Source organism: Triticum dicoccoides, chromosome 5A, assembly GCF_002162155.2.
Source record: "Triticum dicoccoides isolate Atlit2015 ecotype Zavitan chromosome 5A, WEW_v2.0, whole genome shotgun sequence".
Lineage (NCBI taxonomy): Eukaryota > Viridiplantae > Streptophyta > Magnoliopsida > Poales > Poaceae > Triticum > Triticum dicoccoides.
In genome coordinates, this window is record NC_041388.1 from 618,868,948 (window position 1) to 618,940,576 (window position 71,629).

Consider the following 71,629-nt stretch of genomic DNA (forward strand, 5'->3'; position numbering starts at 1 on the left):
TTCCAGGTCCTCCCAACAACTGATTGATCCTGTTGGCAAGCTGTTAAGCCAATGCCGAGCTGGTCCTTTAAGCTTGAGTGGGAGGTATTTGATGGCGTGGAAATCATCGCCGCGGGCCATGTGGATATGAAGGAGATAATCCTTGATCCATACCGCAGGATCTGTTGTGCCATCATATGATTCGATGTTTACGGGGTTGAAACCCTCAGGAATTTGATCATCCATCATTTCGCCTGTGAGGCATAGTGGGTGTGCGGTGCCTCTGTACTGGGCTATATCACGACGTAGCTCCAATGAGCTTTGTCTACTATGTTCGGCCCTGCCGAATTTGTGGCCGGTGTGACGGTTACCGTCTCGAGTCATGGGGCGCCCACGCGATCCATAGATCGATCTTGTTTGCCTTGCCTTGTCCTCCAACATATCTCGCAGATCCGGCGCATTTTCCCGTGCCTTGATACGGGGTGCGGCTTGAGTGGAGGGCCAAGAGGCCTCTCTGTCGCGGCCACGAGGTGGCGGATCGGCCGTATCGAGTGCAGGTGATGCAGGTTTAAGTGCTTCCTCCTCTAGTCGGGGTAGCAACCTGCACTTTGGGTAGCTCTTGGAGGGGCGTTCAAGTTTATGCTCTTCGGCCGCAAGGACTTCAGTCCATCTGTCGACTAGCAAGTCTTGATCAGCTCTAAGCTGTTGCTGTTTTTTCTTGAGGCTTCTTGCCGTGGCCATAAGCCTGCGTTGAAAACGCTCTTGCTCGACGGGATCCTCTGGCACGATAAATTCATCGTCGTCGAGGCTTGCCTCGTCTTCGGAGGGAGGCATATAATTATCATCCTCGACCTCTCTGTTTTCCGCTCTCTCATGAGGGCTGGTTTCTCCATCCTCCTGTGCTAAATCTTGCTGGAGGGGGTTTTCTTCGGCACTCTCCGGAGTATTATTGTCTCCCGTGCTGGAATCACCGTATTTGTTTTGGCGGGATTTTGATCGGCGCCGCTGACGCCGGCGCTTAGGCTGTTTCTTGGAGGGGTCATCCTCCGTTGTTCCATCGCCATCTCCTTCTTTTGGGGTGTCCACCATGTATATGTCATATGACGAGGTAGCTTTCCAGGGCCCGATAGGTGCTGGTTCTTCATCGTCTCCTGCATCGGCGTCCATACCGTCGATGTCTTCGGAGTCGAAGTTGAGCATGTCGGTTAAATCGTCGACAGTGGCTACAAAGTGGGTGGTGGGTGGGCTTTGAATTCCTTCATCGTCTGTATCCCAACCTTGCTGACCGTAGTCCGGCCAGGGCTCTCCTGATAAAGAGAGAGACTTTAGTGTCTTCAGAATATTGCCGAAAGGCGAGTGCTGAAAGATGTCCGCGGTAGTAAACTCCATGATCGGCGCCCAATCGGATTCGATCGGCAGGGGCGCGGAGGGTTCGGAGTCCGGAGAGGAGTCCGGCTCCTTGGAGTCACGAGTCTCGCAGAGTGCGGGGCTGGTGTTCGGCGCGATCGCCGTTGGGAGCGCAGCCCCCGAGGCGGTGTCCAACCACCCATCCTCGATCGGCGCAGTTGGCTCCGAATTAAGGGTCGAAGCCGATGCGGGTGCGGCCTCCAGGGCACTGTTCGGCAGCAGAGCTAGATCATGCTCGTCGTGACAGTGCGGCGCGCTCGGCAGTGGCTCGAATCCGTCGAAGATCAAGTCCCCGCGGATGTCAGCCGTGTAGTTTAAACTTCCAAATCTGACCTGACGGCCAGGGGCGTAGCTTTCGATTTGCTCTAGATGGCCAAGTGAATTGGCCCAGTGTGAAGCCGCCGAAGACGAAGATCTGTCTGGGGAGAAAGGTCTCACCCTGGACTGCATCGCTATTGATGATCGTAGGAGCCATCGAGCCTGACGGCGACGACACAGAGGAACTCTCAATGAAAGCACCAATGTCGGTGTCAAAACCGGCGGATCTCGGGTAGGGGGTCCCGAACTGTGCGTCTAGGCCGGATGGTAACAGGAGGCAAGGGACACGAAGTTTTACCCAGGTTCGGGCCCTCTCGATGGAGGTAAAACCCTACGTCCTGCTTGATTAATATTGATGATATGGGTAGTACAAGAGTAGATCTATCACGAGATCGGAGAGGCTAAACCCTCGAAGCTAGCCTATGGTATGATTGTTGTTGTTTATGTTGTCCTACGGACTAAAACCATCCGGTTAATATAGACACAGGAGAGGGTTAGGGTTACACAAAGTCGGTTATAATGGTAGGAGATTTGCATATCGTATGGCCAAGCTTGCCTCCACGCCAAGGAAAGTCCCTTCCGGACATGGAACGAAGTCTTCAATCTTGTATCTTCATAGTCCAGGAGTCCGCCTGAAGGTATAGTCCGGTTATCCGAACACCCCCTAATCCAGGACTCCCTCAGAGGGGATATCTCTTTGGAAGAAATTTCAACTTCTACATCCTAGGATGCATCCATGCATCATTCATTTAATCAAAGAAGGTTTAAGACAACGGTACCATTGCCAAGGCTTCTTATTTGATTTAAATGTTTTTATAAAACAAAATTAGAGGACTGTGCCATTTAGGAAATTTCCCTACAAAGCTTGTCTAGTCTATTGACTTGGAACCCATAGAAATTTATGCTTTCCGCAATGATCTAATGATGCATGCAATTTTGAAGAAAAATGAAATCACCGAGCCCAATCTTATATAAGTCTATTGTATCTATGAAATTAATGGTATAAACTTAGTCATCTCGTCTGATTTTTTATGTGTTATTACATATTATAAAAACCAACAACTACCAAGAGTGGACCTTTTGTTCTCGGGCTCCATGGAGTCCGAAATTTTCAAACATTTAAATTTTTACCTTTTTAGTTTTTTTAAAAAATACACAAGTACTTATATATGTATACTAGATGTGTGTACAATTTCATCGCGAAATACGTTTTGGTGTGGGCTGTACAAAAAGAACCATGTACTTTTATAGTGAACAATACATGTGCTAGAAATATGTGATTTAGTCATTTTTGTGTAGCTCACGTATAAATGTATTCCGCCATGAAACTTTGCAGAAAAGTAGTATAGATCCGTGTGTATGCTTGTATTCCTCCATGAAACATAAAATTTTGATTTTTGAACTTTTCAAATAAAGGGTTCCATGGAGCTCGAGCTCCATTAGGCATTTCCGACCGCTACCATCTTACCATACATTTATATGTTTCTAGTTTTCTATAAGCATTTTACACTGCCATGTTATACATTTTCTACATGCATGTTTTTCCCCACTCCCACGATCATAAACGTCCTACTTTAGAAAAATGAATACCATGCCACTTGGTAATGGACAGACGCCTATTTGTAATATAAAAATAGTTTGTCTAATTCACATCTACTCCCTTCCTTCCAGTTTATAAGGCTCAAATCTCAAATCTCATCAACCAAGGCATTTTGTGATTGGAGGAATGTATCTCGTACTTTACAAAACTATCCTAATTAAACTCATGCACTAATTTGGACTAATTACAGTGCATGCATGCTTGACCACTACTCCCTCCGTTTCTAAATATAAGTCTTTTTAGACATTTCAAATGCACTACAACATACGGATGTATGTAGACATATTTTAGAGTGTAGATTCACTCATTTTGCTTCGCATGTAGTCACTTGTTGGAATCTCTAGAAAGACTTATACTCCCTCCGTTTCAAAATAGATGACTCAACTTTATAGTAACTTTAATACAAAGTTGAGTCATCTATTTTAGAACGGAGGAAGTATTTGGGAATGGAGGGAGTAGATGAGTAGGAACATTACATGCATTAGTGTGTTTCTTTTTAATTCTTGCATGCAAATATTTAATGTGCATTGGAAATTAAAAATAAGATGGAGATGAGCCCTTTAAATTGGAAAAACAAAAAAGTTGAGATAGGCCTTATAAACCAAAAAGGAGAGAGTAGATGTTTTCTAAGGACGTATAAAAATTTGCACGGTATAGGTTCTCGCACAAGTTGGAAAACAAAATTGGAAGAAAGACAACCGAAGAAGCCGCAAAAGTCAGCCCATGAACCATGATTTGCATTGACCACGGCGGAACTGAAAAAAAAGCAGAAATCAACAGCAAAAACATGCAGGAAAGAGGGCACCAAATCAAACCAAACCGAACGAGCATTTTAAAAATCGCCCGACGCAGCATTGACCTCGATCGATGCCATAGCCCGGACGCATCCAATTAATACAGCTCTCCCGCACTACTCGTACCCGTACATGGTATTCGCTCCCCTAGTCGTCGTCTCCCCGTCCCGCTCCCCGCAACATGCAAAGCGTTGACGTCCCCCTCGCAGCAACCTCCGCCCGCTGGATCCGAGCTCCCTCCCTCCCTTCCTTCGACCCCAAACAAAAACCCCACCGGACGATCAGGAATCGCTCTCCCCTCTCCACCACCACCATTCCACCAACGACTCCTCACCTTCACCTCTCCTAGCTAGCTAGCTAGCCTCCGCTCGCTTCGGTCCAGCGGCGACGAGCGCGACGTCGGGATGAACGCCGGTGCCCCGCCGGCGCCCGGCCGGTTCACCCCGGGCGACGGCACCTCCGTGGGCATGTTCAGCTCCGACCGCATCGGCGGCTTCGGCTACGGCGTCGGCGTCTCCGTCGGCATTCTCCTCCTCATCACCACCATCACGCTCGCCTCCTACTTCTGCACCCGCGCGCCCCCGCCCGGCCCGGAGGCCGCCGCCGACGCCGAAGGGACGGCCCGGCGAAGGCGGCGTGCGCGGCGCCGCGAGGGCGGCGGCGACAACGATGGCGGCGGGGCAACCGGCGACGACGTCGACGTGGAGCTCGGCATCGACGAGGCCACGCTCAAGGGGTACCCGGAGGTGGTGTACGGCGAGGCGCGGAGGAGCAAGAACAGGAAGCTGGGCACCACCTGCACCTGCTGCTCCGTGTGCCTCGACAACTACGGCGACGGCGACGTGCTCCGCATGCTGCCGGACTGCGGCCACCTGTTCCACCGGGAGTGCGTCGACCCCTGGCTCCGGAAGCACCCGACCTGCCCCGTCTGCCGGACCTCGCCGCTGCCCAGCCCCTTGCCCACGCCCCTCGCGGAGGTCACGCCGCTGGCCATGACGAGGCTGTCCTCCTGACACCACACAGAGGTTCTTGCGTGGTTTTAATGTTCTTGCTCTTTTCTCGTTCCTTTTTCTCTTGTTTTAGAAAATTGGGATTGGTGAAAGAAAAGTTCAGGTTAGGAATCAATTAGAAGTTTCTTTTGTGATCTGGGGTGTAAATCCGGTTTCAGCTTAGTTTCACTTCTGATGGAAATGCAAGTCAGCCTAGCATTCTGTCCTGAATCCTGATACAAATGGTTGAGAGTTCCCCGATCAGAAGTTCAGAACATGTGCTCAAAGAGGGATTATTACTTGACATTAGCAAATTGGGTGTCAATGTCACAATGTAGAGTAGGTTGTCTTGAATATACTGAATCAAATGTTGGGTTTCAAGCTCGAAATGTAAATGCATTCTCTCATTGCCATACACTGATTCGCAAATGCAGCAGACCAGTTCAGAATCAGCGCTTTGGGCCGATTCGATATTCTTGGCTTCCAGTGTCAGTTAGAACATCGAACAGCGATAGTTCGGTATTCAATTTCAAACACCTCCAGCAAGTTGACCAATTTACAATTCCGGCAACCCCCCAAACTGAATCTTTAATATAATCTTGGTCTCTAAGCAAGGTGGAGTACATGCAGCCCCCTTCCCCCCAGGTTTGCAGGGTCAATCATGCGAAAACCCGTAGTTTTCATTGTGCTTTGGAGTAACACAGACACCCATGCGGCTTCATGTTCTACGAGACAAGATATAGAGCAAAATGACAGGCACCTTCGATTCCAGGGCACGCGACTTCTGCCTTGATCCGAACAAAACAATGACCGTCCATTTGAATTTTAACTTATTTTTGTGCACTGATCTGCTGAGAGTCTGGGAGCTCGTTGAATCGTAGGCACTGCATTGGGTTCAGTTTTTACCGGCTGCTGGAGAGAATCAGAGAAGAAAGTGTCGGTTGATTACATTTCAAACGTACTATGGATGAAACACGGCAGAAAATGGTATACAGTAGAGGAGGTACTCCTGTATCAGGATTCGGGCATCTGTGGTGTTATGGTCTGTGATGGTACAGCGTTGAAGAGCTGGATACGCCGCTTACGGTAGATGATTTTAATGGAGACGACTTTCTGCTCTGTGTACTGTTAAGTGGTATCGTAGGCTCGTGGTACTGTTACTGTTAGTGGTCCAGCAATCCAGACGTACAGCCAGTGATTTTTTTAACCAGCTGACGTCGTAGAAAAACGAAGGCGGTCGAAAAAGACCCAGAACGCCCACGTCTGTTTTTAACAAACAGACACCTTGTTCAAAGTTTACAAAGTTTGACTTTGAACAAAGCTAAAATGCGGATTAAATAAAAACAGAGGAAATACAATTTTGTCTCTGTTTATTGCAAATTTCAGTACTTCGTTCAGCCCGTGCCATTTTCTGTAAATTAGTCGCAAAAAAGACCCGTCGATATATCTTTATGAGCCTTTCAAAAAACGTGGAAATCAAATGCCACAGTTGTCTCACTTCGAACAAGGTGTCATTTTCCTTCCCTGCCTGCAACAAAGGATTTCAATTCCGGATGCAAAAAAAAAAATCTCATTGTGCACCGAGATTTCTGGTTACCACGTTAACCAGAAAATACCGAGCGGTTACCAGATGATTTTTTGAATGAAATTCAATGCAACAAAATTTAGTTTAAATTCATTCAAATTCATGAATTAGGTTTTTTTTTTGCTCAGCCAGGCAATTTCTTGTGAGGTATCGGGAATTCACAGTTACCGGGCGATAACCGAGTTTTCCGCCTGGTAACTAGATCTTTGCCTGCAACTTCATTTTTGCAATGTGATCTCCTCTAGTCTATTGGATAAAAACAATTTTTTGATCAACATTTTATCTAGAATCTAAGTACCATCAATATTCATTTATCTACTCCTATAAAAGAGTATGTTCGTGATCTTGCCAGTCATTTCTGACTGTCCAATCTACACCTAATATAAGGCATGCGAGACAAGATGCGGTATTTTGCAAAATGACCCCGTGAATCTGTGCCACATTTGCAGAAAACTCTAGTATCTCCAAACCAGGCACATTTGCAGAAAACCCCTATAATGACCCCGTGACTCTATGCCCTCCCCCACCTCATCCAAACAAATAGGAGGAATAAAATTTGGGCAAACCCTAACATAATTTTATTGATTTTCTTTCGAGATTATGAACATGTATTCGTCTCCTTAGATCTATTGCCTAGCACACATACTTTGCTAGTAAGCCATAAAATACCCAGAAAACCAGCAATAGAGTGAAAGACCATTCTAATGGAAAACAAGTGTCTTTTTACTAAAAGAAATAAATAGAGAATTGGTCCATGAACCTATTGTTTTAGGACGCCGATAAGTGCCACACGTGTGGGCGTTAGGAAGTCCGCCCACACATTTTGTGTGGTGTATAAGAGGAGCAGCCCACATACCTACGTGTGGGCAAAACAATTAGCGCCCACACGTCTCTTTCCCCCCCCCCTCCCGATCCCTCTCACACGCGTGCGTGTGGACGAAGTTGATAACGCCCACATGCCCATATGTTAGGCATTGTACCTCCTGGTCCCGCACGCCACGCGTGACGGTCACCGCGCGCCCGCAGTTGCCATGGTCCAGACCCTCGTCCATGTTCGTTTAATTGCAGTTGCCATGTCGCTGAACTATGGTTGCCATGTCGGACAACTGCAGTTGCCATGGTTGCTCAACTGCACTTGCCATGTATGGTCTGATCTAATGTAGTTGCCATGATTTCATAACTTTAGGAGTTGCCACATACTAACACTAGGCAGTTGAGAGAGTTGCCATGTGCTCACAAGCATGTTAGGGCAGTTGCCATGTAAAAATGAAGAGTTGTCATCTGCTTACGTGCACGTTAGGACAGTTGCCATGTACATGCACGTTAGGGCAGTTGCCATGTACCATGCAAAAACATATGGCAACTCGGTAAAAGAGAGTTGTCATCTGCTTACGTGCACACTAGGCAGTTGCCGTGTACCCTGCAAAACACATGGCAAATTCGGGTAAAAAAAGAGAGTTGCCACCTGTTTATAAAAACACACTAGGGGCAGTTGCCATGTGCAGTGCAAAAATACATGGCAACTAGCAGCTTGGGTGTGGGAGAGGAGAAGGGCGTGTGGGCAAGATGCCAAATGCCCACACACTAGCCCTTGTGTGTGCGTGCAAAGTGGCGTGTGGGCGAACTGCTGAACGCCCACACGCCAGTCCCTCCTGTGTGGTGAAACGGCCATGTGGGCGACCGGCTGAACGCCCATACACCAGGCCTGTCCTACGTGGCACTAGAAACATGTCAAGATTCGTGCGCTCACGAACGGATGCGGATCCACGCGTGTGGGCGTTAACATTTTCGTTGTTTTATTCAGCACCCCGTTAAGCCTTACGATGCGAAGGTGGTTATATTTAGCTTTTTTTTTGAGACAAAGGTGGTTATATTTAGCTATTTGGTGTTTTTCTTCTTAATACAAAAGAAGGGAGCAACTACGTAGAAGTCTGGTGGCCACAAATTTTGGTCAGCCGATTTGCAGCGCCTGCAGCCCCATAGGCCCACGCAGCGTGTGCAAGTTGAACAATGGGCTTCCAATTAGAATTCAGATAGGTAGGAATCACGGGATATACCAAGTGGTGTTAACAATAATCTCATATACATCATAGCTCCACGACTCAAGTTGAATCCGATCTAAAAAAGACACTCAAGTTGAATCCCAGATATTTTAAAAGTGACAATCTATTTTAAAAAGTATGATTTCGAAACTACCATAAGGATATGGATCTTCAAAGAGATGGTAAAAAAATTATTTTATTTTGACCTCATTGAATCGAACTTCTAAAACACAGATTTTTCTAGGGCAAAAATAGGAATGTCAAGCACGCAATGACAATGTCAAGGCCCAAATAGGCCTCCACATACACACACTGCTGCCAACATCTCTCTCCTTGGATTGACCGGCCCCACTTGCTCAGCGACACGACTCGCGTCCACCTGCCTGCCTGCCGGTCTAGTCGCCACACCGCAGAGCTTTGGTTCGCAGCGATGGCGACCGACCGCCGCCTCCGCGACCTGCTCCTCCTCGCCGCGGCGCTCCTGCTCTCCGCCTCCTGCGCCGCCGCCGCAGACTTCGAGTACTGCAGTGAGTGCTCCGAGCTCTCCTTTCGCGGCTAAGTCGTCCCCGTTTTGACTTTTGAGATTCCGCGGATTGTGTATGCGATGCGAGCTTCTGTTGGTGTTTGGTTCCGCAGAAAAGGGGCGCCACTATCCGGTGAAGGTGAGCGGCGTGGAGATCGTCCCCGACCCCGTCGTGCGCGGCGAGCCCGCCACCTTCAAGATCTCCGCCTCCACCGGTAAGATTTCGTCGAATAGCCTGAACTCCTTGCGATTTGGCTTGTGAATTGTGGCGCGGTGTGCTCATGACTGCTGTCGGCCAACTTGAATCAGCTTGTTAGTAGAGTACTCCTTGTTATGGCTTATTGTTGGTAGCAGCCTACTCCAGAGTTTAGATCGGTGTCTCCGTGTGTATGTGGTAGTCAGATCAAATCGATGCACTTTTGCTTGTTTTTTGATGTGTCAATTTTTTCGAGCAATCAAATTAGTGCCCTGCTGAAGGTTTGGCTGGCCCTATCCATGTACTGTTATATGTGAATTAGTCATGTCCGCGGTAACATTTCAAGTTTTCAACCGAATTGGAGTTTTGTGAAGGACCTAATGTGGTGTGTTAGGAACTGAGATTTGGGGAATATGTCTCTTTAGGTGTTTTTGTAAGACTTCTTTGGAGTTTGGACAAGGCAGCTGTTACTGTCTTTCTATATTTTGCACCTGCATGTTTGGATTGTGGAACGTCCAATATTTGTTGGCCGCAAATTGCAGTAATGCGTGCATGTTTATCGGCCTTACTTTCACGACTTCCCTGTGTTTGTCGATGCTTGTATTTGAGTTTGCCGAGGCTTCCTGAGTCTCTTAAAATTCATCTGACATGTCAACCGAAATGGTTTGTAGGAGTATGTCCCAGTTAGTTGTTCTGATAGCCAATAGGTGAAAGAAATGTGAGTTGTAACATGTGTTTCCTGCAAAACACTTTATATATTCCACTTCATAGTTAGTACCATGGTCGCTAGGGCTTTAATATTGAAATTTTTGTGATGTGGATCTGGCAGGGTTTCTGCTGAAATATAGATTCTTTTTGTCTGTTGGGCCTAGTCTATCGTGGATCTGCTACTAGTGTCTGCACACGCACACACACGCATGAACGGCATGCACCCATATTTCACAGTATTTTTCTGTAACTAGAATGTGTTTTTTTCTAGTTGCTTCCTTGCTCTGAATCTCCCTGATACATTTTTACTATTGTTTACACCTGGCAGATAAAACCATCACCAAAGGGAAGCTGGTGGTAGATGTGTGGTACTTCTTTTTCCACGTCGATTCAGAGACTCACGACTTGTGTGCTGGGACTCCCTGTCCCGCAACGGGCGAATTCGTACTAGCCAGCGAACAGACTTTGCCATCTTACACCCCACCAGTAAGCATACCCGCAGTGCACATTCAGTTTCGGTGCCGAACTTGTCTAGATATTTTCCCTTGTAGTGCTTGTGACAGACAAGGGGCTCAATAGGCCGCTGCAAGTAAGATCACATCTAGACATCCTGACGTTTTGTGTTGCTGTGATGTGCTTCAGGGTTCTTACAGTCTCCAGATGAAGCTGCTGGGAGACAAGAACGAGGAGCTGACCTGCATCTTGTTCGGGTTCAGCATCGGGTTCGTCGCACCTGTCGCCATTATGTGAACCAAATATGTGCCGCGACCCAAACACACCCTTGGTTGCAGTTGCAAAGAGCCACCATGGTCCACGGATGTATGTATGTACCTGCAGAACTCTCTAAAATCTGAATCACCCCGAGTGGGAGAGCATGTGTTGGACTGAGCCGTTTTATTCAGAGTTGCTGCCAGTGCGTGTTTTCTGAGTGTTGAATGTCGCTTGTGTGTGTGTTTTACATGTGTGGTTGGGCTCCGCGGTTGCTTTCGACGAACCATGGGCATTTTGGGTGATTGGTTGGGGCCGGTGCCGCATTCATCCTGTTGTGATGGCCCGACAAGGGCGTCCATCCGTGGAGGACCTGTCGTGGGTTGCTGCTAGCACGCTGTCCACCGAGGCAGAGAAGATAGCGTCGCACTGTGAAGCACCTAAATGCTTTGTCTATGTAGTACTCTGATGAAAGCGGCTCCTTTTTCTTCTGCTCCGATGATTTTGTTATCTCTGATGACTCAGCGCTTAGTTATAATACGCACAAATAGATGTTAAGCATGTGTCCCTACTGGAGCATCAACACTTGTATGCGACAAGAAAGGGTGCGGCGTTGGCTATGCAGTTGTCCTCCTATGGTAGCTAAATACCCGTGCGTCATAACGGAACAATAAATGAAATCTACGCGATATTCCACAACAGCAAAAGGGTAATACATACATAAATACAAATGAAAGAATCGCTATAGTTTGGAACCATGCGTGTTGAGAGCGTGACTCTCGTGTGACGTCAAATAAGTCGTGAGAAACACCGACATCTTCCACATGTTTCCTCCTCTGTCACGACAACCAAGCAAACACAAATCATTCAAACTTGTGGGAATCTTAAAGTTGATAAAACGACAACATCAATCAACTTCCACTGTAGCACAACATTGAGAATTGGGTGGCAGGGTGCCTTATTGCTAGAGGAGAGGGTTTCAATGGCTTTCTATGTTGTGACAGGTGTTGGTAGATTTTTCTTCTCTTGTGTTTCTTTCTGACAAAAAGAACACCGTAACACACCGCCAACAAATTCGCAGCGTGGGAGCAAACAAATGACTTCGGGGAAAATGGACCTTACGTGCTTGTGACACATGAAGGACATAATTTATGTTTTTATGTGATTTATGAATGAGACGTTAGTTTGCAAAAATACCAAATAATGAAGATATATGCATGATTCATGAAGGAGATGTATATTTATAAGGGCGTTATTTGCGCCGGTGCACCGGCCCAACAGTTGGCCGGTCAAACGCCAGCCGCCCGATGCAGCGAGCCAGGTCCATCTGATCTGGCACTTAACCCCGCCTCATTCTTCTTCCTCCGATCCGGTGATTCGTAGCCTCTCGCTAAACCATCTCCTCCTCTCGCGTTGGTCAACGCAAACAGAAATCCCCTCCTTCCTGTTTCCCGCGAGCATCTCTGCCCTCGCCCCCCACGCGCTTGCGCTCCGGCGAGGGGCGACAGCACCCCGTCCCCTTGCGCCGCTGCTCGTTGCAGCACCAGCGTCGTAGCCCCCATGCCACCCTTCTGCTGAAAGCTCGTCGTTGCCGCATGTCGTGTCCGTAGCTGACAAACCAGACCATTGCAGCTCTGATGCGGTCGGTTCCAGCGCCATACACCATGATTGGAGCACCACCGGCGTCGTCGCGGCCGTCAACTTGCACAGTCATGCCCAACACAGAAGTCCAAAAGCAACAAAATCCTCTATTTGTCGGTTGAAGAAAAAAATTACCTGGTTCCAACAAAATTGAACACCGGTTCTAGCAAAATAACAACTCATCAGCAAGAACTCCATTGACCGATTGTAGCAAAAAAAACCCGGTTCCAGCAAAAATGAACACCGGTTCCAGCAAATAACAACTCTTTCAGCAAGAACTCTCGGTGATTGATTGTAGCAAAACAGAGAGCCCGTCCCAGCACCCTGCCACCCCGTTTCCAGCAAAACAAGAGAGCTGGTTCTAGCAAAATTTCTTTTTGGTTGTAGCAAAAATCAAACGTTCGATCAGCAAAAAAAGCTTACGGTCTCTAGTTCCAGCATTTGTTAATGTGGAACCAGCAATTTTTTTGCCGGTTGTAGCAAAACAAAAACCCTGTTGTAGCAAAATTACCTATATCGTCGTTCAGTTCCAGCACTGGTCATGTGTGGATGCAGCTTTTTCGCCGGCTGGTTCCAGCAAAAATGATATATGGTTGCAGCACCGGAGCCCGTCGTCTTCGCCGCCGACAGCTGTTGGTTGCAGCAAGCATGGTCTCCGGTTCCAGCATCTCGGGACTCTGGTTCCAGCAAAACAAAAGCTCGGTTGCAACACCGAAGCCTCTCCTGTCTCCACCTTCGGCGACTGCTGGTTATAGCAACCATGGCTGCTCGTTCCAGCATCGCTGGACTCTGGTTCTAGCGGTGCCGGGCCCATGGGTGGCAAGCTCCTGGCAGGCAGCGCCGCAATCCCCCCTTTGTCTCCCCCAGAGCAGCGCCAGATCCTCCTGCGAAAAAAAGGCAGCGCCCATGGCCGGGGGCCTCCCTCCCTGCCTTGCCAGAGAAGGAAAAAGAATGGAACGGGGGGACGACGGTGCAACTGAAGTGTGCCTTGTGGTGGTTTCGCGACAGTGCGGGGAAGGGAGAGAAGAAACATGGCGCGAGAAGGACGCGGCTGAAGGTAGGAGATGGAGTGCACGGGAAGAGGTAAGGCAGGAAGGGGCGGTCCTCACGGCTCCACCGAAATACACATGTCTCGCGCGAGGGGCTGCTTGAGTGGGCGCACGACGCCAGCGTGGCGCGTGACCGGTCGGGCGTTCGGCCGGCGTTCAGCGTGGTGGTTAGTTCTCAGTCGACCGAGACTTAACCAAGTCTCAATCAAAGTGACATAATATATAAGAAGGAAAAAGAAAACGAAAAGGATATTTTTTGCACGGATCTTCATGCAAGATCAAACGAATATAGTATCGACTGAGACATAACCAAGTCTTAGTTGGCCGAGACTTAACAAAACTGATTTGTAATTCAGTAAGAGGATAATTGTGAGGAGAGAATATTTTCAAACGATGTACTCCCTCCGTTCCTCAATATAAGACCTTTTAGAGATTTCACTATGAACTACATACAAATGTATATAGACATACTTTAGAGTGTAAATTCGCTCATTTTGCTCCGTATGTAGTCTACTATTTAGAAACGGAGGGAGTATAGTGAAATCCTAAAAAAGTCTTATATTTAGAAACGGAGGGAGTATTGTGTAGTATAGAGAGCAGATGTTGGACGCACCAACGGCGATGATCACTCTCCTTTGCTTTGCTTTGGTCTGGTAGTAAAGATAAACACCTTTCTCATACGTTTGGACTGCACGCTTCGCAAGCAGCTTCCGGCGAGACCGCCCCACGTGCGCTCTGCCGCTCTCCGCTCGTCGCCGCGTCACCGATGACAAGGAGCAACCCCGCCGTTCCCGAGACAAGAGAATCTGCGCGTGCGTGCGTGTATCCCCAGCCAAAACCCGCCGATCCATCCATCCATCCATCCATCCATCCATCCCACGGTTCGAAATTTAAATCCACCCCCTCGCCCATCCGCGACGCCACGCCTGAGCGAGATTAACGGCTCCTAACGACCCGAGCCGAACGTTAAACGGGCCCGTAATCCACCCACGGAAAACACCACGCAACGCAATCCCGCACCCAGCCAGCCAAGCCCACGCCGCCCGCGCCCTAGCGCACGAAAAGGAAAGAAAAATACCCCGGAAAAAAACAGGAGGCTGCCTGCGAACTACGCGGGCCTCGCAGCGCAAGAGCCCTAGGCAGAAGCGCCCCCACTTTTCCCTTCCCCCCCACACGACGCCCGCCTCCTCCTCCTGCCTCCTCTCCCTCCCCCGCGCCCCGCCTCCGCGCCGCGCCGCACCGCCCATGGAGCAGGGCTCGTACTCCGGCGCCGGCGGGAAGATCCGGCGCCGCCCGCCCCCGCGCGCCTCCGCCGCCACCCCCTACGACCGCCCCCCCGCCGCCGCCGCCTCCCGCCGCCTCGCGGCCGCGGCCGCAGCCGCCTACCGCGGCGGCGACGGCGAGGGCGGCGGCTGGGTGTCCCGGCTCGTCGACCCGGCCTCGCGCCTCATCGCGGGCGGCGCCGCGCGGCTCTTCTCCTCGGTCTTCCGCAAGCGCTTCGCCGTCGCGCCCCCCGCGCCAGCCCCTGCCCCTGCCGCGGCCGCACAGCCCCCCGCCTCCCCGCCTCCCGGTGAGCCTACAGCTTCCTCTCCTTCCCGCTTTCCCCTCCCGAGATTCGTGTTTGCTCGCGCGCGCTCCTGAGATTGGTTGTGGCTGCGGGCTTGGGCTAGGGTTTCGGTCTGCTTCCCGGCATGCTAGGGTTTAGCTTAGATTGCTGACCGCCTGCTTCCAGTTTTCGGCGATTTTGACCCGACCAGTGCTATTGCTGGCACGAAGAGCCAATTTCACGAGGAAAAAGGGTGTTAACTGGAGCCCTCTAAAGTTTTTTACTTGCTTTTGCTTTATTATGTTTAAAGTTGTAGTTTGTATCGATATGGATGTGGCATGTGCATGGCTGTGCGTTCTGAAGAATAAGTGAATAACACATGGGCTTAGATCTGTGCTTGAAACTAGTTATACTGGACAACTTTTATTATCCTGTGCGTTACGTTGATGTTTGTAAGCTACACTTAAATTGTGCCAATTTTTGTATTGGAGGGGAGTGTGGTCTATTGGAACCATATGTTTGATTGGGTAGAAATTAGAATACAACACAGGAGATGTTCTTCATGTTTCAGTTCTTTTTGCTAGATAACTGAAGCTCTAGTTGTAATTGCATCATACTGTTGTCGAGCTTATATCATTGAGCTGCACTTACAAATCTGATACCTGTTTCATGTATGCAGGCCAAGATGCTGAACCTAATCAAGATTTGCCTGAGGCAACACATACGGTAAGTAGCAATCATGGTGCAACCTGTTTAAGCTCATCCCCTGTTGTTCTGACCAAGGGCTGTTTCAAATTTTTACGCAGGGTTTATCTCCAGTGGGTGGAATGGCGAAAGGGAAGGACCTCGCTGGTACATCCGGTGACAAATCATTGTCTGAAGTAGAGCATCTGTTAATGCGGAAAACGTTCACCAGGAAAGTATCTGCATATTTTGTGCTTCTTGAACTTCCAGTTTTCTACTCCCTCTGTAAACGCTCTTATATTGATTTACAGAGGGAGTACTATTTTTTTTTTCTCTCGGTAAGTATCAAAATATGTTAATTGTTAGCTGTCCATGGTGAATTCTGATCCCCTAGTATTAATGGATGATGTATGTCCTTTTGATGTCCAACTTGCTTCAGAACACAGTATATATTAATCCAAGTTATTTCTCATTTTTTTGTTTCGCGTTCCATTATTTTGGACTGAACATTGTCACTACCTGATATCCTCTGCAACATTATCTCTTTTCCCTCACTGCTTTTGTACCTGTTCTTGACGATTGGATTCTTCTGTTCAGGGTTGAGTTTGATCGTCTCACAGACTTGCTGCGTGCAAGAACTGTAGAGCCTGCTTTGTCTGCACAAGTAGACCACCATGAGGATAAGAATGAAACAAGAACCAGAATTGATGGAATAGGAGGCTCCACATCTCATGGGATGGCTATAGACCATTCTCCGCCCGCTGATGTAAGGAGTTACCTTGTTTGTGTAATTTCCTTTTAGTTGTTGGATAAATTTGTATTAAGGTGCTGGTAAGGACCATGTGAACATTTTTGACGAATTCCATGAAGTGTATGTTGTTAGTAGATACTGTATTTGTTTAGTATGCTGTCTCAGTGATTCCTGTGGTCAGGTTAGTGATGATGCTCACTTGACTTTGCTCGATCAAACTTGAATATGTTAAGTAAGATGGTAGCAAAATTATCACTGTGATCTAGCAACTTTCATTGAAGTAATACATCAATTTGACATATGATGTGGATTCAGTTGTTCAGATTGATCTAAGTTTCTGTGTCTGTTAGGACCTCTTTTGGTTCACCTGTACAATATTAGGTGCACAATTGTGCAGTTGAACAGTTCATGGATTTTACCTGCAATTCAAACAGGGTAGCATGGATTTTACCTTTTGGTTTCCTTGTTTTGCCCGTCTAATACAATACACCTGGCAACTAAGTTATTCAGTGTTTAAGTTAGGAAGAGGCAGGCAAATGTAGCTGTACTTCTATTAAGCTTGGTTAGGATTTCAGTTGCCTGTTTTAATTATAATTCATATTCAATTTGCAGGTTCCTATCCGGGATGTTAAGTCCCCTGCGGACCTTGCCAAACAATATATGAGCTCCCGTTATTCGAGAGAACTCCAACAGAGTAGTCTAAGGAGCCAAGTACTTTTTGGTAACAAAGCGGAATCAAGCACCACTGGTTATTATAGGACTTCTGGTGCACCACTTGTTCAGGAGCTGAATCAAGTTAGCAATGAAAACCCTGGACTTCCTGTGAATGGCTATATGGCTTCAGGATTACGTGGGCGGTCAGCAATATGTAAAATGTCCCGCTCTCCATTTTTTAAGGTAGCTTTATACTTCTATCTGCTGCACATCATTCTCTTTCCATCTCATAGTTCTACATTTATATTTTGCTCCACGTGGCATACTCTTGTCCTTGTATGGTGCTTGAATTTTCTCTCTTCAGTTGAGTGATTTTCAACTGCAAAACTGTATAGTTGTTTTTACTAAATATCTATTTATGCCTAGCAGGGCCCAAGCTCTTCCAATGATATGAATGTTTCACCATTTTCATTATCTCATGCACGAACCCCAAGTTTGGCTGCTGGCGGCAGGCAGGTAATTTGTGGAAGATTTCTGAATTTGAAATAAGTCACATACTGCACTGTATATTCTTGTTCATGTTATATATTCAGCTTGAAAAACATGCCGTTTGTTGAAAAGCAGTTGAAACATGGTGTGTATTTATGGTTGATACCCAATCGACCCTTTTAACATCTTTATATATATATGGACAAACTGTTGCATATCCCAACATTAATGAGGCAGAAAGTAACAGGTCATCCTGTTTGATTGACACTAGTGGCGTTGTGACAACGACCCATTTAGATTTTAGTCTCAATATAAATAATAAATTTAATATTAGTGAGGATTGAGGAACATTCTCCATCAGATTTTGCATTGTCTGGACTATATCTGCCAGAGCTTTTCTAAATCATCTGTCTTCCTAACAGGTGTTGAAACGAAGAGGCACAGAGTTTGACAATGAACTTGGATCTGTTGGCCCCATACGCAGGATTCGTCAGAAGTCGAATATGATGTCTCCTTTTAAAGATGCTCATGCTAGTCCTCGGGGAAATTTTCTTCCTACCCGTACAATTGGTTCAGATTTTGCTGAAGGCAGTTCACCCCATCAGGAACCTCCTAGTTCAAAAAGATTACTGCTTGAGTCCAGCCAATCCCTGCGGACTGTAGAAAGACAGAGAAATAGTGAAGGTGGCAAACCTTCTAATGATGATGTTCCTCCTGTTCCAACTCAACCAAACAAGATGGCTGAGAAGATATTTGAGCAGCTTAACATAATAGCTCCATCACCAAAAGGCAAACAGTCTGGGCAACAATCTGTTGCTGGGAAACCAAGGCAATCCATGTCCAATGGACCAAAGGGTGTAAGTGACCCCAGTAGTTCCCGACAATTTCAAGATTTGGATGGAGTTAATCTTCCCCATGATTCTGATCTGAATGGTTCTACATTGAATAAAGACAAGCTGATGAAAGATGGATCATCAAAAGTTCATTCCATTACGTTTCATCAGGATTTAGGCAACAGAGACATGAAGTCTGATCATGTTGCTATTCTTAATAAGCCTGCCATTTCGGGGAATTCAGTTTCTGCTACTACATCAAGGAAACCAGGTTTCAAAATGGCTGTTTTTGAGGTATGGTAGAAATATTAATGCAGTGTAAATTAGTCATATAAGCACTTATGATCTGAAAGTTATATTTACCATTTTTTTGTTTTGTACGTTTCAGGATTTAACTGAGTTTGACGATGATCTGGAAGCCCCTGTCCCATCAAAGAATTCAAAATTTGAGACAGATGTGAAGGCAACAGAGCAGAAGTTTGATTCAAAGATGAAGGAGCGGAAAGTTCAACATGTTAAATTTGAGCAGAAAGTTGAATCAACCTCATCGGAGCAGAATGTTATCAATTCTTCAGTTACTGAACAGCCTAGAACATCCACATCAAAAGATGTCTCTACACCCGGCTTGTTTTCATCCAGTGATACTGAAAAGAAGGGCACCCCCAATGTTTCCTCAAATAACAACACTGGTTTTACGTTTCAGCATGTATCTCCTGCAGACCGTGCTGAGGGTACTGTTTCAGCAGTTCCACTTGCTTCAAATAAAGACGATAAACAGACCAGTGCTTCACCTTTTATGTTTGGTTCCAAGCCATCCAGTACATCAGATTTGGAAACATCAACAGCTGCTGGTGTAAAAACCAAAGGAAGACTTGGGGAGAGGTGATTCTCTTGGAACTCTTTTTTCCTCATTTTTCCTTAAGCACCCATGTTTAATTATTTGGTTGCATACCCATCTTTTGAAAGATTTTGGTATTACCTGGAAGGGATATCATAAAGGTAGGCTAGAAAGAAATCTGTTAGGATAAGAGATGCATATTCATTATTCACTTGAGGAGCTTCTTTCATATCGTATTTTGTCGCAATAATATTAAGATAATTAATGGTAAGGGTCGAAGGGTGTGCACCAAGTTCAGACATGTTGTATACTTTTGGATTGTAGTGAAAGTGCTTGTGTTGTTCTATATCAGTCTTCAGCCTACCATGTGCGCAGACCAAGGATGCAGTAATTCTAAGAAGAACGAGACTACACACACCTAATGTCACAGTACTACCAATCAGCAATTTCCAAATCAGTTAAATAGGGGTAAAGCGCAAATATTGACTACAATATTGATTCCCTCAATGGGAAAATATTGTTTTTAAGTGTCGTCCATGTATACATCTCATGTATCAGTATCTCATCACTGCCCTACTCTCTGGGAACAGAGTTTTCCGAGGCCAATAACATATAGTGAGACGAGTGAGCATTGTAGTTACAACTGTGAAACATATAGCAAAGGGTATAGTTTGAAAGATAAGGGCATCTTAGTTATGTTCAATCACTATGGATTGAAAAATTGGAGGACAACCCATCAGAAATTCTTGTTTCTTTTGTTTATAACTCAAATTTTGTTTTGGATTTGTTAGGCATTTATTTTTCATAGGCAGTTGCATTCTACTATTTGGAGTATCTGCTAACGTATTCTGCTACTTGTGTGTTTCCAGTGCCACGAAGCCCGCATCATTGGACACACCTAATTTGGAGAAGGGCAATGGAAGGGAAGGAGCTGGAGATATCCATAAGTCATCTGACAAGGAGTTGCCTATGGCTGCACCAACATTGACTCCACCTCTCCATTTTGCTTCTGCTGCATCTACTTCACCGGGCCTGAGCAATGGCTTGTCGCACACATCACCACCGAAGTTGTCAAATACCACGCCCACTGATAAACCTGCTGTCAGCACCACTCCATTAACTACCATTGCCGGCTTCTCTGTATCCAGCAGCAGTCCACCTGTTTCATCTTCAGTTCCTGCATTTCCAACTATCAATTTTGGCTCCAGCAGTCCAACGGTAGCAACACCAAAACCAGAGACGACATCCACAGAGACAAAGCCAGCTAGCACTTCACTCTTTGGTACCGTGGGTACTACAACTGAATCCAAGTCTAAAGCCCCAGAATCAGCCAGCAATGCACCATCCAATCTGAATACCTCGTCCATTTTCTCATCAAATATCACAACCTTTTCGAGTTCTCCAGTCACATCCTCTTCTTTCTCGAGCACTGCAACATTTTCGTCTTCTCCTGTTGCATCCTTTAGTGTTGGAACTGCACCAGCTAATTCTACACCATCTACTACATCTGGTGTCCAGTCCGCTTCAACGGCAGCGTTTGCATTCTCGAGCTCAGGAAACAGCATATTTGGGTTCAGTTCTCCATCTCAATCTACTGGTCTGAGCACAACTGTTGGTGGCAGTACCTCTCAACCATCTCCTGCTAGCACGATCTTTGGTAGCAAGCCGCCACAGCCACAGGGCACAATGTCACAGCCGCCTCAGAGTTCAGCCACACAGTTTAGCTCTTCGTTCCCGATTGTGGCTAGTGGAGTGGCGGCAGCTTCGTCATCGGGACCTGGCACTGTCTCTTTTGGAGCGGGAGCTTCTCCCCCTGGGACCTTGTTGTTTGGAGCAGGGGCATCTTCATCTGGTCCTGGTACCGTGTCTTTTGGAGCGGGGGCTGCCTCATCAGGAGGTCCAGGGAGTGTTTCTATTGGAGGAGCTTCCTCATCTGGCACTGGTGTCTTCTCGTTTGGAGCAGGGGTTTCGTCATCTGGACCTGGGACTGTATCTTTTGGAGCGACGCCTTCCTCATCTGGATCTGGGACTATGACTTTTGGAGGGACACCTTCCTCATCTGGACCTGGAACTGTGTCTTTTGGCGTGACAACTTCCTCTACCGGGCCTGTGTTTGGTAATTCACCGTTTGGATCTGGAGCTGCCGCCTTCTCTGGATCTGGAAGTGGGTTTGCATTTTCATCACCTAGCTCTTCCACTGCCTCGTCCTTGGCAGCGGCTAGTACAAGTATGTTCAGCAGTAGCTCCACGGCTTCATCGTCCGCTGCTCTCAGCAACCCTTTTGGTTCAGCTTCGTCCTCTCCCAGCATGTTTACATTTGGACAATCAGCATCTTCAGGGGGTGCTTTTTCATTTGGAGCACAGTCAGCTCCAGCTTTCTCATCGCAAGCTCCTCCAGTTTATTCGTTTACCTCGGCGAGCGCAAGCATGAATTTGTCTACACCACAGCCTGCATTTGGGATGACAAATGCCAACACAGGCTTCGGAATGGGATCTCCTGGAAATGACCAGATGAGTATGGAAGACAGCATGGCTGATGACACCAACCAAGCAGCACCCCCGCAAGTGTCTGCACCAGTGTTTGGTTCTTCGCTATTTGGGCAGCCAGCTAGTTCACCCGCCGCTCCTATATTTGGGCAGCCAGCTAGTTCACCGGCCACTCCAGTATTTGGTGCTCCGGCTGCCCAGCCTGCCGGAGCTTTCCAGTTTGGCGGTCAACAAGGCTCAGTGCAGCAGAACCCGGCATTCCCAACTGGTGGTAGCTTAGAGTTTCAGGGCGGGAACTTCTCGTTGGGCAGCATGGGTGGCGACAAGTCCAACAGGCGGATCATCAAGGCCAAGAGGACACAGAAGAAAAGGTAGCCTCGCTGTTCAATTTTGCATTACATGGTGGCTATTTTCGATGGTGCAATGTCCGGGAAGGTCATGTGGATGGGAACTCCGGAGGCGATGATTTCGTATGGCCATACACATGTTCCAGCATCGAAGCTGTCCCACCGACAGGACATATATCTATCTGGAGGCTGTCATGCGAATATCAAGTCAAGGTCAGTGTAGAGTAGCCACTCAATTGTATTTTCTTGCTTGCTTGGTGGGTCAGTCGAAAGGGTGAAAGCCCTGGTGGGTTGGCACGTGTTGTAGTAGTATGCTTGTGCTCTTGGGGTGTAAAATGGAACAAACAAGAGTGTGTATCTGAAGGTGTAATTTTGTCTGAGTTTCTTATTTGCGTCGGGTCCGATATAGTTGTCTCGCAGAGAAAGTGTACTGACTGGTGTATTATTCCTTTTTTTGTTTCCACACCCAACTGGCTTAGAACTCTAGTTTAGAGTGTAATTTTGTCTCCTTTTCCCTGCCGTCTGGTCTGGTTCATTTCCTTTTTTTTTTCTTATTTGCGTCCGATATATTTGTCTGGTAGAGAGGAAATGCACTGGCGTTGTACTATTTATTATTCTTGTCTCAGCACCCAGCAGGCTTGTTTTGGAAGCACTAGAGCATGCGTGCTTCCTGGATGCTTCCCTTCATCTGTCAACGCGGCAATGTGCCGTGTTTGTTTACTGTGCCCGTCCGTCCTTATGAGCTGTTCCGTTTGATCGCCATTCTGTGTTATCCATCCCCACGGAGAAAGCGACCGGTTTTCTCCCATCTGCTTGACCCGTTCTCCGGGAAAAAGGCAGCAATCGGCATCCATACGTTGAATTATTACAGTCACGTAGCATGCCCGAGCCACGTCGGTCGCGATCCCCGTCAGAAACAGGGGATGTTACAGGGACGTTGCCTGGCCACCTGCCGGGAAAAGGAGGCCCAACGGCCAGTGGCTCTTCTTCTTCCCTCCCTGTGTGGTAGAGACGGCGACGCCCTTTTGGACTTTGTCGACAGCGCCAAGCGGCGAGCGCGGCACGACCTGGTCGCGGGCGAACGCGCTTTCTTTTCTTTCTCCGAGCTCGCGTTGCCGTTTAGGCACTCCGCCCGGGAAGAGCGAAAGGGCACGGCAGATATGAATATATATCTATGCGACCTTCTTCTCGCATCCCACTTCTCCCCCTCTCCCTTCCCCCGTGCTGTGCGGTGCCATGTCGAGGTCGCAGATAAGTAGGTGCAGCTCGCTAATCATTGCCTCTTCTTAACTAGCAGGCCCGCAACCACCTCCTGCCCTGCCCGTGGCTGGATTTCTTTGTTTTTTTTTTGTTCACACACACTTACCTCCCGTCACGTACTGCTGCTGCTAGCATTACTTTTTGTCCAGTCTTCTCCTTCGTCTTAGATATCACGGCTGGGTTCCTCTCCTCGCGGGGCCGGCCTCCCTCGTCTCCCTTGTCCCCTTCCTCTCTTCACAGCAGTATATCATCATCGCCGAGGGCCCGTCCGATCTCTTCGTCCACACTTTTTGTTTTGTTTGCTGATTGGCGTGCGTGCGGTTTCTTGGTCCTAGAACCAGTCCCTGACCATCTTTGCTTGCGCAATTTGGTTTCTTGCATAAGCATTCGCCTTTGACTGCTTCTTTCCAAGGCCCACCAACCACCTTCAATTCAATGTGCTCATTCAACAATTCTGCCTCTTCCTCTTGATGCATACGTAGCCCCCGTCCAAGAAGCGTCAGATCATGGCATTCCACGCTGCAGCTCCAGCTCCTGCCGGATGGAAAGCGTTGACTTTGTTGGTTCATCGGTTCTGCTAGCACTTTCCTTCAGTTCAGCCCATCTCTTCCCGGTTGGGAGGTAAAAATCCTTTCTTTTCCTTTCCTCGGTGGGTGGCCGACATCCCTCCGGGCCGCGATCTGATCGACCCCGGCGCGGCGCAGAGCACCACGAGTCTCCCGTCCCGTGCTTGCTGCTCCTTCCTTCCTTGGATCCCAGGACCAGGAGTAGGAGTGGTGGTGGGGTAGCTGCCGCAGCCTCTTGTCCTGTCCCCCCCGCCCGCCGGTCGATAAAGATTCGCCGATTCCGTCTTCGTCTTGGTCCGGCCGTTCCATCCAACCATCCATCGGCAGCGGCGACGATGGGCAACACCTGCGTCGGCCCCAGCATCGGCAAGAACGGCTTCTTCCACTCCGTCTCCACCGTGCTCTGGACCAGGCGCCCCGACGGCGAAGCCCTGCCCGCCGCCAACGCCAACGCCAATGGAGGCGTCGCGGACCGGGCCCCGCCGCCGGACGCGCCGCTGGCCGGCCACATCGTGAGCAAGGCGCCCGAGCCCGTCAAGATCGCCTCCGGCGCCGCCAACGCCAAGCCCGATGAGGCGGCGCAACCCAAGCCCAAGGCCAAGCCGCCGGTGCATCCCAAGCCCGCCCCCGCCAAGGAGCAGGAGTCCAAGGCGTCCACGGACTCGTCCAGCAGCTCCGGCTCCGGCTCCGGCGGCGAGGCCAAGCCGCCGCACCACCGGCCCAAGGTACCCCCGGTCAAGCGCGTGTCCAGCGCCGGCCTGCTCGTCGGCTCCGTGCTCAAGCGCAAGACGGAGAGCGTCAAGGAGAAGTACAGCCTGGGGCGGCGGCTCGGGCAGGGCCAGTTCGGCACCACCTACCTCTGCGTCGAGCGGAGCTCCGGCAAGGAGTACGCCTGCAAGTCCATCCTCAAGCGCAAGCTCGTCACCGACGACGACGTGGAGGACGTGCGTCGGGAGATCCAGATAATGTACCACCTGGCCGGCCACCCCAACGTCATCTCCATCCGGGGCGCCTACGAGGACGCCGTCGCCGTGCACCTCGTCATGGAGCTCTGCGCCGGCGGCGAGCTCTTCGACAGGATCGTGCAGAAGGGACACTACACCGAGCGGAAGGCCGCCGAGCTCGCCAGGGTCATCGTCGGCGTCGTCGAGGTGTGCCACTCCATGGGCGTCATGCACCGGGACCTCAAGCCCGAGAACTTCCTCTTCGTCGACCAGACGGAGGAGGCCGCGCTCAAGACCATCGACTTTGGTCTCTCCGTCTTCTTCCGGCCTGGTGAGTTTTTGGTCAATCTGGTGGGTGCAACCACCATTCTGTTACTAATCATAGCTAGAGTTCATCTCCATTTTTTTTTTCAGAAAAGGAAACACTTGCCTATGTTCGTATTTATTTTTCAGAAAAATAAACATGAAAACAATACTTATCATACATTGCACTGCATCTAGATGGGCAAGAAAATATGTATGATTTGTCATTTTGCTACCATGGTTCTGTATTTCTGTTCCTTGATTTGATCCATAATTTGGTCACACGCTCACATCCCATCCAGACTGATTGATGTGACCATGTTGTGGGCTTCATAAAGCATGACAGCATACTGAATTTTTGCAATGCATTGTGCTTTCAGCAACATGTTTTTTCCTGAGAAATTATGCCATTCAACTGCAACCATAAACATCTTGGCTACACATCTTTATCAGACTGCAGCCTGAATCTTTTTTTGAATTTTCATCAGATTTGAGACATTCTCCACTGTAATCTCTGCTAATCTGGATCTTAATTATCCCAGGTCAAATATTCACCGACGTTGTCGGAAGCCCCTACTATGTCGCGCCGGAAGTCCTGAAGAAGAAATATGGCCCCGAGGCAGACGTCTGGAGCGCCGGTGTGATCATCTACATTCTGTTGTGTGGCGTGCCGCCATTTTGGGCAGGTATGAATTGTGTTCACTTTCTGACTTCTTTACTTCTTCGACACAATGCGCAATTACTTTACAATTTTTTGGCATTTTGATCTAATTACGGCCTTGTTTCTTTTCATCGATCAGAGAACGAGCAGGGCATATTCGAAGAGGTTCTACACGGGAAACTCGACTTCGAGTCAGATCCATGGCCCAGCATCTCCGAAGGCGCCAAGGATCTCGTGAGGAGAATGCTCCTCAGGGACCCCAAGAAGAGACTGACTGCCCATGAAGTTCTACGTGAGTCATTAAATTTCTCATCACATGACTAAATAAATTCTAGTTCTCTCAATGGTCTTTACTCTTTAGTGAATTGTGTTGCTGAAGTCTGAAGATTTCTATTTTCGCATTGTCTCAGGGCATCCATGGGTTCAGGTTGGCGGTCTGGCTCCTGACAAGCCTCTGGACTCTGCTGTTCTATCCCGTATGAAGCAGTTCTCGGCCATGAACAAGCTGAAAAAGATGGCTCTCAGGGTAAGAAGCATTCACTTCCCGGCTTGAAATGATTGTTTCTTTCGCATGCCTTGTCGCTCTGAATTGTCATCTTGCCTTTGTGCTCGTCCACCAAGCCAAGTGGCCGGCACCACCTGCCATTTGGAGCTTGGTGGATGTTATCATGGAAGAGACCAAGAATGCAAAACCATCCAAATCGACTTGTCCTGACGCGTGTGTATGTGTGTGTCTGTCCAGGTGATTGCGGAGAACTTGTCCGAGGACGAGATCGCCGGCCTCAAGGAGATGTTCAAGATGATCGACTCGGACAACAGCGGGCAGATCACGTACGAGGAGCTCAAGGTGGGGCTCAAGAAGGTGGGCGCCAACCTCCAGGAGTCGGAGATCTACGCGCTCATGCAGGCCGTAAGTTTGTCACTCAAATTCACAAGAGTGTGATGAATCCAGTGAAAGAAGTGTGTTGGCATTGACACGAAGAATGAAATGGGGTGAATGCAGGCGGACGTGGACAAGAGCGGGACGATCGACTACGGTGAGTTCATCGCGGCGACGCTGCACCTGAACAAGGTGGAGCGGGAGGACCACCTGTTCGCGGCGTTCCAGTACTTCGACAAGGACGGCAGCGGCTACATCACCCCCGACGAGCTGCAGCTCGCGTGCGAGGAGTTCGGCCTTGGCTCCGACGACCTCAGCCTCGACAACATGATCAGAGAAGTTGACCAGGACAACGTCAGTCACACCTTCCCTCCCTTCTTTTTTCTTCTCTTCTCTTCGGGGTGCTCTGACTGAACTGAAACACCAAAACGCTGATGATCTCGTGTGTTGGTTGCTTTGGCAGGACGGGCGCATAGACTACAACGAGTTCGTGGCGATGATGCAGAAGCCGGCGCTGGGGCTGGCGAAGAAGGCCGGGGCCGGGCTGGAGAGCAGCTTCAGCATCGGCTTCAGGGAGGCGCTGAGGATGGCTTGATGGAGGAGGAGGAGCTAGGTGGTAGTCATGGCGACACTAATTTCGTTCTGCCCGTCGAAGACGCTTTGTTGTAGAGACATGGTGAGGTGATTGAGTTTTCATAGGGTTGAAGTGGCAGCAGCTCCTGGCGAGTAGCAGAGGGTCGGGACTCGGGACAACGTGGGTGTAGTAGAGGCAGGCAGGCAGGCAGACAGCCCCGGTGATTTTCTGCTCGCTACTGGATTGGTTCAATTGTGTATTATACTGAGCATATAAACTACAAAAGGCTTTTCCCCTCCCTGTATACAGTACGGTTAGAAGTGAAACCTGCACAAGTTGGATTAGTTTTTTTTTTCTTTTTTGCGGATGAAACGAGATTGTATTAATTAAGAAAAGGTGTTACACTCGTTTTCACAAATAAGAGAAAGATCCTTGGGCCCGGAGCCTAGTACGCTGGGTGGTGCGTACCCTATGAGCTAGACAATGGGTGGCACTGTTGGCTGATCTCCAGACATGGCCAAAACTATGCCTCCGGATCCCATGCAGGGCCCTCTTTGTCTCCTTCACCTAGCTCGCCAGTGAACATCTGTTGACGCTGCTATCCATCAGGGCGCACACTCCCTGCTTGCAATCTAACTCAATGATTAATGACTTCTCCGTTCGCTGCAGTGCCAGGGACGTGCCCTCAAGACACGCTGCCATTTCCGCCTCCATCGAAGAGCGACATGATCGAAGAAAGCAACACGAAGAAAGGATGATGGCCCCGGTGTCGTCCCTTAGTACCATGCCGGCACCCCCTGTATTCTCGCCATGGACGTATGATCCATCCACGTTGAGCTTCGTCCATCCCGCCGGAGGTTTCTCCCAAGTTGTGTTAGCTACTATACCTCTCGGTGATGCTACTGTTTGCTTGACCATATGCGCTACACTCTGAACCATCTTGCCTTTCACCAAATCTCCTTATGGATGCTGCTTGATGCACGGTAGGGACTCGATGTAGCTACACAAGAATCTCCACGGACACTCGATAGCTGGTGCCGGCTTGTAATGTGTGACCTCGTTCCTACAATGCCACACACGCCAAAAGGTCATGAGGATGACCAGCCGCTGCAACTCGGTGCAGTTATCCAGGAGGTGAAGTAGCCATTCCTTGCCGGTGTTCACGACCGTCGCCAGGTCCGGGAGTAGCCATGACTCCCTCATGGCCTCCCATAGTGCACACGCCATGGGGCACCTGCAAATAGTATGGAAGGTGTCCTCCTGCTCAACGCCACATAGGCCACACACATAAGATTTTTCCAAGGTTCTCTTATGCTTATTCTCCATCGTAGCCAATGAGTTGGTTGCAATCCGCCAACCGAAGACGCATACCTTAGGTGCAGCAGGGCACCTCCACATTGCCTTCCAGACGGCACAATTGCCATCCGGTGGCCTGCTTGCGGCTCATGAAGACGTGTGAAATTTATCCTCAAGACCAATCTTGTAGGCCGACTTGGCAGAAAAGATGCCTTTTGGGTATGGACCCCAAGCCAAGACATCATGCATCCTTGGCGAGGGATGCAACTTTAGTATTTCATCAACATCAAGTGGCAAGAAGTGTTGTTGAAGTAACTCTGTTTTCCATGCACCATGATCATCAAGTAGTTCTGCCACCCGGCGTAACCGGCACCTTCCAGCCTGTGATATGGGCCGGTATGACGCCGGTCGTTCGAGCCAAGGGTCGCGCCAGATACGAACATTTTGACCGTCACCGATCCGCCATACCAGCCCTCTCTTGAGGAGCTCCAAGCCATATGTTATGGCCTGCCAAGTAGAGGACACGTTACCTGCAAAAACAATATCCTCCAACCGCCCATTAGGATAATATTTAACTTTCAAAACCCTAGCACATAAGCTTTATAGGTAGAGTCATATGAATGTGGCAAATTTGTGAAACTTTTGAAGAGCCCCAACCTCAAGTAGGAATCTAAGATCATCTCTAGCGGGTCCCTCAAAAGGTATTTTTTTTGGGGAAAATATCTGGTTTAGGGGATTAAACACCGTCCAACAAATCCCTAAAAAAGTTTAGTGCCTCCAATATAACCCCCACTAAAATCTCCCCCTAGCCTATATTTGCTCCACATCCCCGCCTCCTCACCGTCTCCGGTGAGATTCCGGCAAACTTCTTTTTTCATCATTTTGTCTTCCTCTTTGTCTCCGACCATTGTGGAGCTTGTCCCTAGCATCCCTGGCTCGATGGCTCCTCCCTGTCCTCACTGGCCATGAGTAGAGCAGCGACCCAAGCAGACGGACTCCTACAAAGGAGAAACATGACATAGATTTTTTTGTACTGAGAAACATGGCCGCCAACATCGATTCCAATGATTCCTTGCGTTTCGGAACCACGCCATCGTGCCACTAGGAGAAGGAAGATGAGAAGAACTCATTCTGAAGAAGAAATGTTGAAGCCGTGGCCCATGGAAGACGAATTGCACCTACTTTGTAGACTCCTTCACATGCGTACAATCATGCTCGATGATCCTTTACCAAACTACTTTTGCGGATCATATATCCAAGCCCTAGATAGCTCATGGACATCGTCTAGTGGTGAGAAGTCATCGTTGTCCACATGAAAGGAAGAAGAAGAAAGACGGAAGAAGTAAGAAGAAGATGAAGAGAGGCTCCCATGTGGAGTTGAATTGGTCTGGGGAATAAGTTTAGGGGATTTTCTAGATGAAGAAAAGTTCAATCCCCTAAAATATAGCTTTTTAGAGGATAGGGGATACAATATAGAACTATAGGATAAGGGATCCCCGCTAGAGAGCATCTCTAGCTCATTCCCCAAAAGCTATATATAAGTGAGGAGAGTTGGGCTAGCCTGACTGAATGTGGGCCAGGTGGGTGGTGGACCGCCTGAACTGTTGGAAATATGCCCTAGAGGCAATAATAAAATGGTTATTATTATATTTCTTTGTTCATGATAATTTTCTATTGTTCATGCTATAATTGTGTTATCCGAAAATCATAATATATGTGTGAATATATAGACCACAACACGTCCCTAATGAGCCTCTAGTTGACTAGCTCGTTGATCAAAGGATAGTCATGGTTTCCTGACTATGGACATTAGATGTCATTGATAACGGGATCACATCATTAGGAGAATGATGTGATGGACAAGACCCAATCCTAAGCTTAGCTCAAAGATCGTGTAGTTCGTTTGCTGTAGCTTTTCTGAATGTCAAGTATCATTTCCTTAGACCATGAGATTGTGCAACTCCCGGATACCGTAGGAGTGCCTTGGGTGTGACAAACGTCACAACGTAACTGGGTGACTATAAAGATACATTACAGGTATCTCCGAAAGTGTCTGTTGGGTTGGCACGAATCGAGACTGGGATTTGTCACTCCGTATGACGGAGAGGTATCTCTGGGCCCACTCGGTAATGCATCATCATAATGAGCTCAATGTGATCAAGTGGTTGATCACGGGATCATGCATTACGGTACGAGTAAAGTGACTTGCCGGTAATGAGACTGAACAAGGTATTGGGATACCGACGATCGAGTCTCGGGCAAGTAACATATCGATTGACAAAGGGAATTGTATACGGATTGATTGAATCCTCGACATTGTGGTTCATCCGATGAGATCATCGTGGACCATGTGGGAGCCAACATGGGTATCCAGATCCCGCTGTTGGTTATTGACCGGAGAGGCTTCTCGGTCATGTCTGCATGTCTCCCGAACCCGTAGGGTCTACACACTTAAGGTTCGGTGACGCTAGGGTTGTAGAGATATTAGCACAAGGTAACCTGAAAGTTGTCTGGAGTCCCGGATGAGATCCCGGACGTCACGAGGAGTTCCGGAATGGTCCGGAGGTAAAGAGTTATATATAGGAAGTCCAGTTTCGGCCATCGGGAAGGTTTCGGGGATCACCGGTACTGTACCGGGACCACCGGAAGGGTCCCGAGGGTCCATCGGGTGGGGCCACCTATCCTGGAGGGCCCCATGGGCTGAAGTGGGAGGGGAACCAGCCCCTAGTGGGCTGGTGCGTCCCCCTTGGGCCTCCCCCTGCGCCTAGGGTTAGAAACCCTAGGGGTGGGGGGCGCCACCCTTGCCTTGGGGGGCAAGGCACCCCCTTGGCCGCCACCCCCCCTAGGAGATTGGATCTCCCAGGGCCGGCGCCCCCCCTAGGCACCCTATATATAGTGGGGGGAAGGGAGGGCTGCACACCAAAGCCCCAGGCCTCTCCCTCTCCCTTCCGTGACACTCCTCCGTCTCCCAGCGCTTGGCGAAGCCCTGCCGAGATCACCGTTGCTTCCACCACCACGCTGTCGTGCTGCTGGATCTTCATCAACCTCTCCTTCCCCCTGGCTGGATCAAGTTGGAGGAGACGTCTTCCCAACCGTACGTGTGTTGAACGTGGAGGTGCTGTCCGTTCGGCACTTGGTCATCGGTGATTTGAATCACGTCGAGTACGACTGCATCAACCCCATTCTCTTGAACGCTTCCGCTCGTGATCTACAAGGGTATGTAGATGCACTCCTCTTTCCCTCGTTGCTAGATGACTCCATAGATTGATCTTGGTGATGCATAGAAAATTTTAAAATTCTGCTACATTCCCCAACAGTGGCATCATGAGCTAGGTCTATGCGTAGTTACTATGCACGAGTAGAACACAAAGCAGTTGTGGGCGTCGATATTGTCAATTTGCTTGCCGCTACTAGTCTTATCTTGATTCGGCGGCATTGTGGGATGAAGCAGCCCGGACCAACCTTACACGTACGCTTACGTGAGACCAGTTCCACCGACTGACATGCACTAGTTGCATAAGGTGGCTAGTAGGTGTCTGTCTCTCCCACTTTAGTCGGATCGGATTCGATGAACAGGGTCCTTATGAAGGGTAAATAGAAATTGGCAATTCACGTTGTGGTTTTGGCGTAGGTAAGAAACGTTCTTGCTAGAAACCTATAGCAGCCACGTAAAAAACTTGCAACAACAATTAGAGGACGTCTAACTTGTTTTTGCAGCAAGTGTTTTGTGATGTGATATGGCCAAAGGTTGTGATGAATGATGAATGATATATGTGATGTATGAGATTGATCATGTTCTTGTAATAGGAATCACGACTTGCATGTCGATGAGTATGACAACCGGCAGGAGCCATAGGAGTTGTCTTAATTTATTTATGACCTGCGTGTCAACATAAACGTCATGTAATTACTTTACTTTATTGCTAAACCGTTAGCCATAGTAGTAGAAGTAATAGTTGACGTGACAACTTCAAGAAGACACGATGATGGAGATCATGATGATGGAGATCATGGTGTCATGCAGGTGACAACGATGATCATGGAGCCCCGAAGATGGAGATCAAAGGAGCAAATGATATTGGCCATATCATGTCACTATTTGATTGCATGTGATGTTTATCATGTTTTACATCTTATTTGCTTAGAACGACGGTAGCTTAAATAAGATGATCCCTCATAATAATTTCAAGAAAGTGTTCCCCCTAACTATGCACCGTTGCGAAGGTTCATTGTTTCGAAGCACCACGTGATGATCGGGTGTGATAGATTCTAACGTTCGAATACAACTGGTGTAAGCCAGATTTACACACGCAATACACTTAGGTTGACTTGACGAGCCTAGCATGTATAGACATGGCCTCGGAACACAGAAGACCGAAAGGTCGAGCATGAGTCATATAGAAGATACGATCAACATGAAGATGTTCATCGATGTTGACTAGTCCGTCTCACGTGATGATCGGACATGGCCTAGTTAACTCGGATCATGTTATACTTAGATGACTGGAGGGATGTCTATCTGAGTGGGAGTTCATTGAATAATTTGATTAGATGAACTTAATTATCATGAACTTAGTCTAAAATCTTTACAATATGTCTTGTAGATCAAATTTCCCATGTTGTCCTCAACTTCAATGCGTTCCTAGATAAAACCAAGCTGAAAGACGATGGCAGCAACTATACGGACTGGGTCCGGAACGTGAGGATCATCCTCATAGCTGCCAAGAAAGATTATGTCCTAGAAGCACCGCTAGGTGACGCACCCGTCCCATAGAACCAAGATGTTATGAACGCTTGGCAGACACGTGCTGATGATTACTCCCTCGTTCAGTGCGGCATGCTTTACATCTTAGAACCGGGGCTCCAAAAGCGTTTTGAGAGATATGGAGCATATGAGATGTTCGAAGAGCTGAAAATGGTTTTTCAAGCTCATGCCCGGGTCGAGAGATATGAAGTCTCCGACAAGTTCTTTAGCTGTAAGATGGAGGAAAATAGTTCTGTCAGTGAGCACATACTCAAAATGTCTAGGTTGCATAACCACTTGACTCAGCTGGGAGTTAATATCCTGGATGACGCGGTCATTGACAGAATCCTTTAGTCGCTTCCACCGAGCTACAAGAGCTTTGTGATGAACTTCAATATGTAGGGGATGGAAAAGACCATTCCTGAAGTATTTTCAATGCTAAAATCAGCAGAGGTAGAAGTCAAAAAGGAACATCAAGTGTTGATGGTGAATAAAACCACTAAGTTCAAGAAAGGCAAGGGTAAGAAGAACTTCAAGAAGGACGGCAAGGGAGTTGCCGCGCTCGGTAAGCAAGCTGCTGGGAAGAAGCCAAAGAATGGACCCAAGCCCGAGACTGAGTGCTTTTATTGCAAGGGAAGTGGTCACTGGAAGCGGAACTGCCCCAAATACTTAGCGGACAAGAAGGCCGGCATCACGAAAGGTATATGTGATATACATGTAATTGATGTGTACCTTACTAGTACTCATAGTAGCTCCTGGGTATTTGATACCGGTGCGGTTGTTCACATTTGTAACTCAAAACAGGAGCTGTGGAATAAGCGGAGACTGGCAAAGGACGAGGTGACGATGCGCGTCGGGAATGGTTCCAAGGTCGATGTGATCGCTGCCGGCACGCTACCTCTACATTTACCCACAGGATTAGTTTTAAACCTCAATAATTGTTATTTAGTGCCAGCTTTGAGCATGAACATTGTATCAGGATCTCGTTTAATACGAGATGGCTACTCATTTAAATCCGAGAATAATGGTTGTTCTATTTATATGAGAGATATGTTTTATGGTCATGCTCCGATGGTGAATGGTTATTCTTGATGAATCTCGAGTGTAATGCTACACATATTCATAGTGTGAATAGCAAAAGATGTAAGGTTGATAATGATAGTCCCACATACCTGTGGCACTACCGCCTTGGTCACATAGGTGTCCAACGCATGAAGAAGCTCCATGCAGATGGACTTTTAGAGTCTCCTAATTACGAATCATTTGACACGTGCGAACCATGCCTCATGGGTAAAATGACCAAGACTCCGTTCTCAGTAACAATGGAGCGAGCAACCAACTTATTGGAAATCATACATACTGATGTCTGCGGTCCAATGAGTGTTGAGGCTCGCGGTGGCTATCGTTATGTTCTCACCCTCACTGATGACTTGAGTAGATATGGGTATTGTTGGGGAACGTTGCAGAAAACAAAAAAATTTCTACGGTTTTACCAAGATCCATCTATGAGTTCATCTAGCAACGAGTGATCGGATTGCATCTACATACCTTTGTAGATCACGCGCGGAAGCGTTCAAAGAACGGGGATGAGGAAGTCGTACTCGACGTGATCCAAATCACCGGAGATCCTAGCGCCGAACGGACGGCACCTCCGCGTTCAACACACGTACGGTCAGCGTGACGTCTCCTCCTTTTTGATCCAGCAAGGGGGAAGGAGAGGTTGATGAAGATCCAGCAGCACGATGGCGTGGTGGTGGATGCAGGGGTCACCGCAGCAGGGCTTCGCCGTTCTACTACAAGAGGGAGAGGTGTTGCAGGGGAGAGGGAGGCGCCAAGACTCAAGGGTGCGGCTGCCCCCTCCCTCCCCCCTTTATATATGCCCCCTAGGGGGTGCACCGGCCCTAGGAGATGGGATCTCCTAGGGGGGGCGGCGGCCAAGGGGTGGAGTGCCCCCCAAGCCAGGTGGGGCGCCTCCCCACCCTAGGGTTCCCAACCCTAGGCGCATGGGGTGGGCCAAGGGGGGCGCACCAGCCCACTATGGGCTGGTTCCCCTCCCCACTTTGGCCCATGGGGCCCTCCGCGATGGGTGGCCCCACCCGGTGGACCCCCGGGACCCTTCCGGTGGTCCCGGTACAATACCGGTGACCCCCGAAACTCTCCCTATGGCCGAAACTGCACTTCCTATATATAATTCTTCACCTCCGGACCATTCCGGAACTCCTGGTGACGTCCAGGATCTCATTCGGGACTCCGAACAACTTTCGGGTTACTGCATATTCATATCTCTACAACCCTAGCGTCACCGAACCTTAAGTGTGTAGACCCTACGGGTTCGGGAGACATGTAGACATGACCGAGATGGCTCTCCGGTCAATAACCAACAACGGGATCTGGATACCCATGTTGGCTCCCACATGCTCCTCGATGATCTCATCGGATGAACCACGATGTCGAGGATTCAAGCAACCCCGTATACAATTCCCTTTGTCAATCGGTACGTTACTTACCCGAGATTCGATCGTCGGTATCCCAATACCTCGTTCAATCTCGTTACCGGCAAGTCACTTTACTCGTATCGTAATGCATGATCCCGTGACCAAACCCTTGGTCACTTTGAGCTCATTGTGATGATGCATTACCGAGTGGGCCCAAAGATACCTCTCCGTCATACGGAGTGACAAATCCCAGTCTTGATCCGTGTCAACCCAACAGACACTTTCGGAGATACCCATAGTATACCTTTATAGTCACCCAGTTACGTTGTGACGTTTGGTACACCAAAAGCACTCCTACAACATCCGGGAGTTACACGATCTCATGGTCTAAGGAAAAGATACTTGACATTGGAAAAACTCTAGCAAACGAACTATATGATCTTGTGTTATGTTTAGGATTGGGTCTTGTACATCACATCATTCTCCTAATGATGTGATCCCGTTATCAATGACATCCCCATGTCCATAGCCAGGAAACCATGACTATCTGTTGATCAACGAGCTAGTCAACTAGAGGCTCACTAGGGACACATTGTGGTCTATGTATTCACACATGTATTACGATTTCCGGATAATAAAATTATAGCATGAATAATAGACAATTATCATGAACAAGGAAATATAATAATAATCCTTTTATTATTGCCTTTAGGGCATATTTCCAACAGTCTCCCACTTGCACTAGAGTCAATAATCTAGTTACATTGTGATGAATCGAACACCCATGGAATTCTGATGTTGATCATGTTTTTCTCTAGGGAGAGGTTTAGTCAACGGATCTGCTACATTCAGGTCCGTATGTACTTTACAAATCTCTATGTCTCCATTTTGAACACTTTCACGAATGGAGTTGAAGCGACGCTTGATATGCCTGGTCTTCCTGTGAAACCTGGGCTCCTTGGCAAGGGCAATAGCTCCAGTGTTGTCACAGAAGAGAGTCGTCGGGCCCGACGCATTGGGTATGACTCCTAGGTCAGTAATGAACTCCTTCACCCAGACTGCTTCGTGTGCTGCCTCCGAGGCTGCCATGTACTCCGCTTCACATGTAGATCCCGCCACAACGCTTTGCTTGCAACTGCATCAGCTTACTGCCCCGCCATTCAAAATATACACGTATCCGGTTTGTGACTTAGAGTCATCCAGATCTGTGTCGAAGCTAGCATCGACGTAACCCTCTACGACGAGCTCTTCGTCACCTCCATAAACGAGAAACATTTCCTTAGTACTTTTCAGGTACTTCAGGATATTCTTGACCGCTGTCCAGTGTTCCTTGCCGGGATTACTTTGGTACCTACCTACCAAACTTACGGTAAGGTTTACATCAGGTCTGGTACATAGCATGGCATACATAATAGAACCTATGGCTGAAGCATAGGGGATGACACTCATCTCTTCTACATCTTCTATTGTGGTCGGACATTGAGCTGAGCTCAATTTCACACCTTGCAACACAGGCAAGAACCCCTTCTTAGACTGATCCATATTGAACTTCTTCAATATCTTATCAAGGTATGTGCTTTGTGAAAGACCTATGAGGCGTCTTAATCTATCTCTATAGATCTTGATGCCTAATATATAAGCAGCTTCTCCAAGGTCCTTGATTGAAAAACTCTTATTCAAGTAGGCCTTAATGCTGTCCAAAAGTTCTATATCATTTCCCATCAAAAGTATGTCATCTACATATAATATGAGAAATGCTATAGAGCTCCCACTCACTTTCTTATAAACGCAGGCTTCTCCACAAGTCTGCATAAACCCAAACGCTTTGATCATCTCATCAAAGCGAATGTTCCAACTCCGAGATGCTTGCACCAACCCATAAATCGAGTGTTGGAGCTTGCACACCTTGTCAGCATTCTTAGGATCGACAAAACCTTCCGGCTGCATCATATACAGTTCTTCCTTAAGATAACCGTTAAGGAATGCCGTTTTGTCGTCCATTTGCCATATCTCATAATCATAGTATGCGACAATTGCTAACATGATTTGGATCGACTTCAGCTTTGCCACGGGAGAGAATGTCTCATCATAGTCAACCCCTTGAACTTGTCGATAACCCTTAGCGACAAGCCTAGCTTTGTAGATGGTCACATTACCATCCGCGTCTGTCTTCTTCTTAAAGATCCATTTATTTTCTATGGCTCGCCGATCATCGGGCAAGTCAGTCAAAGTCCATACTTCGTTTTCATACATGGATCCTATCTCGGATTTCATGGCTTCCAGCCATTTGTCGGAATCCGGGCCCGCCATCGCTTCTTCATAGTTCGAAGGTTCACCGTTGTCTAACAACATGATTTCCAAGACAGGGTTGCCGTACCACTCTGGTGCGGAACGTGTCCTTGTGGACCTTCGAAGTTCAGTAGGAGCTTGATCAGAAATATCTTGATCATCATCATTAACTTCCTCTCTAATTGGTGCAGGCACCACAGGAACATTTTCCTGAGCTGCGCTACTCTCTGCTTCAAGAGGCAGTACTTCATCAATCTCTACTTTCCTCCCACTTACTTCTTTCAAGAGAAACTCTTTCTCTAGAAAGGATCCATTCTTGGCAACAAAGATCTTTCCTTCGGATCTGAGGTAGAAGGTATACCCAATAGCTTCTTTAGGGTATCCTATGAAGACGCATTTTTCCGACTTGGGTTCGAGCTTTTCAGGTTGAAGTTTCTTGACATAAGCATCGCATCCCCAAACTTTTAGAAACGACAGCTTAGGCTTCTTCCCAAACCATAATTCATACGGTGTCGTCTCAACGGATTTCGATGGAGCCCTATTTAAAGTGAATGCGGCAGTCCCTAAAGCATAGCCCCAAAATGACAGCGGTAAATCGGTAAGAGACATCATAGATCGCACCATATCCAATAGAGTGCGATTACGACGTTCGGACACACCATTACGCTGAGGTGTTCCAGGCGGCGTGAGTTGTGAAACTATTCCACATTTTCTTAAGTGTGTGCCAAATTCGTGACTCAAGTATTCTCCTCCACGATCTGATCGCAAAAACTTGATTTTTCTGTCACGTTGATTTTCAACCTCACTCTGAAATTCCTTGAACTTTTCAAAGGTTTCAGACTTGTGTTTCATTAAGTAGACATACCCATATCTACTCAAGTCATCAGTGAGGGTGAGAACATAACGATAGCCACCACGAGCCTCAACACTCATTGGACCGCACACATCAGTATGTATGATTTCCAATAGGTTGGTTGCTCGCTCCATTGTTCCTGAGAACGGAGTCTTGGTCATCTTACCCATGAGGCATGGTTCGCACGTGTCAAATGATTCGTAATCAAGAGACTCTAAAAGTCCATCTGCATGGAGCTTCTTCATGCGTTTGACACCTATGTGACCAAGGCGGCAGTGCCACAAGTATGTGGGACTATCATTATCAACCTTACATCTTTTGGTATTCACACTATGAATATGTGTAGCATTACACTCGAGATTCATTAAGAATAAACCATTCACCATAGGAGCGTGGCCATAAAACATATCTCTCATATAAATAGAACAACCATTATTCTCGGATTTAAATGAGTAGCCATCTCGAATTAAACGAGATCCTGATACAATGTTCATGCTCAAAGCTGGTACTAAATAACAATTATTGAGGTTTAAAACTAATCCCATGGGTAAATGTAGAGATAGCGTGCCGACGGCGATCACGTCGACCTTGGAACCATTCCCGACGCGCATCGTCACCTCGTTCTTCGCGAGTCTCCGTTTATTCCGCAGCTCCTGCTTTGAGTTACAAATGTGAGCAACCGCACCGGTATCAAATACCCAGGAGCTACTACGAATACTGGTAAGGTACACATCAATTACATGTATATCACATATACCTTTTGTGTTGCCGGCCTTCTTGTCCGCTAAGTATTTGGGGCAGTTCCGCTTCCAGTGACCACTTCCCTTGCAATAAAAGCACTCAGTCTCGGGCTTGGGTCCATTCTTTGGCTTCTTCCCGGCAGCTTGCTTACCGGGCGCGGCAACTCCCTTGCCATCCTTCTTGAAGTTCTTTTTACCCTTGCCTTTCTTGAACTTGGTGGTTTTATTGACCATCAACACTTGATGTTCCTTTTTGACTTCTACCTCTGCTGATTTCAGCATTGAAAATACCTCAGGAATGGTCTTTTCCATCCCCTGCATATTGAAGTTCATCACAAAGCTCTTGTAGCTCGGTGGAAGCGACTGAAGGATTCTGTCAATGACCGCGTCATCCGGGAGATTAACTCCCAGCTGAGTTAAGTGGTTATGTAATCCAGACATAGTGAGTATGTACTTACTGACAGAACTATTGTCCTCCATCTTACAGCTGAAGAACTTGTCGGAGAATTCATATCTCCCGACCCGGGCATGAGCTTGAAAAACCATTTTCAGCTCTTCGAACATCTCATATGCTCCGTGTCTCTCAAAACGCTTTAGGAGCCCCGGTTCTAAGTTGTAAAGCATGCCGCACTGAACGAGGAAGTAGTCATCAGCACGTGTCTGCCAAGCGTTCATAACGTCTTGGTTCTGTGGGATGGGTGCGTCACCTAGCGGTGCTTCTAGGACATAATCTTTCTTGGCAGCTATGAGGATGATCCTCAGGTTCCGGACCCAGTCCGTATAATTGCTGTCATCGTCTTTCAGCTTGGTTTTCTCTAGGAATGCGTTGAAGTTGAGGACAACGTGGGCCATTTGATCTACAAGACATATTGTAAAGATTTTAGACTAAGTTCATGATAATTAAGTTCATCTAATCAAATTATATAATGAACTCCCACTCAGATAGACATCCCTCCCGTCATCTAAGTATAACATGATCCGAGTTAACTAGGCCGTGTCCGATCATCACGTGAGACGGACTAGTCAACATCGGTGAACATCTTCATGTTGATCGTGTCTTCTATACGACTCATGCTCGACCTTTCGGTCTTTTGTGTTCCGAGGCCATGTCTGTACATGCTAGGCTCGTCAAGTCAACCTAAGTGTTTGCATGTGTAAATCTGTCTTACACCCGTTGTATGTGAACGTTGGAATCTATCACACCCGATCATCACGTGGTGCTTCGAAACAACGAACTGTCGCAATGGTGCACAGTTAGGGGAAACACTTTCTTGAAATTATTACGAGGGATCATATTATTTACTACCGTCGTTCTAAGTAAACAAGATGCAAAAACATGATAAACATCACATGCAATCAAATAATAATAGTGACATGATATGGCCAATATCACATAGCTCCTTTGATCTCCATCTTGGGGCTCCATGATCATCTTGTCACCGGCATGACACCATGATCTCCATCATCATGATCTCCATCATCGTGTCTCCATGAAGTTGCTCGCCAACTATTACTTCTACTACTATGGCTAACACGTTTAGCAATAAAGTAAAGTAATTTACATGGCATTTCTCAATGACACGCAGGTCATACAAAAAAAAGACAACTCCTATGGCTCCTGCCGGTTGTCATACTCATCGACATGCAAGTCGTGATTCCTATTACAAGAACATGATCTCATACATCACATATATATCATTCATCATTCATCACAACTTTGGCCATATCACATCACAAAGCACTCGCTGCAAAAACAAGTTAGACGTCCTCTAATTGTTGTTGCAAGTTTTACGTGGCTGCAAAAGGGTTCTAGCAAGAACGTTTTCTTACCTACGTGAAAGCCACAACGTGATTTTTCAACTTCTATTTACCCTTCATAAGGACCCTTTTCATCGAATCCGCTCCAACTAAAGTGGGAGAGACAGACACCCGCTAGCCACCTTATGCAACTAGTGCATGTCAGTCGGTGAAACCAGTCTCACGTAAGCGTACGTGTAAGGTTGGTCCGGGACGCTTCATCCCACAATACAGCTGAAGCAAAATAAGACTAGCAGCGGCAAGAAAGTTGACAACATCTATGCCCACAATAAATTGTGTTCTACTCGTGCAAAGAGAACTACGCATAGACCTAGCTCATGATGCCACTGTTGGGGAACGTTGCAGAAAACAAAAAAAAATTCTACAGTTTCACCAAGATCCATCTATGAGTTCATCTAGCAATGAGTGATCGGATTGCATCTACATACCTTTGTAGATCACGCACGGAAGCATTCAAAGAACGGGGATGAGGAAGTCGTACTCGACGTGATCCAAATCACCGGAGATCCTAGCGCCGAACGGACGGCACCTCCACGTTCAACACACGTACGGTCAGCGTGACGTCTCCTCCTTCTTGATCCATCAAGGGGGAAGGAGAGGTTGATGAAGATCCAGCAGCACGACGGCGTGGTGGTGGATGCAGGGGTCACCGCAGCAGGGCTTCGCCGTTCTACTACGAGAGGGAGAGGTGTTGCAGGGGAGAGGGAGGCGCCAAGACTCAAGGGTGCGGCTGCCCCCTCCCTCCCCCCTTTATATAGGCCCCCTAGGGGGTGCGCCGGCCCTAGGAGATGGGATCTCCTAGGGGGGGCGGCGGCCAAGGGGTGGAGTGCCCCCCAAGCCAGGTGGGGCGCCCCCACCCTAGGGTTCCCAACCCTAGGCGCGTGGGGTGGGCCAAGGGGGGCGCACCAGCCCACTTTGGCCCATGGGGCCCTCCGGGATGGGTGGCCCCACCCGGTGGACCCCCGGGACCCTTCCGATGGTCCCGGTACAATACCGGTGACCCCCGAAACTCTCCCGATGGCCGAAACTGCACTTCCTATATATAATTCTTCACCTCCGGACCATTTCGGAACTCCTCGTGACGTCCAGGATCTCATCCGGGACTCCGAACAACTTTCGGGTTACTGCATATTCATATCTCTACAACCCTAGCGTCACCGAACCTTAAGTGTGTAGACCCTACGGGTTCGGGAGACATGTAGACATGACCGAGATGGCTCTCCGGTCAATAACCAACAGCGGGATCTGGATACCCATGTTGGCTCCCACATGCTCCTCGATGATCTCATCGGATGAACCACGATGTCGAGGATTCAAGCAACCCCGTATACAATTCCCTTTGTCAATCGGTATGTTACTTGCCCGAGATTCAATCGTTGGTATCCCAATACCTCGTTCAATCTCGTTACCGACAAGTCACTTTACTCGTACCGTAATGCATCTCGTGACCAGACACTTGGTCACTTTGAGCTCATTGTGATGATGCATTACCGAGTGGGCCCAGAGATACCTCTCCGTTATACGGAGTGACAAATCCCAGTCTTGATCCGTGTCAACCCAACAGACACTTTCGGAGATACCCGCAGTATACCTTTATAGTCACCCAGTTACGTTGTGACGTTTGGTACACCCAAAGCACTCCTACGGTATCCGGGAGTTACACGATCTCATGGTCTAAGGAAAAGATACTTGACATTGGAAAAACTCTAGCAAACGAACTATACGATCTTGTGCTATGTTTAGGATTGGGTCTTGTCCATCACATCATTCTCCTAATGATGTGATCCCGTTATCAATGACATCCCCATGTCCATAGCCAGGAAACCATGACTATCTGTTGATCAACGAGCTAGTCAACTAGAGGCTCACTAGGGACACATTGTGGTCTATGTATTCACACATGTATTACGATTTCCGGATAATAAAATTATAGCATGAATAATAGAAAATTATCATGAACAAGGAAATATAATAATAATCCTTTTATTATTGCCTCTAGGGCATATTTCCAACAGGTATGTCTACTTAATGAAACACAAGTCTGAGACCTTTGAAAAGTTCAAGGAATTTCAGAGTGAGGTTGAGAATCAACGTGACAGGAAAATCAAGTTCTTGCGATCAGATCGTGGGGGAGAATACTTGAGTCACGAATTTGGCACACACTTAATAAAATGTGGAATAGTTTCACAACTAACGCCGCCTGGAACACCTCAGCGTAATGGTGTGTCCGAACATCGTAATCGCACTCTATTAGATATGGTGCGATCTATGATGTCTCTTACCGATTTACCGCTATCATTTTGGGGCTATGCTTTAGAGACTGCCGCATTCACTTTAAATAGGGCTCCGTCGAAATCCGTTGAGACGACACCGTATGAATTATGGTTTGGGAAGAAACATAAGATGTCGTTTCTAAAAGTTTGGGGATGCGAAGCTTATGTCAAGAAACTTCAACCTGAAAAGCTCGAACCCAAATTGGAAAAATGCGTCTTCATAGGATACCCTAAAGAAACTGTTGGGTATACCTTCTACCTCAGATCCGAAGGCAAGATCTTTGTTGCCAAGAATGGGTCCTTTCTAGAGAAAGAGTTTCTCTCAAAAGAAATAAGTGGGAGGAAGGTAGAACTTGATGAAGTATTACCTCTTGAACCGGTAAGTGGCGCAGCTCAAGAAAATGTTCCTGAGGTGCCTGCACCGACTAGAGAGGAAGTTGATGATCATGATCATGAAACTTCAGATCAAGTTGCTACTGAACTTCGTAGGTCCACAAGGACACGTTCCGCACCAGAGTGGTACGGCAAACCTGTCTTGGAAATCATGTTGTTAGACAACGGTGAACCTTCGAACTATGAAGAAGAGATGGCGGGCCCGGATTCTGACAAATGGCTGGAAGCCATGAAATCCGAGATAGGATCCATGTATGAAAACGAAGTATGGACTTTGACTGACTTGCCCGTTGACCGGCGAGCCATAGAAAATAAATGGATCTTTAGGAAGAAGACAGACGCGGATGGTAATGTGACCATCTATAAAGCTCGGCTTGTCGCTAAGGGTTATCGACAAGTTCAAGGGGTTGACTACGATGAGACTTTCTCACCCGTAGCGAAGCTGAAGTCCATCCGAATCATGTTAGCAATTGCCGCATTCTATGATTATGAGATATGGCAAATGGATGTCAAAACAGCATTCCTTAATGGTTTCCTTAAGGAAGAATTGTATATGATGCAGCCGGAAGGTTTTGTCGATCCTAAGAATGCTGACAAGGTGTGCAAGCTCCAACGCTCGATTTATGGGCTGGTGCAAGCATCTCGGAGTTGGAACATTCGTTTTGATGAGATGATCAAAGCGTTTGGGTTTATGCAGACTTATGGAGAAGCCTGCATTTACAAGAAAGTGAGTGGGAGCTCTGTAGCATTTCTCATATTGTATGTGGATGACATACTGTTGATGGGAAATGATATAGAATTCTTGGAAAGCATAAAGGCCTACTTGAACAAGTGTTTTTCAATGAAGGACCTTGGAGAAGCTGCTTATATATTAGGCATCAAGATTTATAGAGATAGATCGAGACGCCTCATTGGTCTTTCACAGAGGACATACCTTGACAAGATATTAAAGAAGTTCAAAATGGATCAGTCAAAGAAGGGATTCTTGCCTGTATTGCAAGGTACGAGATTGAGCACGGCTCAATGCCCGACCACGGCAGAAGATAGAGAAAATATGAGTGTCGTCCCCTATGCCTCGGCCATAGGGTCTATCATGTATGCTATGCTGTGTACCAGACCCGATGTAAACCTTGCCGTAAGTTTGGTAGGAAGGTACCAAAGTAATCCCGGCATGGAACACTGGACAACGGTAAAGAATATCCTGAAGTACCTGAAAAGAACTAAGGAAATGTTTCTTGTTTATGGAGGTGACGAAGAGCTCGTCGTAAAGGGTTACGTCGATGCTAGCTTCGACACAGATCTGTATGACTCTAAGTCACAAACCGGATACGTGTATATTTTGAATGGTGGGGCAGTAAGCTGGTGCAGTTGCAAGCAAAGCGTTGTGGCGGGATCTACAAGTGAAGCGGAGTACATGGCAGCCTCAGAGGCAGCACAAGAAGCAGTCTGGGTGAAGGAGTTCATTACCTACCTAGGAGTCATACCCAATGCGTCGGGCCCCATGACTCTCTTCTGTGACAACACTGGAGCTATTGCCCTTGCCAAGGAGCCCAGGTTTCACAGGAAGACTAGGCATATCAAGCGTCGCTTCAACTCCATTCGTGAAAGTGTTCAAAATGGAGACATAGAGATTTGTAAAGTACATACGGACCTGAATGTAGCAGATCCGTTGACTAAACCTCTCCCTAGAGCAAAACATGATCAACACCAGAACTGCATGGGTGTTCGATTCATCACAATGTAACTAGAATATTGACTCTAGTGCAAGTGGGAGACTATTGGAAATATGCCCTAGTGGCAATAATAAAATGGTTATTATTATATTTCTTTGTTCATGATAATTTTCTATTGTTCATGCTATAATTGTGTTATCCGGAAATTGTAATACATGTGTGAATACATAGACCACAACACGTCCCTAGTGAGCCTCTAGTTGACTAGCTCGTTGATCAAAGGATAGTCATGGTTTCCTGACTATGGACATTAGATGTCATTGATAACGGGATCACATCATTAGGAGAATGATGTGATGGACAAGACCCAATCCTAAGCTTAGCTCAAAGATCGTGTAGTTCGTTTGTTGTAGCTTTTCTGAATGTCAAGTATCATTTCCTTAGACCATGAGATTGTGCAACTCTCGGATACCGTAGGAGTGCCTTGGGTGTGCCAAATGTCACAACGTAACTAGGTGACTATAAAGGTACATTACAGGTATCTCCGAAAGTGTCTGTTGGGTTGGCATGAATCGAGACTGGGATTTGTCACTCCGTATGACGGAGAGGTATCTCTGGGCCCACTCGGTAATGCATCAGCATAATGAGCTCAATGTGATCAAGTGGTTGATCACGAGATCATGCATTATGGTACGAGTAAAGTGACTTGCCGATAATGAGACTGAACAAGGTATTGGGATACCGACGATCGAGTCTCGGGCAAGTGACATACCGATTGACAAAGGGAATTGTATACGGATTGATTGAATCCTCAACATTGTGGTTCATCCGATGAGATCATCGTGGAGCATGTGGGAGCCAACATGGGTATCCAGATCCCGTTGTTGGTTATTGACCGGAGAGGCTTCTCGGTCATGTCTGCATGTCTCCCGAACCCGTAGGGTCTACACACTTAAGGTTCGGTGATGCTAGGGTTGTAGAGATATTAGCACACGGTAACCCGAAAGTTGTTCGGAGTCCCGAATGAGATCCCGGACGTTACGAGGAGTTCCGGAATGGTCCGGAGGTAAAGATTTATATATAGGAAGTCCAGTTTTGGCCATCGGGAAGGTTTCGGGGGTCACCGGTATTGTACCGGGACCACCGGAAGGGTCCCGGGGTCCACCGGGTGGGGCCACCTATCCTGGAGGCCCCATGGGCTGAAGTGGGAGGGGAACCAGCCCCTAGAGGGCTAGTGCACCCCCCTTGGGCCTCCCCCTGCGCCTAGGGTTAGAAACCCTAGGGGTGGGGGGCGCCACCCTTGCCTTGGGGGGCAAGGCACTCCCTTGGCCGCGGCCCCCCCTAGGAGATTGGATCTCCTAGGGCCGGCGCCCTCCTAGGCACCCTATATATAGTGGGGTGAAGGGAGGGCTGCGCACCAAAGCCCCAGGCCTCTCCCTGTCTCTTCCGTGACACTCCTCCGTCTCCCAGCGCTTGGCGAAGCCCTGCCGAGATCACCGTTGCTTCCACCACCACGCCGTCGTGCTGCTGGATCTTCATCAACCTCTTCTTCCCCCTTGCTAGATCAAGTTGGAGGATACGTCTTCCCAACCGTACGTGTGTTGAACGCAGAGGTGTTGTCCGTTCGGCACTTGGTCATCGGTGATTTGAATCACGTCGAGTACGACTCCATCAACCCCGTTCTCTTGAACGCTTCCGCTCGTGATCTACAAGGGTATGTAGATGCACTCCTCTTTCCCTCGTTGCTAGATGACTCTATAGATTGATCTTGGTGACGCGTAGAAAATTTTAAAATTCTGCTACGTTCCCCAACATGAACTCCCCTGATTTGGGGTTGAACTAGGGATTTCAAACGTCTTGGTGCGTTCTGGCCTAAATAGGCATCCACATTGGAGTCCTAAGAGTATTTGGACCATCTGTTAATCGTTTGTAGGACTAATATTGGTTCTCAAGTTTACCTCGGGACATTTGTCTCTCGGTGATATATTACGAAAATGATTGACCCCCATTTCAAAAAGGAAAAAAGGTATCGATTATATGAAGACTCTTAAGGTTTTATGTCTTTATTCAAGTCGTAGGAAAACCACACTATTGATAGGGGTTGAGGGAGTTCAAGAAAGCCTGAGTATCATGGAAACTCATACACTAAGCCATCCCATGTGCCTAAGGATTTTTTGGGTCAAAATCCTAACCAAGTGCCACTATTGTTGTGACCTGTGGGCCCCAAGGTCTAGGGACCGGGTGTCGTGGATCTAAGACTGATAGTAGAATGGGGGGTAGGTTTGAGGAGGCAAGATCCTAGCTATGGAGTAGTTGTACACACGAGTTTTACGAGTTCAGGCCCTTCTCGGAGGAAGTAACAGCCCTACGTCTCGGTGCCCTGAGGCGGTCGACTGAATTATATGTGTGTGCGTGTTTACAAAAGTGCGAACCCTTGTCCCAGAGGAGGGAGGCGGCTTATATAGAGTGCGCCAGGACCCCATCTCTCCTCCGTTACACAGAGTTCAATGCTCATAAATTAAAGACGTTACTGGTAATGTCTACAGTAAATGTCATAAATGCTCATAATGCTATGGTTTAAGTCTTAACCGTTGCAGAGTGGAGGGTTCCTCATCTTCTGGTGGTTGAGTGTCTTCAAGGTGGTCGAGTGAGCGCATCTCCACGGTCGAGTGGATGATGATTTCTCTTCGACTGCTTCTGATTCTTTGTAAAGATGTCCTTGGGGCGGGTATGCTGGACAGGTCCATGACCCTACCCTAGGTACATAGCTTCATCACCGGGTCCTCGAGTAAAGGCACTCTAGATTCTTCGGGTCCCTGGGCCATCTGACCCCGTGTCCCCGGGCCCCTTCCTCCACATGACTATCTCTCAAGAAGGGTCAGGTCCTCGGGTTCTTTGACCTTGATGAGTGATATTTTTACACTCATTCACTTTTTGTTTAAACCGATATATTTCATTAATACCTAGATATTCGCTACAATATTGCTACTAATGACTAATGAATGTGAAGGATTCCACAAATCCTCTATTTGATGTGTTTCAAGAGGAAATGGGCCAGAAAGGGAAGAAATCACGTGTGAACATGGAAATGAGTGGAAATGGAGATATAATAAATCATCAGGAGGTGCACCAGCAAAAACAACACAAAAGACGGTGTTCTATATGACCGTGAGCCTCTGTATGAGAGCGGTCGTATGGCATGAATTCTGAGGCGCCTCGTCCACCTGAACAACTTTTATAAAGGGGACCACGTCAAAATGTCAACAAAGAAGCGCCGAGCGAAACAAGAACAGAACCATCGTCATCCCATCTCATCAACCATAGCCGCCACCATTCTCCATCTCCATAGCCGCCAACACCACCATAGCCCATCTCCCTCTAGTTCATACTTGTAATCGTGCATCGTACATGGCAACCATTGTAAGACATATTTGTAATCCATCAATCTTCAAGATGTGTTTCTCAGTGTTCTCTTCTTGCGATCTGATCTCCATGTGTGAGTAGTTCGATAAGGTATGGGATGAGGCATAGGCCTTGCAATTCGTTGTATTTGTTGTGGGGATCAATGGAAGAACATTGAATTAACATCACGTATGTGTGAAATAAAATTGTTCTGCAGATGTCTCTTGTCTTGTCCGCGGTCTTCATCCCTGCAGGTACCCAGGATCATGGAGATCGAGCAACGGTGATGCCAAGTGCAAGGAGAATGTGAAATGTTATTCTAAACACCAGTGACTAAGGGTTTAGTATGGTAACATAGATCTAATTCTTGGGGATTCATGAGGTGTAGTCATTAAACACCCAAAGCTCTTGTCTGATTATTATAATCTTAATTATCGAGGCAACCCCGTGCGATGGATAGGGCCTGTGGTAGGACAACTGATTCTTGACGCAGGACTTGTGCTGGTCAAGATGTTATTTGGACATATCCCCCACTTCGGTTCATAGTAAGCACATCTAGACGAGTGACTTCCAACACATAAATTAAGATCATGTCTAGTCCCAACACAAATACATGGTTGTAAGCATTAAGACCTCATACCCGTACCTCTTTTTATTGTAAGTGTTTGAATCACTATTTGCTTGATTAATCCGATCAAAAGCTAGAATTAATTCTTTGATGAAAGCTTGCTAGAGACCATTGCTTCATGGAGCCTTCCTCTAGTGGGTTCGATGACCCGGGTGAAGGAAATATGCCCTAGAGGCAATAATAAAGTTATTATTTATTTCCTTATATCATGATAAATGTTTATTATTCATGCTAGAATTGTATTAACCGGAAACATAATACATGTGTGAATACATAGACAAACTTAGTGTCACTAGTATGCCTCTACTTGACTAGCTCGTTAATCAAAGATGGTTATGTTTCCTGACCATGAACAAAGTGTTGTTATTTGATTAATGAGGTCACATCATTAGTTGAATGATCTGATTGACATGACCCATTCCATTAGCTTAGCACCCGATCGTTTAGTATGTTGCTATTGCTTTTCTTCATGACTTATACATGTTCCTATGACTATGAGATTATGCAACTCCCGTTTACCGGAGGAACACTTTGTGTGCTACCAAACGTCACAACGTAAATGGGTGATTATAAAGGAGCTCTACAGGTGTCTCCAATGGTAGATGTTGGGTTGGCGTATTTCGAGATTAGGATTTGTCACTCCGATTGTCGGAGAGGTATCTCTGGGCCCTCTCGGTAATGCACATCACATAAGCCTTGCAAGCATTACAACTAATATGTTAGTTGTGAGATGATGTATTACGGAACGAGTAAAGAGACTTGCCGGTAACGAGATTGAGCTAGCTATTGGATACCGACGATCGAATCTCGGGCAAGTAACATACCGATGACAAAGGGAACAACGTATGTTGTTATGCGGTCTGACCGATAAAGATCTTCGTAGAATATGTAGGAGCCAATATGGGCATCCAGGTCCCGCTATTGGTTATTGACCGGAGACGTGTCTTGGTCATGTCGACATTGTTCTCGAACCCGTAGGGTCCGCACGCTTAAGGTTACGATGACAGTTATATTATGAGTTTATGCATTTTGATGTACCGAAGGTTGTTCGGAGTCCCGGATGTGATCACGGACATGACGAGGAGTCTCGAAATGGTCGAGACATAAAGATTAATATATTGGAAGCCTATGTTTGGATATCGGAAGTGTTCCGGGTGAAATCGGGATTTTACCGGAGTACCGGGAGGTTACCGGAACCCCCTGGGAGCCATATGGGCCTTCATGGGCCTTAGTGGAAAGGAGAAAGGGGCAGCCCAAGGTGGTCGCGCGCCTCCCCCCTCCCCTAGTCCTATTAGGACTAGGAGAGGTGGCCGGCCCCCCTCTCTCTCTTTCCCCCTCGGGGAATCCTAGTCCAACTAGGATTGGGGGGGAGTCCTACTCCCAGAAGGAGTAGGACTCCTCCTGCGCCCTCCTCCTGGCCGGCGCCCCCCTCCCCCTTGGATCCTTTATATACTGAGGCAGAGGCACCCCAGAAACACACAAGTTGATCCACGTGATCTATTCCTTAGCCGTGTGCGGTGCCCCCAGCCACCATATTCCTCGATAATACTGTAGCAGAGTTTAGGCGAAGCCCTGCTGCTGTAGTGCATCAAGATCGTCACCACGCCATCGTGCTGACGGAACTCTTCCCCGACACTTTGCTGGATCGGAGTCCGGTGATCGTCATCGAGCCGAACGTGTGCTCGAACTCGGAGGTGCCGTAGTTTCGGTGCTTGATCGGTTGGATCGTGAAGACGTACGACTACTTCCTCTATGTTGCGTCAACGCTTCCGCAGTCGGTCTGCGTGGGTACGTAGACAACACTCTCCCCTCTCGTTGCTATGCATCACATGATCTTGCGTGTGCGTAGGATTTTTTTTGAAATTACTACGAAACCCAACAGTGGCATCCGAGCCTAGGTTATTATGTTGATGTTACATGCACGAGTAGAACACAAGTGAGTTGTGGGCGATATAAGTCATACTGCCTACCAGCATGTCATACTTTGGTTCGGCGGCATTGTTGGACGAGACGACCCGGACCAACATTACGCGTACGCTTACGCGAGACCGGTTCCCCCGACGTGCTTCGCACACAGGTGGCTTGGGGGCGACTGTCTCTCCAACTTTAGTTGAACCAAGTATGGCTACGCCCGGTCCTTGCGAAGGTTAAAACGGAGTCTATTTGACAAACTATCGTTGTGGTTTTGATGCGTAGGTGAGATTGGTTCTTGCTTAAGCCCGTAGCAGCCACGTAAAACTTGCAACAACAAAGTAGAGGACGTCTAACTTGTTTTTGCAGGGCATGTTGTGATGTGATATGGTCAAGGCATGATGCTGAATTTTATTGTATGAGATGATCATGTTTTGTAACCGAGTTATCGGCAACTGGCAGGAGCCATATGGTTGTCGCTTTATTGTATGCAATGCAATCGCGATGTAATGCTTTACTTTATTACTAAACGGTAGTGATAGTCGTGGAAGCATAAGATTGGCGAGACGACAACGATGCTACGATGGAGATCAAGGTGTCACGCCGGTGACGATGGTGATCATGACGGTGCTTCGGAGATGGAGATCACAAGCACAAGATGATGATGGCCATATCATATCACTTATATTGATTGCATGAGATGTTTATCCTTTTATGCATCTTATCTTGCTTTGATTGACGGTAGCATTATAAGATGATCTCTCACTAAATTATCAAGAAGTGTTCTCCCTGAGTATGCACCGTTGCCAAAGTTCGTCGTGCCCAGACACCACGTGATGATCGGGTGTGATAAGCTCTACGTCCATCTACAACGGGTGCAAGCCAGTTTTGCACACGCAGAATACTCAGGTTAAACTTGACGAGCCTAGCATATGCAGATATGGCCTCGGAACACGGAGACCGAAAGGTCGAGCGTGAATCATATAGTAGATATGATCAACATAACGATGTTCACCATTGAAAACTACTCCATCTCACGTGATGATCGGTTATGGTTTAGTTGATTTGGATCACGTGATCACTTAGAGGATTAGAGGGATGTCTATCTAAGTGGGAGTTCTTAAGTAATTTGATTAATTGAACTTAAACTTATCATCAACTTAGTACCTGATAGTATCTTGCTTGTTTATGTTGATTGTAGATAGATGGCTCGTGCTGTTGTTCCGTTGAATTTTAATGCGTTCCTTGAGAAAGCAAAGTTGAAAGATGATGGTAGCAATTATACGGACTGGGTCCGTAACTTGAGGATTATCCTCATTGCTGCACAGAAGAATTACATCCTGGAAGAACCGCTGGGTGCCAGGCCTGCTGCAGGAGCAACGCCGGATGTTATGAACGTCTGGCAGAGCAAAGCTGATGACTACTCGATAGTTCAGTGTGCCATGCTTTATGGCTTAGAACCGGGACTTCAACGACGTTTTGAACGTCATGGAGCATATGAGATGTTCCAGGAGTTGAAGTTAATATTTCAAGCAAATGCCCGGATTGAGAGATATGAAGTCTCCAATAAGTTCTATAGCTACAAGATGGAGGAGAACAGTTCTGTCAGTGAGCATATACTCAAAATGTCTGGGTATAATAATCACTTGATTCAATTGGGAGTTAATCTTCCGGATGATTGCGTCATTGACAGAATTCTCCAATAACTGCCACCAAGCTACAAGAGCTTCGTGATGAACTATAATATGCAAGGGATGAACAAGACTATTCCCGAGCTCTTCGCAATGCTGAAAGCTGCGGAGGTAGAAATCAAAAAGGAGCATCAAGTGTTGATGGTTAACAAGACCACTAGTTGCAAGAAAAAGGGCAAAGGGAAGAAGAAGGGGAACTTCAAGAAGAACAGCAAGCAAGTTGCTGCTCAGGAGAAGAAACCCAAGTCTGGACCTAAGCCTGAAACTGAGTGCTTCTACTGCAAGCAGACTGGTCACTGGAAGCGGAACTGCCCCAAGTATTTGGCGGATAAGAAGGATGGCAAGGTGAACAAAGGTATATGTGATATACATGTTATTGATGTGTACCTTACTAGAGCTCGCAGTAGCACCTGGGTATTTGATACTGGTTCTGTTGCTAATATTTGCAACTCGAAACAGGGACTATGGATTAAGCGAACACTGGCAAAGGACGAGGTGACGATGCGCGTGGGAAACGGTTCCAAAGTCGATGTGATCGCGGTCGGCACGCTGCCTCTACATCTACCTTCGGGATTAATATTAGACCTAAATAATTGTTATTTGGTGCCAGCGTTGAGCATGAACATTATATCTGGATCTTGTTTAATGCGAGACGGTTATTCATTTAAATCAGAGAATAATGGTTGTTCTATTTATATGAGTAATATCTTTTATGGTCATGCACCCTTGAAGAGTGGTCTATTCTTATTGAATATCGATAGTAGTAATACACATATTCATAATGTTGAAGCCAAAAGATGCAGAGTTGATAATGAAAGTGCAACTTATTTGTGGCACTGTCGTTTAGGTCATATCGGTGTAAAGCGCATGAAGAAACTCCATACTGATGGACTTTTGGAACCACTTGATTATGAATCACTTGGTACTTGCGAACCGTGCCTCATGGGCAAGATGACTAAAACACCATTCTCCGGTACTATGGAGAGAGCAACAGATTTGTTGGAAATCATACATACCGATGTATGTGGTCCGATGAATATTGAGGCTTGTAGCGGATATCGTTATTTTCTCACCTTCACAGATGATTTAAGCAGATATGGGTATATCTACTTAATGAAACATAAATCTGAAACATTTGAAAAGTTCAAAGAATTTCAGAGTGAAGTTGAAAATCATCGTAACAAGAAAATAAAGTTTCTACGATCTGATCGTGGAGGAGAATATTTGAGTTACGAGTTTGGTGTACATTTGAAAAACTGTGGAATAGTTTCGCAACTCACGCCACCCGGAACACCACAGCGTAATGGTGTGTCCGAACGTCGTAATCGTACTTTACTAGATATGGTGCGATCTATGATGTCTCTTACAGATTTACCGCTATCGTTTTGGGGTTATGCTTTAGAGACGGCCGCATTCACGTTAAATAGGGCACCATCAAAATCCGTTGAGACGATGCCTTATGAACTATGGTTTGGCAAGAAACCAAAGTTGTCGTTTCTTAAAGTTTGGGGCTGCGATGCTTATGTGAAAAAGCTTCAACCTGATAAGCTCGAACCCAAATCGGATAAATGTATCTTCATAGGATACCCAAAGGAGACTGTTGGGTACACCTTCTATCACAGATCCGAAGGGCAAGACATTCGTTGCTAAGAATGGATCCTTTCTAGAGAAGGAGTTTCTCTCGAAAGAAGTGAGTGGGAGAAAAGTAGAACTTGACGAGGTAACTGTACCTGCTCCCTTACTGGAAAGTAGTACGTCACAGAAAATTGTTTCAGTGACACCTACACCAGTTAGTGAGGAAGCTAATGATAATGATCATGAAACTTCAGATCAAGATACTACTGAACCTCGTAGATCAACCAGAGTAAGATCCGCACCAGAGTGGTACGGTAATCCTGTTCTGGAAGTCATGCTACTAGATCATGATGAACCTACTGTTGGGGAACGTTGCAGAAAATTAAAAATTTTCCTACGGTTTCACCAAGATCCATCTATGAGTTCATCTAAGCAATGAGTCGAGGGAGTGAGTTTGCATCTACATACCACTTGTAGATCGCGTGCGGAAGCTTGCAAGGTGATGATGGAGTCGTACTCGAACGTGATTCGAATCACCGATGACCAAGTGCTGAACGGACAGCACCTCCGCGTTCAACACACGTACGGGACGGGAGACGTCTCCTCCTTCTTGATCCAGCAAGGGGGAAGGAGAGGTTGAGGAAGACAGCTCCACCGGCAGCACGACGGCGTGGTGATGGTGGAGAGGCAGTACTCCGACAGGGCTTCGCCAAGCACACAACGGAGGAGGAGAGGTGTTGGGGAGGGGAGGGCTGCGCCTTGGAGGGTGGTCTGGCTGCCCTCCCCTCACCCCTCTATTTATAGGGGGAAGGGAGAAGGGGGCCGGCCCCCTAGAACCCATCTAGGGGGGTGCGGCGGCCAAGGGGAGAGGGGGAGAGGGTGGCTTGCCCCCCAAGCCAAGGGGGCGCCCCCTCTAGGGTTCCCCCCCTCAACCCTAGGCGCAAGGGCCCAAGGGAGGGGGTGCGGCCATCCCACCAGGGGCTGGCTCCCTGCCCCACGCAGCCCATGTGGCCCCCCGGGAGGGGTGGCCCCTCCCGGTGGACCCCCGGAACCCTTCCGGTGGCCCCGATACAATACCGGTATGACCCCGAAACTTCCCGGTGTCCATTTGACAACTTCCCATATATAAATCTTTACCTCCGGACCCTTCCGGAGCTCCTCGTGACGTCCAGGATCCCATCCGGGACTCCGAACAACATTCGGTAGTCACATACTAGTCTTCCTAATAACCCTAGCGTCACCGAACCTTAAGTGTGTAGACCCTACGGGTTCGGGAGACATGCAGACATGACCTAGACGCTCTCAGGTCAATAACCAACAGCGGGATCTGGATACCCATGATGGCTCCCACATGCTCCTCGATGTTGTCATCGGATGAACCACGATGTCGAGGATTCGATCAAAACCTGTATGCAATTCCCTTTGTCAATCGGTACGTTACTTGCCCGAGACTCGATCGTCGGTATCCCAATAACTTGTTCAGTCTCGTTACCGGCAAGTCACTTTACTCGTACCGTAATGCATGATCCCGTGTCCAACACCTTGGTCACATTGAGCTCATTATGATGATGCATTACCGGGTGGGCCCAGAGATACCTCTCCGTCATACGGAGTGACAAATCCCAGTCTCGATCCGTGTCAACCCAACAGATACTTTCGGAGATACCTGTAATGCACCTTTATAGTCACCCAGTTACGTTGTGACGTTTGATACACCCAAGGCACTCTTACGATATCCGGGAGTTACACGATCTCATGGTCGAAGGAAGAGATACTTGACATTGGCAAAGCTCTAGCAAAACGAACTACACGATCTTTTATGCTATGCTTAGGATTGGGTCTTGTCCATCACATCATTCTCCTAATGATGTGATCCCGTTATCAACGACATCCAATGTCCATAGTCAGGAAACCATGACTATCTATTGATCACAACGAGCTAGTCAACTAGAGGCTCACCAGGGACATATTGTGGTCTAAGTATTCACACGTGTATTACGATTTCCGGATAATACAGTTATAGCATGAATAAAAGACATTTATCATGAACATTGAAATATAATAATACTTTTATTATTTCCTCTAGGGCATATTTCCAACACCTACGAACTATGAAGAAGCGATGGTGAGCCCAGATTCCGCAAAGTGGCTTGAAGCCATGAAATCTGAGATGGGATCCATGTATGAGAACAAAGTATGGACTTTGGTTGACTTGCCCGAGGATCGGCAAGCAATTGAGAATAAATGGATCTTCAAGAAGAAGACTGACGCTGATGGTAATGTTACTGTCTACAAAGCTCGACTTGTTGCGAAAGGTTTTCGGCAAGTTCAAGGGATTGACTACGATGAGACCTTCTCACCCGTAGCGATGCTTAAGTCCATCCGAATCATGTTAGCGATTGCCGCATTTTATGATTATGAAATTTGGCAGATGGATGTCAAAACTGCATTCCTGAATGGATTTCTGGAAGAAGAGTTGTATATGATGCAACCGGAAGGTTTTGTCGATCCAGAGGGAGCTAACAAAGTGTGCAAGCTCCAGCGATCCATTTATGGACTGGTGCAAGCCTCTCAGAGTTGGAATAAACGCTTTGATAGTGTGATCAAAGCATTTGGTTTTATACAGACTTTCGGAGAAGCCTGTATTTACAAGAAAGTGAGTGGGAGCTCTGTAGCATTTCTGATATTATATGTGGATGACATATTACTAATTGGAAATGATATAGAATTTCTGGATAGCATAAAGGGATACTTGAATAAGAGTTTTTCAATGAAAGACCTCGGTGAAGCTGCTTACATATTAGGCATAAAGATCTATAGAGATAGATCAAGACGCTTAATTGGACTTTCACAAAGCACATACCTTGACAAGATTTTGAAGACGTTCAAAATGGGTCAAGCAAAGAAAGGGTTCTTGCCTGTGTTACAAGGTGTGAAGTTGAGTCAGACTCAATGCCCGACCACTGCAGAAGATAGAGAGAAAATGAAAGATGTTCCCTATGCTTCAGCCATAGGCTCTATCATGTATGCAATGCTGTGTACCAGACCTGATGTGTGCCTTGCTATAAGTTTAGCAGGGAGGTACCAAAGTAATCCAGGAGTGGATCACTGGACAGCGGTCAAGAACATCCTGAAATACCTGAAAAGGACTAAGGATATGTTTCTCGTATATGGAGGTGACAAAGAGCTCACCGTAAAAGGTTACGTTGATGCAAGCTTTGACACTGATCCGGACGATTCTAAATCGCAAACCGGATACGTGTTTACATTAAACGGTGGAGCTGTCAGTTGGTGCAGTTCTAAACAAAGCGTCGTAGCGGGATCTACATGTGAAGCGGAATACATAGCTGCTTCGGAAGCAGCGAACGAAGGAGTCTGGATGAAGGAGTTCATATCCGATCTAGGTGTCATACCTAGTGCATGGGGTCCAATGAAAATCTTTTGTGACAATACTGGTGCAATTGCCTTGGCAAAGGAATCCAGATTTCACAAAAGGACCAAACACATCAAGAGACGCTTCAATTCCATCTGGGATCTAGTCCAGGTGGGAGACATAGAGATTTGCAAGATACATACGGATCTGAATATTGCAGACCCATTGACTAAGCCTCTTCCACGAGCAAAACATGATCAGCACCAAAGCTCCATGGGTGTTAGAATCATTACAGTGTAATCTAGATTATTGACTCTAGTGCAAGTGGGAGACTGAAGGAAATACGCCCTAGAGGCAATAATAAAGTTATTATTTATTTCCTTATATCATGATAAATGTTTATTGTTCATGCTAGAATTGTATTAACCGGAAACATAATACATGTGTGAATACATAGACAAACTTAGTGTCACTAGTATGCCTCTACTTGACTAGCTCGTTAATCAAAGATGGTTATGTTTCCTGACCATGAACGAAGTGTTGTTATTTGATTAACGAGGTCACATCATTAGTTGAATGATCTTCCATTAGCTTAGCACCCGATCGTTTAGTATGTTGCTATTGCTTTTCTTTAGGACTTATACATGTTCCTGTGACTATGAGATTATGCAACTCCCGTTTACCGGAGGAACACTTTGTGTGCTACCAAACGTCACAACGTAAATGGGTGATTATAAAGGAGCTCTACAGGTGTCTCCAATGGTAGATGTTGGGTTGGCGTATTTCGAGATTAGGATTTGTCACTCCGATTGTCGGAGAGGTATCTCTGGGCCCTCTCGGTAATGCACATCACATAAGCCTTGCAAGCATTACAACTAATATGTTAGTTGTGAGATGATGTATTACGGAACGAGTAAAGAGACTTGCTAGTAACGAGATTGAGCTAGGTATTGGATACCGACGATCGAATCTCGGGCAAGTAACATACCGATGACAAAGGGAACAACATATGTTGTTATGCGGTCTGACCGATAAAGATCTTCGTAGAATATGTAGGAGCCAATATGGGCATCCAGGTCCCGCTATTGGTTATTGACTGGAGACGTGTCTCGGTCATGTCTACATTGTTCTCGAACCCGTAGGGTCCGCACGATTAAGGTTACGATGACAGTTATATTATGAGTTTATGCATTTTGATGTACCGAAGGTTGTTCGGAGTCCCGGGTGTGATCACGGACATGACGAGGAGTCTCAAAATGGTCGAGACATAAAGATTGATATATTGGAAGCCTATGTTTGGATATCGGAAGTGTTCCGGGTGAAATCGGGATTTTACCGGAGTACCGGGAGGTTACCGGAACCCCCCGGGAGCCATATGGGCCTTCATGGCCCTTAGTGGAAAGGAGAAAGGGGCAGCCCAAGGTGGCCGCGCGCCTCCCCCCTCCCCTAGTCCTATTAGGACTAGGAGAGGTGGCCGGCCCCCCTCTCTCTCTTTCCCCCTCGGGGAATCCTAGTCCAACTAGGATTGGGGGGGGGAGTCCTACTCCCGGAAGGAGTAGGACTCCTCCTGCGCCCTCCTCCTGGCCGGCGCCCCCCTCCCCCTTGGCTCCTTTATATACTGAGGCAGAGGCACCCCAGAAAAAACACAAGTTGATCCACGTGATCTATTCCTTAGCCGTGTGCGGTGCCCCCAGCCACCATATTCCTCGATAATACTGTAGCGGAGTTTAGGCGAAGCCCTGCTGCTGTAGTGCATCAAGATCGTCACCACGCCGTCGTGCTGACGGAACTCTTCCCCGACACTTTGCTGGATCGGAGTCCGGGGATCGTCATCGAGCTGAACGTGTGCTCGAAGTCGGAGGTGTCGTAGTTTCGGTGCTTGATCGGTTGGATCGTGAAGACGTACGACTACTTCCTCTATGTTGCGTCAACGCTTCCGCAGTCGGTCTCCGTGGGTACGTAGACAACACTCTCCCCTCTCGTTGCTATGCATCACATGATCTTGCGTGTGCGTAGGATTTTTTTTTGAAATTACTACGAAACCCAACACCGGGGTCACCTCTGGGGAAACAGGTGCGGGATACTTTTTGTTCCTTTACTGGATCACTAAAAGGAGGTATCAAGCCCTTTTTTGGCACCATTACCGGGGAGGAGTTTAGTCTTTGTGTTTGGAGTTTTTGTTAAAGTTTAGTTCCAGTTTTTATTTTTAATTTTTGTTCTAGTTTAAGTTTTATTTCTTGTTGCAAGTCTTGTTAGTTGAAAAATCCAAAAAGATTATCATGGCTCGTAATCTTGGAAGTTTTGCTACTTTGAGCAACGACTTTATGCATGAATCCAAAGCACAACCTGAGGTTGCAGCTGCTGAATATGAGGTCAAACCGAACTTAGTTTCCATGGTTCAACATGACCAATTTGGAGGCTCTGCTTCTAAAGATGCCAGTATGCACTTGCATAATTTTACTGAATTGTGCAACATGACACACATTAGAGATTGTGACCCTTACGCTTTGAAGTTGCATCTATTTCCTTTCTCTCTAAGAGAAAAAAGCAAAAGAATGGCTTCTAGCTTTACCTAGAGGAAATATAACTTCTTGGGCTGATTGTTGCAGCATATTTTTATCTAAATTTTGTCCACCTGCAACATTTATGCAACTACGTTATATGATTATAGGTTTCAAACAGGAAGAATGTGAGGCACTAGAGCTTGCGTGGGATAGAACGAAAGAAGCCATAAGTTACTCTCCTAATCATGGAATGGAGGAATGGTTAATCCTTCATATATTTTATAATGGTTTAAATCACATGTCAAAAACTATGGTTGATACAGCTATGATGACCCACAGGTATAGGGGATCAATCGTAGTCCTTTCGATAAGTAAGAGTGTCAAACCCAACGAGGAGCAGAAGGAAATGACAAGTAGGTTTCAGCAAGGTATTCTCTACAAGCACTGAAATTATAAGTAACGGGTAGTTTGATAGCAAGATAATTTGTAACGAGCAAGTAACGGTAACGGTAAAAAAAGTGCAACAAGGTAGTGCTACCTCTTGAGCTTGCGTTGGATTTCCCCGAAGAGGAAAGGATGATGCAGCAGAGTAGCGTAAGTATTTCCCTCAGTTTTTGAGAACCAAGGTATCAATCCAGTAGGAGGCCACACTCAAGTCCCTCGTACCTGCACAAAACAATAGCTACTCGCAACCAACGCGATTAGGGGTTGTCAATCCCTTCACGGTCACTTATGAGAGTGAGATCTGATAGATATAATATTTTTGGTATTTTTGGTATAGAGATGCAAAGTGAAAAGTAAAAGGCAAAGTAAAAAAGCAATACAAGATTAAAGTGATGGAGATTGATATGATGAGAATAGACCCGGGGGCCATAGGTTTCACTAGTGGCTTCTCTCAAGAGCATAAATATTCTATGGTGGGTGAACAAATTACTGTTGAGCAATTGACAGAATTGAGCATAGTTATGAGAATATCTAGGTATGATCATGTATATAGGCATCACATCCGTGACAAGTAGACCGAAACGATTCTGCATCTACTACTATTACTCCACTCATCGACCGCTATCCAGCATGCATCTAGAGTATTAAGTTAAAAACAGAGTAACACTTTAAGCAAGATGACATGATGTAGAGAGATAAATTCATGTAATATGAAATAAACCCCATCTTGTTATCCTCGATGGCAACGATGCAATACGTGCCTTGCTGCCCCTTCTGTCACTGGGAAAGGACACCGCAAGATCGAACCCAAAGCTAAGCACTTCTCCCATGGCAAGAACTACCAATCTAGTTGGCCAAACCAAACGGATTCGAAGAGACTTGCAAAGATAACCAATCATACATAAAAGAATTCAGAGAAGATTCAAATATTATTCATAGATAGACTTGATCATAAACCCACAAGATTACATCGAATAGATCTCCACAAGAGAGGGGGAGAACTTTGTATTGAGATCCAAAAAGAGAGAAGAAGCCATCTAGCTACTAACTATGGACCCGAAGGTCCGAGGTAAACTACTCACACTTCATCGGAGAGGCTATGATGATGTAGAAGCCCTTTGTGATGACGGCCCTCTCCGGCAGAGCTCCGGAACAGGCCCCAAGATGGGATCTCGTGGATACAGAAAGTTGCGGCGGTGGAATTAGGTTTTTGGCTCCTGTTCTGATCATTTGGGGGTACGTAGGTATATATAGGAGGAAGGAGTACGTCGATGGAGCATCGAGGGTCCCACGAGGCAGGGGGCGCGCCCTAGGGGGGCGCCCCCCACCCTCGTGACCGCCTCTCTGATGCCTTGGCGTAGGGTCCAAGTCTCCTGGATCACGTTCGATGAGAAAATCACGTTCCCGAAGGTTTCATTCCGTTTGGACTCTGTTTGATATTCCGTTTCTTCGAAACACTGAAATAGGCAAAAAACAACAATTCTGGGCTGGGCCTCCGGTTAATAGGTTAGTCCCAAAAATAATATAAAAGTGGAAAATAAAGCCCAATATAGTCCAAAACAGTAGATAATATAGCATGGAGCAATCAAAAATTATAGATACGTTGGAGACGTATCAGGTAGCACAATCCTTTTGAGGCAAAGGATAGGCCAAAAGGGTCTCTTATGATAAACAAAGCGTTCTTGAGGGTACACGATAATTTCATCTAGTCACTTTCATCATGTTGGTTTGATTTGTGTTCGCTACTTTGATAATTTGATATGTGGGTGGACTGGTGCTTAGGTGTTGTTCTTACTTGAACTAACCTCCTACTTATGATTAACCCCCTCGCAAGCATCCGCAACTACGAGAAAAGTATTAAGATCAAATCTAACCATAGCATTAAACTTTTGGATCCAAATCAGTCCCTTGCGAAGTAGCGCATAAATTAGGGTTTAAGCTTCTGTCACTCTCGCAACCCATCATCTAATAACTACTCCATAATGCATTCCCTTAGGCCCAAATATGGTGAAGTTCCATGTAGTCGACGTTCACATGACACCACTAAGGGAATCACAACATACATACCATCAAAATATCAAACACATATCAAATTCACATGATTACTTGCAATAAGATCTCTCCCGTGACCTCAAGAACAAAAGTAACTACTCACAAACGATAATCATGCTCAAGATCAGAGGGGTATTAAATAGCATAATGGATCTGAACATATAATCTTCCACCAAATAAACCATATTGTAATCAACTACAAGATGTAATCAACACTACTAGTCACCCACAAGTACCAATCTAAGGTTCTAGTACAAAGATTGAACACAAGAGATGAACTAGGGTTTGAGAGGAGATGGTGTTGTTGAAGATGTTGATGGAGATTGCTCTCCCCAAGATGGAAGAGTTGTTGGTGATGATGATGACAATGATTTCTCCCTCTAGGAGGGAAGTTCCCCCGGCGGAATCCCTCCGCCAGAGGGCAATAGTGCTCATGCCCAAGTTCCGCCTCAAGATGGCGGCGCTTCGTCCCGAAAGTCCTCTCCTCATTTTTTTTCTAGGTCAAAATGACTTATATACCAGAAGAGGGGCACCGGAGGTGCACCGAGGAGGGCACAACCCAGGTGGGTTGTGTCCACCTGGTGGGCCCCCTCTGGTAGTTATTTGCTCCAATAATTCTTATATATTCCATAAAAATTCTCTGTGAAGTTTCAGCTCATTTGGAGTTGTGCAGAACAGGTAGCCTGACGTAGCTTTTCCAGGAATTCCAGCTGCCGGTATTCTCCCTCCTTGTGTGAACCTTGCGTATTATGGGAGAAAAGGCATTAGAATTACTCCAAAAAGCATTATTATGCATAAAAACATTATAAATAATAGTAGGTAAACATGATGCAAAATGGACGTATTAAGCTGCAGGAGGAACAATCATGGGAAAGCCCATAGATGATGTCAAGAAACTACTTGATGATATGCAAGAAAACCATGCCCAATGGCATGTTGAAAGAACCACCACCAAGAGGGTGAATGCAATTGAAGAAAACAATGCGGAGTTGACAGCCAAGCTTGATGAACCCATCTCCATCGTGAAAGGTAAAGAAGAGGTAAACTTTAATGCCGTCACTAACAAAGAAACTAGTGATGTGAATTTTATTGCTCGCAACAGCTATTATCCCAATTGGAAAAACAATGAATATGCTCATAGACTTCCTTTTCCTAGTAATAATGGAGAATCAAATAATTCTAATAACAGTAGTAGAAATACTCTTGAAGATACTCTTAAAAGTTTTATAGCACTAGGTTACTATCTTAACAGACTTTGTTATTCTTGATATGCCCGAGGATGACAACATGTCGATTAAACTTGGTAGACCCTTTTCGAATAATGCAGGGGATGTAATTATTGCAACAAAAGTAAGGTAACTTTCCATGTCAACAATAAAGAGCATACAATATATTTTCGGAAGAAACAAAACAAAGTGAATAGTATCAATTCTATTGAAAAGGTTATGACAATTACTATTGGAGGTTTTGAATACCCTTTTCTGGTTATCGAAAAGAATTATCAAAGTCTTATTGTTGGGACAATGCATATCCCGGTCGAGGTAACCTAGTGCTATACACAAGTTATTCGGTTTCATATTACTCGAAAATAGTTTGTTAATAAGACATGATCAAACTTATTAATGGATTCTTTTTTGAGGGGCATGTGGTCGATGAATTCCGTAAGCACAACTTTCTATTATCCTAGTTTACTCTATTATGTATAGTTTAATAAAGTAAAATGCCATGATTATCTTGTTTTCTGAATTATTCGTGCAATAAAAATTGACCCAGAAATGGAAGTGCTCAGAATGTCCTAAAATTTTAACATGATTTTTTATGGAATATTTAAGAATTTTTTGCACTGGACACACCCCCCCGGGGGGGGGGTGCACCTGTTGCTCACAAGGCAACAGGGCGGGTCTACCCCCTGGGAGCGCCATGCACTATAAATGAAATCTGAACTCGCATTGGGCACTAGGTTAATAGGTTAGTTTCAAAAAATGATATAAAATTTCTTACAAAGCATACAAGATCGACAATGTAATATTATAAAACAATTAAAAATTACAAATACGTTGAAGACATATCATCGATGGAGCAATCGATCGATATGAGTTGCTTTTAATGGGCAGCCCAACCGGGGCAACTGCATGAGCGATGCTTCTCCTAACTAGTGCAAAAGGCGCTGGTTAGGGGGTCTCGCTGTGGTCTAGTTAGGAGAAGCGCCTTTGTCTCAAAAAAATGTTAGGAGAAGTGCCTCTGGTGTTTCTATTTGGCGCTTTAGCCGCCCGTTAGTATGCTTTTTGCAAACGGGCGCAGACAGCCCCTCCACGCTGGGTCGGCCCATCTCCCCTTTTATTATCTGTTTTTTCAAAACGCAAAAAAGTGCACCCGTGCAATGAATCGAACCAGAGACCTCTTGCATCGTGGTACACTACACTAAACAGTCTGCCACTTAGCCCAGTGTAATAAATTACATTTTCCCCATCGTTTCTTCTTTTTCACGTTTTCATTTTCTGTTTTCCTTTTTTTGTTTTTCTTCTTCCTTATATGAAAACATTTCAAATTCGTGAACCTTTTCAAACTAATGAACTTTTTTGAAAAGTTGATGAACTTATTTTCAAATTGTTGAACTTTTTTCCTTTTTTGATGAATTTTTTCATTTTTGATGATTTTTTTTTGAAACCGATGATTTTTTTTCAAATTTTCATGAACTTTTTAAAAAAATTGATGAATTTTATTCAAATTTGTTTTTTTCAAATCTGAAGATTTTTCTTATATATGAATGTTTTTTTCGAAATTCGATGAACTTTTTTGAAAAACCTGTGTTTTTCTCAAATTGATGAACCTTTTGAAGTTTGTGAACTTTTTCAAAATCCATGAATATTTTTGAATTCATGATTTTTAATTTTTTTTATTCATATTTTTCTGTTTTTTCTTCCAAAAGTCAATGATTGACGAGTCACTAGCGAACGAGTGACGTGCCGAGCGAGCAAGCACCCGCACTGGGCTGGCCCATGTTCATGGCGGCGTGAGCGCTAGTTCCCCGAATGGGCGCTTGAAGCGCCGTATAGGAGCTCCCAGCGCCTCTCTAAAAAAAGGTTAGGAGAAGCGCCGCTTCGGCCGGCCTGGTTTGTGCCACAGCCCTGTGCGGTTCAATTCCAGCAAGACAACCAAATACTGGAGTTTACTTTTGAAGGTAGGGAAGCAAATAGAGATGCAGATAAGTTAGCCAAGTTTTCACACTCTCTTGATCAAGGGCGTCATGTCTGGCTTGACGTTTCCATGATTCTTTTTGTATTCCACAATATGTGATTTTTAAGTAATAAAGCTTGGTTTAACCCCTTAAAAAAGACAACCAAATACTGTAGATCCCTAATAAAAAAATAATGTAGACCCCCAAAAAACCAAATAATGGAGTTGCCTAAAAAAATCTCGATTATGTGTGGCATCGGGGCTGCAATGGCCCAATGCTTCATGGTGGTGCAGGTGCGCAGTCTATCTCGAATAATTTGTTCATAGTGTGTGTGCTCAACTCGGTGAAAGCCATGCTCTGCTCAGAGCCGACGACGGTGATGCCCCTGGGCGCCACTAACCTTCTTGAAGGCGTCGTCGGAATGTTGATTTCACCACCCTATGCTCAACTTCGGAGGAAACTCTGTTTTCGGGTTTACCTGGAACCGATGATGGCGACGCAACGTGTGTCACATCTCTTCTTGAAGGCATCATCGAGAAGTTGGCTAGGTTGTTTTGTTGCGTAACTGCTATTGGTGGGGATGTCGGTGGTGGTGGTGCGACTGGCTTGGGGTCGACGGTGTTGTGTGTTGGGGGTCTGGCAACGTCACTGCTCCATGCTATGGAACGGCCATCTCTACCCCGTCTGTCTGTTGTTGGCGGTGTGTTGTAGGGGTTCGCCGGCGGTGCCTTTGTGTCGTCCCTGTTGTTGTGCAGGCTCAAGACCCCTCCCATGGCTACTATTGTGTTGCAGCGAGCTTCGTGCTTTTGGTATTGTCTCGGTTCATTTTTGCTCGGTGACGGCACAAGAAGCCTCCCCAACTTGCTAATCGTTCTGAATTTTACTGGCGGAGCTCCCAGTCAAGGTTCGTGCTTGGCATTTGTTGGTTGTAGTTGCTCCTGCGTTGCGCCGTAGGTTCGGTATGCACGTCGGTGCGATGCGTTAGGTTGCTCGCAAAGTCTTGGTATTGTGATCCTTCGACGACACCCCACGTCTACTTGTGTTTTTTGTGGTGTTGGTCCTTCTGCTAGCTAGGTCCTGCCTTATCTTGGCATCCTGTTCTTCTCGTCCTTTTGTAACCTTATTACTTGTACGGTTTTCGGTCTGGTTTTTCTTATAAACTGGATCAGCTTGTTCAGGTTTTTGATCCGGTTTTTTCAATAAATTAAATCATTCTCTTGGCATAATGGCCACTTTGAGTAATATATTCAGGTGGAGGGACTCCTTCCCCGGTGATTTCTCAAAAAAAAAAAAATCTCGCCGCCGCTGCGGCGCACGGCACGGCACTGATGCTGCCACACCGCATCACGGCGGCGCACCCATCCTCAGGTGCACCTGCCGTCAGTAGGCCGGGTTGCGTACCCGCGTCGCGATCCAGGCAGGCAGAGGCAGGTGAGGGGAGCACGTTCGGCTCCTCAAGCCCACGCCATTTCCACCAACAACACACTTCACAGCCCGGGGTTCGGCCCTCGGTTCACCTTCCACCGACGAGCGATTCGTGCTTGCCGTTGCGTGTGTTGATTGCTACACGTACGTACCACTACTTCCAGGTGCCTTTCACGGGCGACTGCGCAAGCTAGCTGGGCGACAAACAAGCCACGGTAACAAATAAAATAAAATTACAGGGGAGATGGCCGTCGCCGCCAACCGCTGCTCGATCAGCGGCGCAGGAGGAGGAGGGGCTCAGGGAGCCAGGACAACCCAACGGCGGTGAGCCGCAGAAACCAGACAGCGGGCACGTGAAGGGGACATCCGTCGTGTCCGTCCGTGTGTCGACCCCACTCACGAGCACCAGCACGGCCCAGGTGCAGCGCGCGTAGGACTCAGGCACCCAAACGCACGTTGGACTCACTGGGGCACCTGTCGCTTTGCTCGAGATATGTTGCGTTCCCTGCCATCTTTGTCCCGGACACAAACCGGTGGTCCGTCCACTGATCACAGCCATAGATGATAGATGCTTCTGCCAAAACACACACGGCCAGATCAATCGATGCTCAAGCTGTGCAATTCCTACCGCCACCTTTGTTTGGGGCCTACCTGTGCTATTGTAGTAACTACTACTGCTCCAACTCCGTTCGTTTACTGAGAGAGATCAAACCTCGATTCACACATTGCGATGGCCCTGCGCGTCATAAGCATACGCTACGTTGTGCTGTTGCGCCAACTGACTCATTAGCAACCTCATCTCAGGTGTCTGCCAGCCACCGAGACATTGACCATAGGATAGGAGCAGCATCAAGCAAAGTCAAATCACATTCACATTCCTTGGATTTGCTTAAATGCTACTTAGGATAACTCTAATCGATCCCTTATAATTGGTTAGAGGACTAAAAATATGGTTTTACTCCTCTAACCGGCACCTATTTAATCCCTTATCTGCCGTAAGGGAGTAAAATTTTACTCCTCTCCCTTAAAATCTTCTTATATTTTCTCCGCCACGCGGCGGCTGGGTAAAAGCCGCGTCTCTCCTCCACTGCCCCCCTCCTCCCCTCCCGCGCCGCCCCTCCCACCCCTCGCCGGCGCCCGCCAGGGACGCTCAGTAGGCTCGCCGCTGTCCCCTACCGCTCGGATTTGCGCCGCCTCGTCCCATGGCCGGCGAAAAAGCGGTGGATCTGCGGCTGTTGCCGTCGGCGCCAGATTTGGCGACTCTGGCCGCCGGAGGCTGCGCCTAGCCATGGATTGGCCGGGAAGCAGACCGCATAACCACGGCGACGCCTCCGGGCCACATGCAGGTGCCGGTTCCTCCTGTAGCCACTCAAATCTCTCTCGTTGAAGATTCGCCGGCAAATACATGCCTGTCCATCTCCCGGGCTCGGCGCTGGCGCAGCGACTCGCCGACTTGCTGATGCCGGTCATATCGTGCGACGACTGCACGTGAAAGGTGGTGCGCTGGGTTTCTACCATGCCGCAACACCCCGGATGGGTGTTCTCAAGTGCACAAATGATGGGGTATGTGCTAGGTTTGATTCGGTAGTTCATCGGATTTGACACAACTTCAGTAGCTCATTGTCGGGTGGTAGGTGCGACATATGCCAACGGGTGGCTTATCATTGTGGGAGCCAGTAAGATGTCGCCGGTGCCTGGAAGCGGGATGAGGCGAAGACATGCACGCCGGCGAATCTTACCCAGCTTCAGGGCTCTCCGAGGAGATAACACCCCTACTGCTGCTCTGCGGGGTCTCCGCATGATCACTAGATCAACGAGTGGCTACAAGATGCTCCTCGAGCTGTTTGGCGAGAAGAAGAAGAAGGGCACGGCTAGCTCTCCTCTCCTCTCTATGTGGTGTCTAAAACTAGCTCAGATCCACCCTTTGCATGGGTGCCACGGGGGGTTTATATAGGCCCACCCCCCGGGGGTACAATGGTAATCTGGCTGGGCGTGGGCCCTAGCCGTCTGTGTCTACGCTCGCTGACTTCTGCGCCGGCTGCTGGGGCCCGCCGGCTAGTGGGTCCCGCCGGCTGCCGGTTCCTTGGTCGACAGGCAGACCCCACTGTCAAGGGCCTTGTCGGTGGCTGGTCACTGTTGCTTCAAACCTGGTGACGAGGGCTTCGCCGAGGTAAGCGTGGCTACAGTGCCGCCACCCGGCAGGCGATCGCTGTAGCCACGCCTCGTCTTGTCCCCTTAATGGGGCGTCTCCTTCGAGGGAGGAAGCAAGCCGGCTGTGGGGAGCCGGCCCCGTCTTGGGCCGACTGGGGGAGGCCTGGCCGCCTTCGGGTGTCTCTCTGCCTGAAGGAGCCCACCGCCCGTGGGCCGCGCTGACAACCCGTCGTGGGTGGCATCAGGGTCAACATGGCAACAGTGCCGCGCCGGACGGGTCATGGCCACCCCGTACGGCGCACTGTGCCAGGCGTGCTCCGGGATTCGGGGGTGGCAGGCTTTACTGTAGCCACGCCCTGTCACATCGCCGTTATGTGGATGCAGACTTTGAGAGTACGATATTGACCGCTTTGTGGGAGTCGGCTTCTTGCGGCCGGCTTCTTGGAGCCGGCCCTCCTGCGGCTTTCTTCATGAGGGCTAAAGTCGGGCCGCCTTCCGATAGTCGGCCTGGGAGACAGCCGGCAAGGGGAAGGCGGCCCCACGTCTTGGATTCTTGAGGGCCGGATCGGCTCGTAATTTTTTGAGAAGGGCCAGGGGGAGCCGGCTAGGCTACCCGTGGTCATTTACTCCGACAGTAGCCCCCGAAGCTGATCGAGCTTCAAGGCTGACAAAGGGACGAGAAGCTTGGTCAGCTTCCTATCCTGAGGAGCCGGCTTTGCTTATGCGCGCCGTCTTCGGAAAGCTCCGTTTCTTATAGGCGGGAACGTGGGTCGGCCTGCGAGCTGACCGCGCGCCATCCCGCGGGCCATGTGGCAAGGAAAACCTGCCAACGCACGCGCGCGATGGGACGCCGCCGCAGGCCCGGGCCCGCCACTCCTAGGCCTCGGCCCGAGCGCGGATCTTCTGCGGCCCACAACGGACCGCTCGCCTTCCCACGGCGGTTTTATTACGCCATCAATAATCGCGGGACGTGGGGGAGTGGGCGCAGTTGATCCCACGTTCCCCCACACCACGCCTCCTCGGCTCCGCCGCACGGGTCTATAAGTAGGGGGAGGAGAGGAAGCGGCAGAGGCTCGCACGCTCTCCCTTGCTCCGCCCCTTCTCACCTTCCTTCTTCTTCCCTTCGCCGCCACAGCGACCCATTGCCGCGCCGCTCCGCCGTCGGACCTCTCGGTTCCTTCGGTCCCGCCGTGGCGGGGTCGTGCGTGTCTCCGCCGTCGCGTCGCCTGGTTCCTCGCCGCGTCGCTCCCATGGCGTTGTCGAGCTCGTGGGATGGCTCCAACGTCCACGAGGACCACGTTGAGTTCCTCCGCCGGACGCGGCGTCTGCCGGGCGAGAACTACATGCGGGTTCGTCGTGCGCCGGCGAGGGAGATTTCGCCGGCACCGGAGGAGGGCGAGCGAGTAATCTTCCGCTCGCACTGCC

At 47.4% G+C, this 71,629-nt stretch overlaps 3 protein-coding genes across 3 annotated transcripts; all 3 read left to right on the forward strand.

Annotated features, from left to right (window-relative positions):
- The first annotated feature begins 4,254 nt into the window (after positions 1–4,254).
- LOC119298114 (putative RING-H2 finger protein ATL71) lies at positions 4,255–5,455 on the forward strand. Its single transcript, XM_037575629.1, has one exon. The coding sequence runs from the start codon at positions 4,503–4,505 to the stop codon at positions 5,109–5,111; it is 609 nt and encodes a 202-aa protein (XP_037431526.1). The 5' UTR covers positions 4,255–4,502; the 3' UTR covers positions 5,112–5,455.
- A 3,584-nt stretch (positions 5,456–9,039) lies between these two features.
- Positions 9,040–11,077, forward strand: LOC119303462 (MD-2-related lipid-recognition protein ROSY1-like). The gene is made up of 4 exons (XM_037580591.1): positions 9,040–9,241; positions 9,351–9,452; positions 10,470–10,627; positions 10,784–11,077. The coding sequence occupies exons 1-4, from the start codon at positions 9,145–9,147 to the stop codon at positions 10,889–10,891; spliced, it is 465 nt and encodes a 154-aa protein (XP_037436488.1). The 5' UTR covers positions 9,040–9,144; the 3' UTR covers positions 10,892–11,077.
- Positions 11,078–14,769: 3,692 nt separating this feature from the next.
- On the forward strand, positions 14,770–27,795 carry LOC119303463 (nuclear pore complex protein NUP1-like). Its single transcript, XM_037580592.1, has 17 exons — positions 14,770–15,109; positions 15,765–15,811; positions 15,892–16,001; positions 16,367–16,535; positions 17,133–17,417; positions 17,604–17,690; positions 18,086–18,790; positions 18,885–19,378; positions 20,204–22,192; positions 22,315–22,381; positions 24,585–25,269; positions 25,784–25,927; positions 26,042–26,194; positions 26,313–26,428; positions 26,645–26,812; positions 26,906–27,136; positions 27,246–27,795. The coding sequence occupies exons 1-17, from the start codon at positions 14,785–14,787 to the stop codon at positions 27,375–27,377; spliced, it is 5,907 nt and encodes a 1,968-aa protein (XP_037436489.1). The 5' UTR covers positions 14,770–14,784; the 3' UTR covers positions 27,378–27,795.
- The last annotated feature ends 43,834 nt before the right edge of the window (positions 27,796–71,629 follow it).

Excerpts from the sequence above, each read along its gene's own strand:
- LOC119303463 (XM_037580592.1), top strand. The coding sequence starts at position 14,785 with ATGGAGCAGGGCTCGTACTCCGGCGCCGGCGGGAAGATCCGGCGCCGC. Across the intron at positions 22,382-24,584 it reads CATGCGAATATCAAGTCAAG|CCCAAGGCCAAGCCGCCGGT; the intron begins GTCAGTGTAGAG and ends GCGCAACCCAAG. Across the intron at positions 25,928-26,041 it reads CGTGCCGCCATTTTGGGCAG|AGAACGAGCAGGGCATATTC; the intron begins GTATGAATTGTG and ends TTCATCGATCAG.
- LOC119298114 (XM_037575629.1), top strand. The coding sequence starts at position 4,503 with ATGAACGCCGGTGCCCCGCCGGCGCCCGGCCGGTTCACCCCGGGCGAC.
- LOC119303462 (XM_037580591.1), top strand. The coding sequence starts at position 9,145 with ATGGCGACCGACCGCCGCCTCCGCGACCTGCTCCTCCTCGCCGCGGCG. Across the intron at positions 9,453-10,469 it reads CAAGATCTCCGCCTCCACCG|ATAAAACCATCACCAAAGGG; the intron begins GTAAGATTTCGT and ends TACACCTGGCAG. Across the intron at positions 10,628-10,783 it reads TGCCATCTTACACCCCACCA|GGTTCTTACAGTCTCCAGAT; the intron begins GTAAGCATACCC and ends GATGTGCTTCAG.